The 71934-nt window shown below is 42.0% G+C and overlaps 3 protein-coding genes across 3 annotated transcripts; 2 read left to right on the top strand and 1 right to left on the bottom strand.

Annotated features, from left to right (window-relative positions):
- The first annotated feature begins 2157 nt into the window (after positions 1-2157).
- Positions 2158-35716, top strand: LOC125888113 (cadherin-related family member 5-like). The gene is made up of 17 exons (XM_049575331.1): positions 2158-2221; positions 2992-3182; positions 3734-3911; positions 14816-14997; positions 15117-15173; positions 16834-16923; positions 18290-18376; positions 18610-18711; positions 20046-20231; positions 21121-21208; positions 21326-21423; positions 22120-22323; positions 24562-24672; positions 24752-24818; positions 28535-28939; positions 32977-33146; positions 34940-35716. Exons 3-17 carry the CDS (start codon positions 3821-3823, stop codon positions 35483-35485), a joined length of 2484 nt encoding a protein of 827 aa, XP_049431288.1. The 5' UTR covers positions 2158-2221; positions 2992-3182; positions 3734-3820; the 3' UTR covers positions 35486-35716.
- Positions 35717-39503: 3787 nt separating this feature from the next.
- LOC125886742 (GRAM domain-containing protein 4-like) lies at positions 39504-64655 on the bottom strand. Its single transcript, XM_049573039.1, has 19 exons — positions 64405-64655; positions 57177-57417; positions 55880-55985; positions 54494-54614; positions 54332-54399; positions 52922-53054; positions 52776-52801; positions 52481-52572; positions 52199-52290; positions 51607-51655; positions 51142-51213; positions 51005-51048; positions 50795-50904; positions 49707-49861; positions 47719-47866; positions 47236-47329; positions 45743-45833; positions 45353-45421; positions 39504-43402 (listed from the first exon to the last, which is right to left on the bottom strand). The coding sequence occupies exons 2-19, from the start codon at positions 57360-57362 to the stop codon at positions 43295-43297; spliced, it is 1764 nt and encodes a 587-aa protein (XP_049428996.1). The 5' UTR covers positions 57363-57417; positions 64405-64655; the 3' UTR covers positions 39504-43294.
- A 35-nt stretch (positions 64656-64690) lies between these two features.
- LOC125886765 (cytosolic 5'-nucleotidase 1A) lies at positions 64691-70782 on the top strand. Its single transcript, XM_049573073.1, has 6 exons — positions 64691-64909; positions 66491-66604; positions 67167-67302; positions 67759-67881; positions 69448-69572; positions 69704-70782. Exons 1-6 carry the CDS (start codon positions 64874-64876, stop codon positions 69947-69949), a joined length of 780 nt encoding a protein of 259 aa, XP_049429030.1. The 5' UTR covers positions 64691-64873; the 3' UTR covers positions 69950-70782.
- The last annotated feature ends 1152 nt before the right edge of the window (positions 70783-71934 follow it).

Below are 71934 nucleotides of genomic sequence, written 5' to 3'. Positions count from 1 at the left end.
ATTACAGTTACTGATGTTGATATCTTAAATTATACAAACAAATCTAACTGGTTCTGGTTTTTTATTTTTTCATGCTGAACCGCTGGTGCAAAAAGAAAAAATGATAACAGGCAGCAACAAAGAAAACAATGGCACATTGTGCACACTTTATTGGTCTATAAAATAATCCATCACAATCACAAAACTGATAAACACTGTTCTCTGATTAAACAGAATAATAAATCAACCAATGTAACCTGCAAACTAAAATGTAGGCCGACGTTCTGTTCTGACTCCTCTCCCGTTCTCAGTATATTCTCTTCCCCTCCTTTCCTTTTGAAATAGTCACACACTAATTGTTATAATCATCTTCTAAATGAACTGTAAATATTGTTTAAGGATCCCAGAGAACAGAAACGAGCAGCCCTACACTCCTCCTCTCCTCCTCTCCTCCTCTGCACCCTCTACACAGCACATTTTTGTTCAAACTGATTATCAGAGATCAGGTGTAGGACACATAGACATTATTTAAAAATGAGTTTTAGCTTAAAAAGACACATGGACATGGAAAAGCAATTCAGCACCTGCTTTCACACCAGGCTATCTTACTCGTTGTTAAGCTTAACAGTGGATTATTGCTAAGTTAGTCTGGCTGTATGAGATATTTTAATAGTGGTTTAATTCCATATCAGTGACAAACAATGCTAGTGTTTAGGGTGAACACTGTCGATACCTGGCTGTTGATGAAGGCAGGTCGGGGAGATGTGGATGGCGCTCAAGGGAAGTTGAGGAGTGAGGGGCAAGGCACGACTTTAATGCCTTAAAAACTAAAATATAAAAGTATTAAAAGAAGCAGAAACATGTCTTGCACAAAGGGCACTTGTCCAGAGCAGCTTGAGCACCACCTCAGGTCTCTGTGCACGTGTCTGCATCCAGGTCATCGTACATCTAGAAGTGCTGAGTGAAGGGCTGCTGGACTCACTTTAGATTCTCTTTCAGCCTCCTGAGACCCTGCGTCCTCATGAGGTCATAACATTCTGGGTTTGCTGCTCCTTATACTTCATCCTGCTTCACTCAGACCTGTTGTGCTTGTTTGTGGACAGTGTTCGTGCCATCCAGTGATGGTGAAGGCACAATACACTACACAGCCTTCAGGACGCCAACTCTGCCTTTCATCAGCAGCGTCACAGGTGGAGCCTCGCCTGCACACAGAGAGCACAAGCAGAATGAGACAGCAGTGTTTGTAGCACATGCAGCTTCAGCGTGAGACACACCTGCCCTCGATCACACCCAAACTCAGTCACTGGCTCAAAGCAAATGTAGATTCACTCCACCCCAACAGCTCCCCATAGAAGGCGAGTCAGTGTGACGCTGAATGACACAGGTCTAAACATTACACTGCTGATAAAATTACCCAGATGATCAGCACTGCTTCCGCATCATTGGGCCATATGGATCAAATTTTAACGAGTCATTTCACAGGGGTTTTGACTCTCAGAAAAATGTATCTACTGATTAACAGACGTCTCTCTTCCAGTGTAAGTCTATGGGGAAAAGTGTTTTGGGCATCACGTGACAGACTCAGAGGTTCCAGTGTTTGGCCGCTGGGAAAACTGGCTTCAGATCCTGATACACTTCTGGAGGAGCTGCCTGTTCTATGGGAGGTTTTTACCAGGAGCTGAGTTGTCCACAGAGGTCTCCTCCTGTCCAAAACAAACAATTTAAACCAGTGGAAAAAATTTGAATAAAGCAGTTTAAAACAAAACAAAAATCTGTGTTATTTGTGGCTGGCTGCAGAGAGGCTGCTAACTATTAGCCTGGAAATCCAGACCCAAATCTAGACAGATTTAGGGTCTAGCTATGAGTAATGCAAATGGCCCAACTCGAGGGGCGGCACCAAGCATGCATCTGTAAATATCACTGCACGCAATTGGATAACTCTGGATTTCCAGGGTAGCTAACTATGGTGGCTGACACGAAATTTGAACGACCCTATCTAGCCCTTCCACATATAGTGTACACTGCAGTGGACAGTTATTCAAAAGACATTTTCTGGGTTTTGATGCTGTAGCTGCATTTAGGTCACTACAGTGGACTCTAGTGTGTCATCCCATACACTGCCACCCACTGGCCAGGTGTTGTCAGTGCAACACAAATTTCTAAAACCAAGATGGCCGACGGAAAGCAAGAAATGTGCTCAAGAATATGTTACCAGTCCTTCTGTAACAGGAGACCCTGGCAGGTAAATAACATCTGGTGACAACAAATGCAAATACTGATTATATGATGTGAGGAAATTACATTAATCATATGTCCACTATGCTGGGCATCATGCAGCACTGGCTATAGTTCAACTACAGTTAACACTATAACACTATAAATACTATCACTGCAACTGTGTTGTTCTTGAAAATACGTCTTCAGCTGCAGTGACTTTAGGCTGTGAATCTATTTATTTATATTATTAGACAGTTTTTGTAACAGAAACAATATTTTGACCAAATTTTTGTAATTTCTACGGAAAATGTTAACTGAAAAAATTATGTAGTTCAACAGGAGGAGGTGCGTGTGTCAGGGGGCTGAGGAGTTAAGAGGAAGGAGCTGAATGAGGTGGGGGAGGTACAGTAAGTACAGCAGGGAGGAGTGGAAAGACAGAGGGGAGAAGCTGAGGCGTCAGGAGCAGAGGTCAACACTTTTGCACAGGCACTGAACAAGAGTAGAATTTGTTTAAAAGGCTGTGAGCACACTAGTTTAACAGCATTATACATATATTTTTATAGTTTCACATGATCTCTATCAAGTGCACTGCACTGACATGTGTGTGCTTGGGCAACACTGTGAGACATGAACACCGCCTTTATGTGTGTTCACGTGCTTTCGTTGGTCTCGCGCGCAAATGCACACATGTGAGCGTGGTGCCCAGAGAGGCAGTCAGAGCTACAGGCTACAATGAGGCTAAAAACAGAGTTCAAATGACGTTCTTCCAAACAACTTTTTATGTCGGGGCTTCAGGACACTTGGATCACTACGGACGAGCAGTATGGAGATATTTTGTGGTTTCAATGATGTGTTTTTGGACGTTTGAATCTGGGGCGCCGTCAGCCTCCATTAGGTGGAGTTGTGTTGCTACCTCCTCTCCCCTTGGATCTCTGCAAGGGATGTGAGGACTCTAAAACTTCACCTGAGCCTCCCTCGGCATATGGGTGAGTAGATAATGGCTGAATTTACATTTTTGGGTGCACTATCCCTTTAAGTGAAGGGTCTGAACACTTCTTCCATCGCTGAGAGGTCACAGTGTCACCACACGTCATAGTTTGAGAGGAGCAAGTCAACATTTTGGTTATTTTAAAGCAGTTCTAGTGGGAGTGACAGCAGCTGTTTGAATATCTGAATTTTGGATAGTTAAAACCATGGAAGTCAAACTTACATTTAATACATCCGTGATGTCTGTTTTTTTCTGTATTGATGTGTAATGTTTGTTTCATCATTGTTTCATTCAACCATAAATGCAAACTAGGACACACAATCTCTTGATAAAGGCCGAGCAGAGATTACAGAGGACATTTATAAATGAAGACATTAATTAAAAGACAACTTAATTAAAGCTACCATTATTTTTTTTTTACTTCTGTGTACATGTAAACATTAAACCTCGATGTGCCACAAGTCAAACCAACCAAATAAAACACAATTTGTCAAAAAAGATTTTATTTGACTTCCCAGAAAACAGACGCGTGTTATGTTTTTATGACAGGGAAAAGTCCACTGCGGTCATAAAGCCGAGCAGATAAGCCGAGGACAGAGGCAGAGGAGGCTCAGTTCTGTCAGGAGAGACGGCGACATGGACGGGATTCAGACACACTTCACCGTGAGGACGTCCTTCAGCTTTCTCCTTCTGATTCTGCTTCAAATGTCCACTGATGCCCAGGACAGTGAGTACTGAAATCTGCTGGTTCACCTGAGGCTCCTTTGTTTTATCTGTGACTGCAGGTGTCACCTTAGAGACGCTAACAACAGAGTGTGATAGAGACCAGACCAGATCTAACTACTCACAGTGTGTGAATTTAGATAGATAATGTACATGTGGAATACAATCGGAGGATGAGCTCAGGTGACTGAAACAGGACGTTGTTTGACATTAAACTGTGTAGTGGACAGTTTGTGTGTGGAGGCCAGAGAGCTGGAGGGTGGAGACATTTACAAGAAGCACTGACACTCAGTTTAGGACTGTAATTATTCAGGGTATCGACTGTAACCGTACACTGTAACAAGAATTGAAGTAGGCAGTCTGTCACTCAAAGCAGCACCGCCCTTAACTATGTGTAACTTTAAGCCTTCATAAAATGTAACAGGTGAGTTAGTTAGTAGTTAGTAGTTATTATATAATAATCCATCTGCAGTGATATTAACAGGTAACTTTTGCTCATCTAGATTTCCAGTCTCCAGATCTTCCCGTCAGGGCTGCCCTTTATCTCCCCTTTTGTTCGCTCTCTCCTTAGAGCCTATTGCCCAGGCTATTCGAGAGTCAGAGGCATTAGACCCAATAATGGTCTGTGATACACCACATTCCATTTCCCTGTATGCGGATGATATTTTGATTTTTGCAAAAAATTCATCTAAAACACTGCCTGACCTGCTTAAGATATTTGAAGACTTTGGCAACTTATCAGGATATAAAATCAATTGGACAAAATCTGCATTATTGCCTCTAGGGGATCATAAGGAGAACACACCTTGTAACATTCCGGTTGTCAAACAGTTCAAATATCTAGGGGTTTATATATCGTCCTCACTGGAGGCCATAATTAATAAAAATTATAATAAGGTGCTTAATGATATCCAGAATGACATGAAAAGATGGAGTAAACTCTCCACGTCTTTCCAGTCCAGACTTTCCATCGTAAAGATGAATATATTACCCCGTATTAATTTCATTAGTTCAATGTTACCTCTTGACCCTCCAGCTGGCTTCTGGAGGAAGTTAAAATCCTCCACTAGCATTTATTTATGGAATAAAAAGAAGCCCAGAATCAAGGCCTCCACTTTGCAACGACATAAATCAGAGGGTGGGATTAACCTACCGAACTTTGAATGGTACGCGTGGTGCTTTGCTTTGCGTCCACTCACTGTATGGGTGAATTCAGCATCTCAGGTGTCTTGGCGCCCCATTGAGGAGAGACTAACACATCCATACAACCTAACAAATCTCATTTATTCAAGCATACCACAGAAGATAGTCAAACGTGACTTTGGTCCAGTTATTACATACATGTTTACTGTATGGCACAAAGTCCAGAATCTCGCAAAAACAGACAAGTTCTTTTGCCAGTCTCCTATTTTTCGTAATTATTCCCTCCTAATAGATGGCAATCCAATAATTTTCCCACAATGGTCTGATAAAGGTGTTCATACCATTCAAGACATTATGGGACAACAAGGTCTCCGTGAGTTTCAGGACTTACAAAAATCTTACAACCTACCGGGCACTTCTTTCTTCTTTTATTTGCAGTTACGTGCGGCCATGCGTGCTCACGGTGTACCATGGGGCGCACTCCTGGAAAAACACCCTCTTCATGAGTTACTGGTCAAGAATATAAATAACAATGGGATTATCTCTGCTCTTTACAAATATATAACCAAGGCTTCTTACAAGCCTCTCTCACTTGATGATAGGTGGAGAAAGGACATCAACTGTTCTCAGGAAATTGATTGGCATACTATCTGGCAAAATATAACATTGTCATCCAGAAATCCAAACCATCAGATGATAAACTATAATTTTATTCATAGATCCTATCTCACTCCTCAAAGACTGTATCAAATGAAGCTCAGAGATGATCCATATTGTGGCTTTTGCTCAGACAACAAAATTGGTACCTTTATCCACATGGTGTGGCAGTGCCCGGAGGTTGACCGATTTTGGGTAAATATCTCAAGCATTCTGTCTAATTTTTTTGATAGAGCTGTCCCTCACTCTCAGCACCTGCTTTTGCTTAATGACACTTTGTCACTGAAATTTACTGTAAATGAAAAACGACTTCTGCTATCTGGTATTACTGCTGCAAAAAAAATAATAGCCTGTCGCTGGAAAACACCACATGTACTCTCGGTGAGGGAATGGCTCTCGGTCTACAACGAGATTGTTCAGACAGAGTTATCTATAGCACGATGTTGCCACGCCAAGGCACAGAATATCTCTTGCTGGCCAAGCCTGTTACAAAAGATATATGCCCTACAGTAGCATCTTGCAATGGGGGGGGGTTGATCGAGTGAGTGAGTGAGTGAGTGACATGAGTGATTCATTCTGCAGGTATTTGTTTTCATGTTTGTTTGTTTTTTTAACCTTTTTTATTTATTTATTTATTTATTTATTTATTTATTTATATATTTTTTGCTTGTTTGTTTGTTTTTGTTTTTTGCCTCCCTTCTTTTTCTCTGTTTGTACTATTATTATTACTATTGATGTTGCATTTTTTTGTAATCATCCGTGGTATAGTTATGGAGGCTTGAAAGTTCTACCCTGTCTGGGGCTCACTATTTGGGTTGGGGGGAGGTTTGGAGGCAGATATTGATGCCATTGTAATGCGTCTTTCTTGAACATTCAACGATTGTATGACTGCCTCTGTTAATAGAAAAGCACAATAAACAATTGATCACAAAAAAAAATAAAATGTAACAGGTGAGTTATATAAAAGTCCACCTCCTGTACGGTCATGAGACCAAAACTGTTTTTTGTACTAAACTGTAAACATGTTTATTTCTGCTATAAAGTGAAGGTGGACATTTTAATTTGGGGTTCTGTGGAGATTGACTTGCTCTTGGAGCCAGCCTCTAGTGGCCGTCAGAGGAATTGCAGTTTTTGGCACTTAAGCATCAGGCTACTCTCACACCTGCCATTTGGTTCACTTCAATCAAACTCAGGTTCATTTGCCCCCTCAGTGCAGTGCGTTTGGGCAGGTGTGAACACAGCAATCACACTCAGGTGTGCACCAAAACAACCGGACCGAGACCTTCTTGAAGAGGTGGTCTCAGTCTGGTTCCAAAGGAACTCTGGTGCGGTTGGTTTGTGGTGAGAAGGTGTTCCGACCTGGATGTGAAGCAACTGCAGTCACATGACACATTGTTTGGGTTAAACATGAGCATGTTACAGTCCTGGAGGATTATTAATGTGCACCTCCTCCTGTACTGCCTTAATATGCACATTCAGCACATCCAATGCATCAAAACATTGTTTTCTAGTTGGAGCCGCGTTTGCCTCGTTTTCAAACTGTATGCTTTGACTAAAATGAACAATGACAGCAATATAGTCCACGATGAGCAGCGCTAAAATCAACCTGCGTAGTTGTCCCTCCATTGTGACATTAGAAAGTGTCACATTTATCTTGCAAGTGTACTCTTCTTCAACGTTTGCTTTACTTCCTGGATTTTTCCCACATGGAAATTCTGACCAATCAAGAGCAGCTTTCTCACACAAGGCATTTGATCTGGTCCTCTTGTAAATGCTGCCGTGAGAACACCAACCAACTCTAGGCAATTATACAACTTTGGAACAACATGAGTCCCTGATTCAGACCAGAGGAGACGACTCTAGGGCTGACAGCACCTTTAGTTTAATTCCTGTTTATTTAACTCTATATTTGTTAATACTATTGTTTAAATTTCTTATATTTTCACGTATCTTTCCTCTCTTGCAAGGAGCACCTGTAACATAAACAATTTCCCCTCGGGGATCAATAAAGTATTTCTGATTCTGATTCTGATTCTGATAGTTTAGTTTTTGAGCCCTGCAGACGGCTGCTTGTGCAGCCCAGTCACCAGAAATAATGGTGGTGTTGTCTGCAAACCAAATATATGTTATATTTACACATTATCATGTGGTGGATACATTTCGACAACGCTGTGGCTTAACATGTGGTTGGGTTTAGGCAGGCCAGCTTTTAGGATATATAGACAGTGGGCACTTCATCCACACCCATGGGCGGGGGATTAAATCACTGTACATATCACTATGTAACATTTTATACTTCCTGCATTCATAATCTAATAAATCATATTTCCGCATATTTTGATGCCCTCCAATGAATGAATGAAGAAATTACTGGGAAGTATTAAATCACAAGACCAAATCATGACTACAAAAATACTACTTTAATCAAATATTGGTCAGATTGTGTGCAGAACTGAAATAGTGTAAAGACTACATGGCTTTCAGCTCTCAGTTTCCCAGTTACACCCAATTTATGCAGTTGCAGGACTGTTTAGAGACCTCAGCATACAGAAAAATAATTTGAAAAAAGGCAATGTTCCTTTTTCCCTCGCCAAAATTTTGAGTCACTTCGGAGTGTTATTTGGCCCCCTTTCTGACAAGGACTCTTAACATGGTTCACACCACTGGATGCCTCAGGTCCTCTAGTTTAATACCTGTAGCTTTACCTCACTGTAGCTTTAAAACTGAGCCGTTACAGCAGGTTTTATTTGCTAACATTACTCTGCCTCACTTTCTCACCACCAGCTTGACCTGTCATACCTGCTGCTTCTTCACATTGAAATGTGTTTTAATTATAAAATTTCCTTCATTTATCGTATATCATCATTCAGCCAGTAAATCGATTGCTGTACTGGATCCAAATTAAATGTCAACCATAGACCTGTTCATGGCCCCCACCATTGGCCTTAACCTGGGATCATCTGTACCCTTTGACCCCACCACCCAACTGCGGGCGGGCCATGGTTCAGAAGAGATAATGTTTTGCCTTAATACACCCAGTTTTGGGGCATAAATCAATGCTGAAACTAGATCTGTATAAATGACATGTGGCAGGACAGGACCATGGTTAGGACGGGTGTGACTGTCATGCATGTGACCCACAGTGGGAGATTTAAAAAGCAGCTAATAGCAGTTGGGGGCTAACTCAAAAAAGATCAACAACAGCCACAACCAGCCTGTTTCAGCAGGCAAAACATCAGCTGGACATTAAATAACATGCGGCCAAAAAAGCATTTGAAATAGGTTTTTGGGTTTTTTTTAATCTTCTCTGCGGAGTCCTCCATGAGTCCGGCTTTATAAATCCGCCCCACACAAATATGATCCGATGTGGCAGTGCAGAGAGAGCTGTGGGGATAGACAACAGCCTAAACTACTCAATAGAAACTAAAAATAAATCCATTAAACACCTTCAGATTGTGGTCGCAGACGCTCCCTCCATGTTTCAGTGGATTATGTAACTTGTTCTTCCTCCTGCTCAGACCAGCTTATCGGCAAAGGGCTGACCTCAGACCTCTATAAAATCCTTCATATTTTACCACAGCTGAAAACTCCTTTATTCAGATCTTCCCAAACACTGAGATTTAACAATAACTCATCTTGTGTGTGGAGCTGTTTCTACTCAGATCATTTGCAGAATAGTGGCCGACTAGAAAATATCTTTCTTATTACTTTGTTTTGACACTTACAGACTGTTTAAGACCTTTTCCATAAATACAATACTAACATTGTGTTTATTGACTTGTTTATGTCAGGTGGACTTCATAACTTAAACACTGCTTTTCAAGCATGCAGAGGAGAAGCAGAGCGTCACGTTTACATGCGTGATTTTGCCGTTAATTACTGTTTGTCTATGTTGTAGTTTGCAGAAGTGCAACTGGCAGCGGCCTTGTGTCGATGTACACTGAACAAAATATAAAAGCTTTTGGGTTTTTTATCTCAGACTTTTCTTGTGTGCACACACACATAAAATATTTTCTGTTTTGTGCCGTCTTATAGATTTTGTGCACAAATGTGTTAAACATCTCTCAGTGAGCTCTTTGTCTTTTCCAAGATAATCCATCCACCTGACAGGTGTGGCATATCAAGATGCTGATTAACCAGCATCGTTACCACACAGGTGTGTCTGGGATGGTCACAATAAAAGGCCAAATGTGAAGTTTTATCTTGAAATCAAGACATTTATTAGACACTCTGGACTTTGGATTTCACATGACTAAGGCTACAGATACGCATTTCTTGGTCACACATCTGTGATGAGAACACCTCTCTAAAGTGCCAGACAACACTGATGGTGAGAAGAATGACAAGCGTGCAGATGAGCTTCCCTGAGACGGTTTCTGATGGTTTGTGCACAGATTCTTTGGTTGTGAAAACCAGTTTTTGCATCAGCTCTTCTGGTGGCTGCTAGCATGGTTATACATGGTCTGCAGTCATGAGGATGGTTGGGTGTAGTGCCAAACTCACAGGGACGCTGGAGATGGGGCGACCTCTAGCTCAACTGTTGGTGCATGTGTCCCATGTGACTGAGTCCTTGGTAGCAGCAGGAATATGACTGCATGTCATCACCCTTGGCTGCATGTGGTTAGCACTGTTGCCTCACAGACAGAGTGTTCAGGGTTCGAACCCGCTGGTCAGCTCAGGTCCTGCTCTGTATAGGTTGCATGTTTTCTTTGGGTTCCTCCTAGCCTGGAAATCCAGACCCAAATCTAGAAAGATTTAGGGTCTGGCCATGAGTAATGAAAATGACAGTGTGTGTAATGGCGGCACCAAGCATACATTTGAAAATATCACTGCACACAATTGGATAAGACTACGACCAATCAGAACAATACTTAGCACTTAGCTACCAGTGGAGCTAACTGGTAGATTAGACTCTTGCCGTATCCGGTCGGCAAAACAGCAAAAACGTCCTTCTTGCAAAGGAAAGATTCGAACGCCGTCTTCTGTTCCTCTTTTAGAGAAAAAGCCAAGTCTAACTCGTTCATTGTAGCGGCCAAAGACGTTTCAAACAACTGGTGTTCATCCGTAGCCATCTTGCAATGTTGCAGCGTTGTCGTCATCTGTTTAGCTCGCCTCTGACCCGTCTATATCAGATACACCGAGGTGATTGGTGCAGCTCGGCTACAAGGGCATGGGTAATGAGCATCATTACTGATTGCCAGAGTGACTCACTGAGCAAATTCAAACTGTGCTCTCACAAGAACTCTGGATTTCCAGGGTAGGTTCCTCCTCCCACAGTCCAAAAAATAGGTTATTGGTGACTTTAAACCGCCTGCAGGTGTGAATGTGAACGTGATTGGTTGTTTGTCTCTATTACACCAAATGAGCTCTGGTTCTGTTCAGGATTCTCGGAACTTTGGTGCTATCTAGTGAACCCAGCCTGCATTACCACCAGATGTGAGTGGAGCCACTGTGATCAAAGATGTGTAACTAACAGAAGTGCGCAATAGAAGTAGATCGATCAGGAGAGACAAGAGAATGTAGTCAAGATAATATTTCATACAGAATATGAATGAAGAGATTAACAGATAATTTGCTTGGACACCAGAGGGAGATATTTTGAGTGACATCTGAGCAGCAGCAGGATAAATCCCCCCATGGAGTCCAAACACTGGTGGTGAGGCTGATGACAGCTGAGGCTGATGACAGCTGAGGCTGATGAATCCATAAAGACTGGGTGGTGATGGGGAGGTGGAAGGCGCACACAATGGCAGCAAGAAAGAACTACAGCAGAAAAGGAGCCATATTTAAATTAAGGAGCAGTAAGATGATAGGCTGACAGAGAAGGTGTGTCGCTGTGCTATTGGTTGATTGACAATCAGCTGATGACTCAATTGAAAAACCCGAACAATGATACCAAGAGATAGTGAGTGAGCATGTGTGTGAGGAGTGACTGGCAGAGTGAGAAAGAAACTTATAGCCTGAGCATGAAAGGTATCATCTTCCTGACTGAACTTTTTCTAGATTTCATTAGCAAAATTGTGTATCACATTAATCCTTAAACTCTCGTTCTGTTATTACAGGATACTTTTTTACCCAGAAACAAGCAGGGACCAGCCATTAATGACACCACTGCACGCTCTTTTCTTCTGACGATTTCTCACTCGACTTCTCCATCCTGTCAGTAGAATATGACACGCCCGCTGATGTCGTCACGGTTCAAACTTCAGGTCGAAGTGCTCTGAGCGGTCCAAAATATAACTGCTTCCATGATGGTGGAAAGTCCTGTAATAGCATGATGACCTGGGTGTAGCCGGGCAGCCCTTAAGAGGATAAGTGGTTACAGTTAATGGATAGATGGACAGTGGAGACGGCTTATAACAGCAACATGAGTACTCAGTTCACAGGAAACAACTCCGGTGACATTCCTGCAGTCAGCATGCCGACAGCACGTTCCCTCATTTCTGTAAGATGAAACCATTTCCCTCAGTGGAGACAAAGCCTTGATTTACTTTAATTTCACAGATAAGAAACAATAAATTGTGAAGACAATAAAGCCTCCACAAAAATAGCATTTTAAGTCTTGTGTGTGATTTATCCTGACTTCATATGAGCAGAGGAAATCTCCGCTCATTGCTAGGCTAGTTTATACGATGTAAAATGCCATAGGCTTGTGCTAATAACGTTAGCATGTTGTATTGGTGGGGGAAATGTGTCCAGATAAAGACAAGTGTTTGTCTGTGAATGCTGCGAGTTATAGTGAAGCTGATTTGTGTACCTGTGTTTGAAATTGTCGCTATAAAGCCATGTTTAATGTGTGTTTAATGTGTGTTTGAGTATTTAATGTGTGTTTTGAATCAACTAAACTTTACAGCACTTCACAGAAACCCCGCCACTGCCTAGTGTTTTAGAGGTGTGACTGCAGAGTGACACAGACACACCACCGCACAAGTATAAATGCTCACAACAGCGTAAGCTATGGCATAGGGTCTGCAGCACAAGTATAAATCCTGCTTAACATGGATATTAACAAATTTGTTGACACTCTCTGAGATCTGTCAGTGTAATAAATACATGAATAAACATCTAGTGTTGTGAGCACTCACACATACTACTTACACAAAAAAGTCTTTGAACTTTTATTTCAACCGATGAAGAATGGGAGTGAAAACAAACGTGTTGATATTTTTCTTCAGTGTAGGCTATATTTCCTCGTTGAATCGTGTTTCCCTTCCCCTCAATCTGTGTTTCCCATATTGATGCTCTCAGGGCTTAGTTGGTGATATGGTAAGGTTAGATTGAGGAAGCAGAAAAAGAGCAGTTACAGAAAGGGGAAACACAAAGCAATTGAGAAACAGAATTTCACAGCGGTATCCATTTCATCTGTTTACTACTCCTCACCTGTCAACATTTATGCATGAAAATTTACTTGTACATAAAACAGACGTATTAAGAAAGAAAATAATTAGCTTAATTTGAACCAAGAGCGTCTGAAAAACTGTTGATTCGAGTAAGAAAACATTCAGCTGAACACAAAACCTGAACAGTTACAAACTACCAGGTGGCTTCAGCTGTAATTCACATGTTAAGTGAACACAGCATAAAATCACACGTGATTAACTTGTAATGTAATGTATCATGGTGCGACCACTTTGTACTCAGTTATAACGTAACTCCTCCTCTGTGGTCAAACTACACTGCAAATTATTTCCAGGAAGTTGCAGTATTTCACCAATAAATGACATTATATTCACCTTACAGTCTTTTACTGTGATATTTAACCAATTTCAATGTTATTGTGACGTTAATGCAAGTAAATATAGTATTAGAGAAGCATACTGCTAAATCACAATGATATATGGAGTTAATTGTGAGATTACAGTAAAATACAGTAATTCTGTGGGAGCATACTGCTAAATCACAGTAATATAATGTACCTAAACTGTAAAGTTACAGTTAAATTTACAGGAACATTCTGTTATATCTCGTAACGTGACAGGCTTTCACTGTGGGGTTGCAGTTAAATATAATAATTTCACAGGAGCATACTGCTAAATCACAGTAATATGGAGGTGTAACTGCTGTGAGATCACAGAATACAGCTGTCTTCTCACAACAATTTACTGTAAAAAAAAAAGTAATGTAACATGATAGTAATGCAACTAGCAGTCTGTGATTTACTGTAAATATACAGTCAACTATTTTACAGTGTACTGTAAAACTCAACTTTATTTATAGAGCACCTTTCATACAAACGTGCAGCTCAAAGTGCGTCACATGGCAAAACTGGAATGACACAGACACAATTTAAAGGATAACACAACAACTGAACATAACATTTTACAAGACTAGAAAATTACAACAATAATGCGATAAAATATTTAAAAGCAAACCAAACAAAACAGAACAAACTAACAAAAATGATTCCATAGAATAAAAAGAAAGTAAATAAATAAATAGAATAAAATAAACAGAAAGGATAAAATAAGGTAGAAACCAGTGGTTAATACTTAAAAATCAAGACTGTTACTCAACATTAGAAGTGTAACAGTGGAAAGTGAAACAGTCTGCAGGCTTTTATTTCAAATGTTTATCCAGTATTTTTTAATATATAATACAATATAATATTAACTTGGATTTATGTAGTGCCTGAGGCCACTTTACAGTATGAAAAAATAACAAATATACATAACTAAATAAGACCCGAGACAGACCTGTGTCGGGGGGCCGTGGGTTCTCGGATGGGTTATAAGGATGGATGAGGTCAGACAGGTACTGGGGGTTGAGACCCTGGAGGGATCTGTAGTGAGGAGGAGGAGGAGTTTGTAGTGGATGCAGGATATAACCAGAGGCCAGTTAAGTTCAGGGGTGATATGCTGCCGGGCTTGGTGTGGGTGGAGCCTGTCCAGGGCCTGGGTGGGCAACCCAGACAGGACTCCGTCACAGTAGTTCAGACAGGAGGCAGTGAAGGTGTGAATGAGGGTTTCAGCCAGAGTCGGAGAGTGATGACCACAGTCTGGAAATCTTTGATCACAGAGATAAAACTCATTTTCTGATCTGACTTGGGAAAAGACAGAACAAACAGGATATACTAAACTGTGCTCTTTGCTCTTTTCTTTCTCCCAACAGTCTGCTCTGCTCCGTCACTTGTCAACTTTGCAGAAAACAACACTGTGGGTGAGGTTGTGCTGACGGTCAACGTCCTGTCAGACACAGTGACCCTGGAGCTTAAACGTGACCCTGCAAACCCCAACTACCCATTCAGGCTCCAGGGAAACCAGCTGATAGCTGTGAGGGTGTTGGACTACGAGGTACTGTAGGCCATGAATGTACTGGAATGGTGTCAACCAGATCCAAACCCACATCTCAGTTTAGATACCAGTCTGTGAAAATATCAGACTGTTGAGCTTAACGTTTGTTTTGTTTGCAGACTGAAACTTCTCATGTAGCCGAGATCACCTGCACTGATACGGCCTCAGGCTTCAAGGTAAAACTGTTTTTGTACACTACACATTTTAAACTGAGAGGCATTTTACTGCAGTAGAAACTTGCACTGATTAATTCAATATTCATAAATGTGTGTCACATGTTATTTAATGTTGTTGTATGACCCCGCTTCTGAAACAGCGTACTGAATAAAACCACAGACTGTACAATAATGGATGTAGCTACGAGGGGTGGGAATCACCAGAGGCTCCACGATACGATATTATCATGATACTTAATCACCATACAATATTATTGTGATTTTAAACATAAGAATGAAAAATATATTGCGATATATTTCCTGTTTTTTTACTGCAAAACTGCTGCAAAATGTGTGGACTGAAAAATTGGTCGGTTGGGGGCTTCAGTGCCTCGCTCAAGGGCACCTCAGCAGTGACCAGGAGGTGAACTGGCATCTCTGCTGCCCCTTAAAGTTACATTTTTATTTATAATATTATTAATTTATATAATAAAAGAATCAATACTTGGCACTGTGTGACGATACCATATTGCCACACAAAAATATTGCGATACTAGGGTGTATTGATTTTTAGCTTTTTTTCTTTCTCTGAGCCCGAGCTCATTGGAGATGGACTGACATGACAATAATAATAATAATAATAATAATACATTTTATTTATAGCGCGCTTTTCAAGATACTCAAAGACGCTTTACACTGGTTAAAAATGATCACAAAATGGACCACAATAAAATGGAAAATTGTGCTTTGGTCTGACCAGTCCATCATGGACGTCCTGTCCTCCGGGACCATCCAGACTGTTACCAGCTCAAAGTTCAAAGCCAGCATCTGTGATGGAGAGATGCATCATGGGTAACTTCACATCTGTGATGGGATGGTGAGGTGCATCATGGGTAGTCTCTATATACAGACTCTACATTCAGTGCATGTAGAGTCTGTAGGCAAACCCCGGAGATCTTGCCTCCGGAAGAAGAGCTGAAGAGCCCTGGTTTCCAGTTGTAGGCTGTTTGTGGTCCGCGTGATATTGACCAATCACGTTTGAGCCGGCTGCAGTTGTTGCCAGGTTAAACGGTCCGTGCGGTGAACTAACGAGGCGGAACATAAATGGCGTCACTGCAAACTCTGAATCCATCGCAATGGTTCAGCATATTTACTTATAAATATATATAAAAGGAAGTCGGAAACGGAAATTCGCCTCCTCCGCCCAAATCAAACTGGAATGCCAAAAAATCGGGGGTCTGCCCCCAGAGGCTGTATCGCTGTCTGCCGGAAGTCAGATGCTGAATACAGCCGATGGGTTACAAGAAAGCATCATGGGTAACTTCACGTCTGTGAAGCCTCCATGAATGCTGGAAGGTACAAACAGGTTTTGGAGCAACATATGCTGCCATCCAGACGCCGTCTTTTCAGGGACGTCCCGTCTTATTCCAGCGAGACAATGAGACACATTGTGACGTGTTCCAACAGCGTGGCTGCCTGCAGTCCACACCTGTCTCCCGCTGAACATGTGTGGAACATGACAAGCATCGACTGTTGAGACACTGAAGTCGGATATCAGACAAGAAAAACTTCTGCAGTGTCCTCAGTTCCCAAACACTGACTGAGAGTTGTTAAAAGAAAAAGTGATGTCACACAGTGAAAACATGTGGTTCAAACAAGACTTGTGTCTCTTTGTTTCCAGTTCGGCCTCACCATCGTTGTGCTTGTGTCCAATAAGAATGATAACCCTCCGGTCTTCTCTCAGAACCTGTACCAGGTCAATGTCAATGAGGTAAGAGTGATATTTTAAATACACAAATATTTGTTTGTTGCTTTATGGACTCGACCAACGACTAAATGTTGTTTTAATAGATTCATTTTCCTCCAGTGTTAACATCAAAGTTTCTCTCAATAACAGTAAAGTATGTGGACACGTGTATGTTTCTATGTACTTTTGCTCTGGAGCTGATTTTCATGGATCGTTTCAAAAGACTCTACAGCAGTGGTTCCCAACTGGTGGGTCACAGTCTGAAAGTGGGTCATGGGTCAATTCTGGACGGCAAGCGACTCCTGTGTGTCAAGTTTGTAAAAATAAACACTTTATTTTGAAGAAGACTAAGTTTCCAGCACAGAGCTTTTATACTGAAGTCCTGTCTCCTGCTGAAGAGAGAGTGAACAATGGACCTGTACTTGACAGAGACACCAAACTAGCTTGACACCATCGACAAGTGCAAGTATGACGCTGAATATATCAAACTGTGTGGACCTTGAACTAATGACTAAGGAGAAATCTGGACCTCGGGGTCGGACCAGCTGATGTAGAGTGCCTCTTCCTTTGTGCCAACCATTTGTTTTTGGCCCTTTCCTGTGTCAACATAACAGAGACCTTGTAAACGAAGACAGCTCCACAAAGAAATGGTTTAGTTTGGTGTAGTGGAGCGTGACAGGCCTGCACAGACCTCAACCCCAACCAGCACTTTTGGGATGAACTGGACTGTGAGCCAGACTTCATCACCTACTTCCTGGGAAAAGGAAATATTCCCACTAACCTGTTTACACGGCTCATGAAGATAATGCTCCTGTTTACAGCCATGCATGCTCTGATGAACGTGCCCTAACACATGCCCTAAAGTATCGTCAGGCTTCACCTCAAGGGCTCTGATTATCAAATTATGTTTGTGTTGGATCACAAACATAATTTGATTATCAAATTATGTTTGTGTTGGATCACAGTGACGTATGACTGTTACTGTTTTTGTGGCGTTGTCTTTGGCTGAGCCATTTTGATAAGAGTTCTCGCCTCCACGTGCAAACGTTCCACCAAAACAGGTTCATCACCTACACGATTTTGCAAGAGCACTGTTGCTGCATCCTGAGCTTGCTGCACCCAAGACAACTGTGATTGATCAAAGACACAAAAACAACTTTTTTCCGCCACAGCAGAGAGATAATCGGTGATTCCAGACTTTTCTCCAGTGCTGACACACAGCTACACAAGACTAAGAGCCTGATACTATATGTTTAGTAAGGTCTGTTGTTGATGTAAGTGTCTGGGACTTTTCGCAACAAGGCAGTGTTGTGGCTGCTCATTAAGATTTGCTCCTGTGATTAATCCATTAAAATATTAAAAATGTTCACACTGACTGTTTTTGTTCCAGCTGTCTCCTGTTGACACAAGCGTGGGCCGCTTCCCTGCCACAGATTTAGACGGTGATATAATCTACTACAAACTGACGTCTGAATCTGTAAGTTCTCCTGTTTGTGTTCCTTTTGTCTCTCAGTGGGTCGAACTTGCAGATAAATCATCTTGTTGCTTGTCTTTCCTTGAGTGAGATGAGGTATTAGTCCAATCTGCAGTGCAGTGGTGGGACCAGGACGTGTTTAGCCTAGCGTAGCACAAATACTGGAAGCAGACAGGAAACAGCGAGATCAAGATGCAGATCTAAAGAGCTTTTATTGTCCTGTTTGATTTCTGCAGAACGGCTTCAAATTGAGGTCGCCCACCATCCCGGAGCTCCTCGTTCAGACGCCTCTCGACTACGATAAAGTCAAAAGTGTCCAACTGATATTAACCGCTCAGGTGAGTGCTGTTCACTGCTGGTTCAAAACACTGACTTCCTCTTTCAGACATTTTTTTTAGTATTTTATAAATTAAAAAGATTAAAAAAAAGAAAGGATTTTTTTTTCCCTTGGAATATAATCCCACAAATAGCTGTTAATACCAAACAATAATTCTTTTAATTTAAGTTTATCACGTTATGTTGATCACAATAACACAGTTAAAGGGGAACTAATGTTTTTTTCAACCTGGGCCCTATTTTCTGATCTACTTTTGTCTAAATGAGTGATAGGATGTTCAATATGTGACATTTCTCCAGTATGAAGCTAGGGCTGACCTGCCTGCAGCCCGTGAGCACGCGCTATATTAAATAATAGGGCACTCAGACAGCGTCTGGTCAAAATTGGGTAAAAATTCGGACATGTTTGTTGTGGCAAGTCAAAACACAGAGAGTGAAAGTCTGGCTCTAAAATCTCACGTCTCGCGAGATTTGAGTTGTTGCAGGAAGTTACCGCTGAAGTTTACAAACGCGAGGAGTTACTTTGTTTGGAGTAGTCATGACTGAATTTTTACCTGATTTTGACCAACTGGATCTGGATGAGCCATTTGAATTTGATGACCGCCCGTATTTATTTGAACACGGAGTACACGGACGCACACGGAGAGTCAGACGAGGAGAGAGAGGGAGCAGCAACAGGCAGAGGAACATGTCTGAATGCAGCTAAAGGTAAACACAGACGTTCATTCCTCCTTTCCGTTATGTTGTCAGATAATTACACTAACAATCCGAGCCTATCTGTGTGAAAACAATGCACTTTTAGTGGACGTATTTTGACGTCGTTTGACGCTGTCTGAGTGCCCTATTATTTAATATAGCGCAAGCTCACGGGCTGCAGGCAGGTCAGCCCTAGCTTCATACTGGAGAAATGTCACATATTGAACATTCTATCACTCATTTAGACAAAAGTAGATCAGAAAATAGGGCCCAGGTTGGAAAAACATTAGTTCCCCTTTAATTTATTACATCAGTTGACGTAACGTACTGTTGCTCTAATATGCGTCAGTGTGTGACAATTCAGTCTCTCCCTCCATGCACTGGAACTATGTTTGAAAAGAAATTTAATATGACATGTTTGAATAACGCTGGGCAAGTGGGCTGAGGAAATAATGCTCAACATCAAAGTAAAGTGCACTTTATTAGGAATGCAATGATTTATTGGCTGCACATCAGTGTCGGCTGATGTTCCCCTCGTTGACTGCCATCAGCATATCCATATCGAGTTTCTCAGATTTTTGTCTACTGTCACACTGTATCCGTGTATGACTGAAATAATCATTAGTTTTCTTTTATTCAGGATGCACCGTTAACTCCAGCCAATAGCAGGGCTCCATTCAGCGCCACCACCACTATCATGGTCACCATCGTAGACGTGGACAACAGACCGCCGTGGTTCCAGCCCTGCAACAAGCATGAGATCGGCGGAGTAGTGATCTGCCAAAACAGCGGTTACACCACCAGGGTCGTCTTAAACGAACAAGAGGTGCGACATTTGTAAAATCCAGCTTTGTTACTGAGACAGTGATGAGTGTAGACGAACTGAAGTGATGTGATGTTGCCTGAAATTCCTCCTGTTGCTGCTTCCTCTGCAAGCTGCTTTGCAACCTGCCTCCACCCCAGCTCCTCCTTTTCATGCTGTGTCTGACTTATCAGTGTCATTTCTGTTTGTCACTGATGCTGCTCTGTTCTGTCTTTGCTGCTGCTCTCCCTGCCTCAGACTTTCAATGTAGGCAAATTGAAGGGCAGAGAGGTTTGCTCTCTCTGCCTGAGGCTTTCCTCATTTGCACATGGAAGGGCAGAGAGGTGTGCTCTCTCCACCTTAGGCTTTCTGCGTAGGCCTACATAAGGCAGAAAGGCACTAGAACAGAGCCATACTGCCAAATATGATACTGCAAATGGAAATAGTTTTCTTTGACTAAAGCGTTCCTGACCAAATTGGTTTAACGGCACCGACTGAATCAGCCCCACCAACTGTTTATTTCAGTAAACCACTTCCTGTTAATTGCATAACTTTAGTGGCTAAAAACAGGCATTCATTCCAATTTTCTAAAAAAAAAAAAAATGGCTAAAATCTGCACCACCTTAGAATGGAAACTTGGCAGGTCTCTTCTCTGAGACCTGCCAAGTTTGAAAAGAGACAGAAGTACAGTAAATGTTTGAAGTACTGTAGAGAGAGAAGTCCACACACAGACCAATCACTGTCTTAAGTCTGTACGATTTTCAGTTTCACACAAAAATTGTTGGATGCAGCTAATTCTGCCGTCAGAAGGAGGTTTCAGATGCTCTCAGAAGATCTGACAAATACTTTACTTGAAGCCTCTGAGGTCTGTTTTCCACTGTGTTCATTCTGCTGTGTTTTTTACCCTCTGCAGACCGGACTGTTACCTCTGAAACCAGGACCACTGTACGCCATCGATGGAGACTCACTAAATGAGGAGATAACGTACTCGTTCCTGGGCGGTAAGCAGCCCGGATTATAATCAACAACAGAGGTTTATTTTTCAGTCTGACGTCTGTATCCACAGTCATCAGTTGTTAAAGATGGTCAGGTAGAAGCTCAGTCTGTCTGTGTTTCAGGAGACGGTGGTGGTCTGTTTCACATCAACCCCAACACAGGGAACATCAGCATGCTGAAGCCGGCTGACGTGTTGGGGACCATCGGTCTGACAGTTCTGGTAAAACCAAACATTCACTTGTTTTTCTCCAGTTGGTTCAAATGATGGCGTCTCCGTGTCTCCGGTATTGTTCAAATTGTCTTTTGAGTTTGTGGTGCCGTGCAGACATTTTGCAGGTCAGGTGCTCGAGTGGAAAAAAGGGGCCTCTCTTCCACAGTGAGGTACAATAAAATGAAATGAAAAATTGTGCACAGGCAACGTGCACCCAGCCAGGAGGTTTCTATGTGCAAGCAGCAGAGGGTTTCATGAGGCGCACTTGTGAACAGTAACTGGCGGGGAAATGTCGGTCTATACCATGTACACCTGGCAGCTGCTGCACCTGAACTTACTTTCTACATTTATCATTTATTCAATAACAGGCAACTACAAAGAAAACAATGCCACACTGTGCCACTCTGAATAAATAAAATAATAAACCAAACAAGACGTACGCTTGGAGCTGTATGCTCTTCATCAGACTTGGTCTTTGTCTGACGAAGAGCATACAGCTCGAAACATACGTCATGGTGCAATAAATAATTCTTGTCTGCAAAGAGTCCTGCAGTGTAGCGAGTCATTCATCCTTTTTTCAATAAATAAATGGGTCACTTATTGAAAGATTCGTGGAGTTTGATTGATTGCTGTCAGAAATGTCTTGGGTGAAGTTAGACTCCAGTATTTCTATAATCCTACAGTCCTGCTCATTTTGTCTCCCAGGCTGCTCAGAGGATAAACAGTCATCAGTTTGCCACCACCACCGTCACAGTCAGCGTTCAGGTAAAGAGTCTCCACCCGCCACAGTTTCAGAGGCCTCAGTATGAAGCCGTCATCACCGCAGTGGGTGTCATGGCAATGGACCCGACGAACAAAAATGAGCCACTGAGCATCCGCGCCACTGATGAGGACTACGCTACCACTGGGGTAAAACACTCACTCCAGTATAGTCTGTTTCTAATTCAGTTCAGTGACTCAAAGTTTGTTTCCATTCACCTGCATTTTCAATTCGAGCATAAAAAAACCTGAGTGAAAACAGCAAAGTTTCAAAAGAACTATTGCAACAACATGTTTAGCTGACATGGAAAAGTCGATGTAACTGGTCAAAGTCAAATGGAAACAGACAGAGTGAATAAATCATGACGTGCACAGAGCATGTGATTTAAACCTCCACTGAAAAGACGAAAACATCAGACATGAGTGGAGCGATAAGAGGACTGTAACCTTCCTCAAATACATGAAACAAACAGAAATCTCCATCATGTTTTCTCCATCATTTCCAGTTGAGGTCTGACAAGGGTTAAATGGCCCTCAACTGTTTATCTCCATGAAGTAACTCCTGATATCCACGTAATGTGTTTTAAAGATTTTCTGGAAATTGGTTGCAATTGACGCTCAGTTTGGATGGAAGTTTGATTTCAGACATACAGCTTTTATTTAAAGGAAATTCTGGTTTATTGCAACTGGGATCTTGTTTTTATTCTTTTGTCCATCATGTTTCTCAGTGTTACCTCTCCGTGACAGCTTACCAACTCCAAACTGTAGTTGGGAACACGCTGGCTTATTAGCACTGTTTGCTTGTTCTTAGCTGGTAACTAGCTAGGTTAACTAGCCAGACCGCTCCGCTGAAGGAAGGATAGCGAGGTGTTCAGGTGCCATTTACCAGCAATGGCTATATTGCAGTCTTCACCATAGAACAATAAATATGGTCTTCTCATGAGGTTAAGCCCTGAGCTTATCTAGTCTTATCAGTCTTTAGACGCTTTGCTTAACTAAAGACTGATGTCTTTCTCCCTGATTTTGTGTTTAGATGGGCGGATACAATTTCAGAGTTTAAAAAAACTCCCTACGTTGCAGAACCAATAGTAAATCTGCAGGGCGGTCCTTCGGTGGCTCGCTGAACTCTTGTGCTCGTAAACATAGTCCGACTAGAATCACGTGCAGTGGTACAAAATGGCTCAAGTCGCTGTAAGTCCTTCATTTCCACAATCTTGTGGACTGAGCACACGTTTGATAAAACAGAGTTAAATCTCTCGGCATCCATTTTCAAGCTCTCTGTGTGTTTGTTTCCTTGCGGACGACAAAAGGGGGAGCGCACATTTCCGGGAGGGCGTGTCCTTTTCAAAAATGCAAGAGGCGTTGCTTTGTTGCCGGCCGTTTTCTCCGGTGTGTTAAACACACTTTAGAGAGGAGTGTCCCCAGACTATCAGAAGGCGGAGATCTCTGATTGTCTGGTGGCGAGACTAATCTAGACGCTGTTTCCTGCTGGCTATCATCACATTGCCACCATGACACAACCAAGAGAGAGCTGCTTCTCCACACCACATACAAAGAAGCCCTTAAAGGGGAAAAGGGTGAGCTGGTAACACTACCACAACTCTGGATGATGATTAAGCCCTTGACATCAGTAATAAATACACTGTGCAGTCACAGTGCTCAACAGTCATCAAGAAAGTGTCAGGAAACACAGTTGGTGCTTCAGTCAGATTCACAGAAGCACAGAAACGTCCACACTTTATTGAGCGCTCAGACTGAAAGTGAGCGCACTTGATTACTTTGCATTAACGTTTTTGGTAAATCCTTTAACCTTGCCGGCTAAAGCAGCTTCACTGTGAACTAAACTTTTAACTGAATATTTATTTATCAGTTTTGAGTGCTTGATGACTGATGAAGTCTTTTTGCCTGATATCAGACAGAACTGTCAACTTGTTACAACAACAACTGATTTCCATTGGGGAGGGGAACCAATCAATAGAGAGACCAACGTATCTGCCTGAATCTAGTGTCATTATAAGTCCACACTGGTGTGTAGCCATGCCAACACACTGTTTTTGCCAGGCCAGTGGAGCGGAGCGAAGTAAAAACAAAGTACAATGTCAAACAGTATTGAAAAGACATCTTGATCTTGTCTATAGTGCTAAAATTTCTCGTTGGTTTTCGCACACTGCTTGACAAGAGCTTGACAACAGTGTTAATCCCCTCCGTGGCACTCACTGGATCGCTCTTTATTCTAACCTGTAAACCGGTGGATCATGTCACAATACCAGGCAAAACTCTAACTCAGTGGAGCAACAGATTCAAAGGTCTGGACCTCGGCAATAAGTCTTTGGCAGAGTTCCACCAACTTGATGTGCAGCACTAACCTTTTCATTTCTGTTCAAACAGGGTCTAAATCCCTACATCACTTACTACGTTAACGGGAGCGATGATTTCTCCATCATTGACGGCTATTTATTCATGACAAAGGATCTCCCAGAGGGCACGTTATCTCTGCAAGTGAGTTTACTAATCCAAAGTGAGTGATTGATAGGTCATTGTCTTACTTAAATACTCAACTTAAACGTTGTGCTTCCAGGTCGTGGCGATGGACACCTCTAATGACCAGTCGGCCACAGCTCAGCTCTCAGTGGAGGTGACTTCAGGTAGGAAGAAAACATTTCACTAAAGGCTTTACTAAAGTATAAAAGTCAACACAACAAATGGCTGTGGCTCTGCTTCATCTGTGGCTCAGTGCAGTGTTGTCCTTTAATGTACTGCATGACCATAAAAATATGTGCAAACATGGCCGCCAGCATGACGAGCTTGTAACATGCAAACTGCAATGTGCAAATCAGGTGCTGATCCCTCCAGAGCAAAATATCCTTTCATTTTAATCCATTTCAGACCTGTTTCCAACACAGAACTTTTCCAGGAACCTTTTTATGAAATCAGGAGATTTAACACAAAAGAACCAGGGTGTAAATTTAGTACCTAGCCCTGTTGGGTCTGTGTCATCAACTGTGTGGGAAACAGAGGCTGATTCGTCCCTGTCATTTGTGATTAGTTCTGTTTTTGAACGGTGTCATTTATTCACTGTGGAACAGTCCTGTGGTTGGTCTGCTCTGATGTCACCTGACAACAGCAACAGAGTTTACTTGGATGTCATGGAAGACCTTTTCATGCAGTTGTTGATTGGCAGTGCTCTCGTAAGCTTAACTTAACTAACTAAAATGCAACAGTTCAAGTGTCAGAGCTCTCCTCAGGGTTCAGACTGAACAAAAAGTGAATTTTGGAGGCGTCGTGGTCGTGTTAACTCATGCAGCCAAAGCTGATTAGCTTGATTTCTTCAGCTTGTGTAACAGATTCATGCATTTCCTGAAGCTTTATGATTCCACCCCGTGAATGTTTACAGACAGGAGCTAAAAACCAAAGGGAACGTCTGAAGTTCCTGGAAAGTTAGTTAGTGCATGGGCCTCGTTTATCAACCGTTTTTATGCAAAATGTTTGTGCCGACAGGTGCTGACATTTCCACAAAGGGGATGTAATAAATCCATCGAGAATATGCACTACTGACTGTGTGTGTGTGTGTGTGCAGTCCAGTTGCCAGAAGAAAATGTTGTCAAAAAATGTCTGTGCACCATGAATACATTACATTTGCACATTTTATACTAAACATCATATCAACATTTCTAAAGTGATGTAGCTGACTTTGTCACCAGATTGCGGAGGGCATGGTGGATGGCGTGACCCCTAGGGAAGATTGCTGCCAAGCTGCAGTTGTGAACTACTGATTGAAACCAACAAACAACCAGACTTGTTGTTTTTAAGCGTAACCATGACCGAGTGGTTTTTAATGTCTGAAAATAACCACACAACTTGTTTTGCTGCAACTTGTGTTTGTGGCCCCAAACCTGAGTGTTCTAAGCAGCACATTACGGTGTTTCCTAGCAGCGTCTGTGGCATCAAACATTGAGCATAGCGTTAGTTCAGGCAGGACACGATGTCAAGCTGATCTCAAGCAGCCCAATCAACTGATGGAGCAGCTGATCGATGGAAGGGAGTCAGCTGATAGATCACATGATTCCTTTCTATGCAACTATTGGCGAATCTCATTCAGGACGCCCTGTTTAAACTGCTCTGGCCTGCCTCCTGTTGCTGCTTCCTCTGCAAGCTGCTTTGCAACCTGCCTCCTCCCCAGCTCCTCCTTTTCATGCTGTGTCTGACTTATCAATGTCATTTGTGTTTGTCATTGACGCTGCTCTGTTCTGTTCCCGGGCGTCTTTGCTGCTGCTCTTTCTGCCTTAGGCTTTCCATGTAGGCGCATGGAAGGGTGTGCTCTACCTGCATAAGGCTTTCCTCGTATTTGCTTGGAAAAGGCTTTTTCTGCGTAGGCCTGAGGAAAGGCAGAGAGGCCCTGGAACAGTCATACCACCAAATATAATACTGCAAATGGAAATAAATTTCTTTTAGTAAAGTGTTCCTGGCTGAACTGGGTGTTTCTCACTGACACATCCCAGCTCAGACCAAAGATTTGTGACCAGACAAGTTGAAACAGGTAACTATTTGCAATGTGCTGTTCTGGAACGTTCTAAAAACCTGCCTGTTCACACCAAAATGGTGTGGTACAAAATGAGTATAACTACATCCAAGCACTACATAAGCTCTTTGGAGTGTACTGTAGGATTACTGAAGGGCTGCTGGCTGAGGTGTACCACGCTCATCCCGTAACACTTGTTTCTTTACACTAATTTTTATTGTCAGTCTTTTTCAAATTGACCCATATGTTTGCTACAGTTCTAATTTCCAGTGAAACAGCGTATACTTCATTTATTACAAGAGGCTAGAGTTGGGTGATATGGCCAAAATTTTCTACTACTTTGACCATATTTAATCTTATCTCCGAGGGATGGTATATATCACGACAATACAGTAATTGTTCTGTAAATTCAAAGAAGAAATGGTTCAAAGTAATCGTACCAGACTGAATCACATTTGATTATTTTTCTCTTTTGTTTGGAAATCTCATATAATCAGAACACCTGCCTCACGTGACACAACACTCGAGTTAAAAACAAGACTCAAAACAGTAAGACAAAAGATCTTTAGAAATGGACGTTTTTAAATTCCTGAGAAAAATAATTTCAAGTGTTAGAGGTTTCCGTATTCAGGACTTTACTCTCCATGTCTACCCAAACGGGTGTCACAAGAAACCATACTTCAGTACCAAGTTGATGCCAAAACTCTGGTACTGAAGGGACTGGAGATGTAATTCTTCCGGATCTAATGGGGCAGCGTATGTATATACCAACAAAAGTTCTAGTCCAAAGATATGCAGGTTAATTGGTGACTCTAAATTGTCCGTAGGTGTGAATGTGAGTGTGAATGGTTGTCTGTCTCTATGTGTCAGCCCTGTGATAGTCTGGTGACCTGTCCAGGGTGAACCCTGCCTCTCACCCAGTGTCAGCTGTGATAGGCTCCAGCCAGGGACCACTAACAGGATAAGAGGTTATGGAAAATGAATGAATGAATGAATGAAGAACGCTTACCAGCACACAAGAACAACAAAACCATGTCAGAGACAGCAACAAGCTGCAGCAGCAGTTCGACTCCTAAAAAGAAAAGCGTTTCTTCCTGATGCCAGCGTATTTTTTTAATTCTTTGCAATGGGAGGGCTGTGTGTTCACACTCTGTGACAAACGAGGTCACCGACAGTTCAAAAAATGTTCAACGCTGCGCTCAGCACTGTCACGTTTTACCCAGCTGTCCAATCACAGTGGAGGAGGGGCGGGACAGAAAGCCTACCACAAAACCAAACTGTCACATTTTCACATGTTTACTGCTTTGGTGTTTTATTGCGATATCTTGTTGGCTGTTGAGAATCATGAAATTTCACTGACTACCTTTAAACTTCTGGTATCGTGATACGTCCAAATCACCTTGCGACCTTGCGAGGCAGCTGGATTTGTGAGATCGTCTGAGAGTCCTGCCCTGATTTGCTGCTTAGCCTGCCCCAAATAGCTCCCACAGTAGAAACCATATTGCCAGATCTTTACCGGTAGACACATTTCTACTGTTGCACAATATATACCATCATACCACCCAACCTCTTCTCTGTCTTCTTCCTCTTTGTACACACAGTTTTATAAATGAGGCTCGAGGTCCGAGCTGCCAACAAACAAAAACAAAGGAGCTCTGTGAGCACATGTTGAGCTCGTTGGATGTTTGTAGAAATTTTTTAAAAATCCTCTCGCAGTCAGGTTTGTGCAAATAAATTAAGGTGAAAATACACTTTGCGTCCAGTCTAAAGCACCTTGAAGGTTCGGACAAAACAGGGACTTGAGGTGAAACCGCTAAGCTTCAAAGTGTGCTCTCCTCCCAGGTCTCAGCACTACCAGTCTGCCTCTGAGCACCACAGGCATCGTGGCCACGACGTCCTCAGGGGAAATCACCACCAACAGCAAGACCACAGACGTTATCATGTCCACCTCCAACCCCAGTTCGTCGACTAACAACGACCTCTCAACCACCATCCCCAGCTCGTCCAGTGAAAGCATCATCTCCACCACTAATCCCAGTATAACCAGTGAAGGCAGCATTTCCACCACCAATCCCAGTTTGACCAGTGAAGGCAGCGTCTCCACCACCAATCCCAGTTTGACCAGTGAAGGCAGCGTCTCCACCACCAATCCCAGTTTGACCAGTGAAGGCAGCGTCTCCACCACCAATCCCAGTTTGACCAGTGAAGGCAGCGTCTCCACAGCCAGCACAGCTCATCCTCACACAGGTGGTCACATGTTTCTCTCAGCACCTTCAGTCATATCAAATATTTTCCCGCTGAGGGAAGTTAAGCAAACATGAGAGCGATCGTCACATGTGACAAAACATACGGCACCAACCATTATTTAAAAACAAAGTGAGGCAGTCAAAGAGGAAACTTTATTGTCCAATGTAGCGCGAGGTGGCAACCAAAGCAGGAGATAAAAGAGTTCTAAGCTCCTGTGACGACACAGTTCATGTTATGTTCAAGAGCTGCCTGCTTCAGCCAGAAAAGGTTTCTTCTTGTTGATGTTCAAAGCGACCAACCACAGAGCTCTGCTTTGCCAGGCAGGGACAGTGTTCAGGTCTGAAAAAAGTACCAACCTGAAAGTCGTGCTCCAGCTCAGTGCTAAAGTAGGTCGACATTTTTCTTATTGATGAACACGACCTCAGAAAATAAAAACCCTCAATAAAGATGAAACAGTACGACATTTCAGGGATGCAACATTTGTGAAATTCTGGAATGATGCATCTGTTTAAAATAACAATTTGGCCCATAGCCAGTGCCAGTGTTTTTTTTTTGTTGTTGTTTATTTTGTTTTTGTTGTTATTCATTCCCCCTTTTATACCAGGGACACAAAGAAATCTTCATCAAGTTTCAGTGAACACATCGTGAGGACAATGTCATTGACCATAGCTCAATACTGATTTTAAACCAAGGGAGCATGAAGGCATCATAATTTAACTCAATGAGGCCTCCATCAGCTGTTTAAGTTTCAGCCACCAGCTGCTTACAGCTAACCTTACAGCTCTTCTCCTGTAAATACGGATATGTTGTTCACAATGTAACACTATCAGGGACACAATAGGGTGCATCTTAATGTGTCCATAATGAGTTTAAAATCAACAAAAAAAATGTCATAGTATAGCATGTCGTCAAAAATCATAAAAAACGTCACAGTATAGTATGTCGTCAAAAATCATCAAAAAAACGTTAAAGTATAGTATGTCGTCAAAAAACACTAAAAACATAGTATAGCATGCTGTCAAAAACCGTGAAAAAACTCTCGTCATGATTTTTGACGACATACTATACTATGACATTTTTTCATGTGACGACATGCTATACTATGATGTTTTTTAGTGATTTTTGACGACATACTATACTATGACATTTTTTAGTGATTTTTGACGACATGCTATACTATGACGTTTTTTCATGATTTTTGACGACATGCTATACTATGACATTTTTTCATGATTTTTGACGACATACTATACTATGACATTTTTTCTTGTGACGACATGCTATACTATGATGTTTTTTAGTGATTTTTGACGACATACTATACTATGACGTTTTTTGATGATTTTAGATGACATACTATACTATGACGTTTTTTGATGATTTTTGACGACATGCTATACTATGACGTTTTGTCATGATTTTTGACGACATGCTATACTATGATGTTTTTTAGTGATTTTTGACGACATACTATACTATGATGTTTTTTGATGATTTTAGATGACATACTATACTATGACGTTTTTTGATGATTTTTGACGACATACTATACTATGACGTTTTTTAGTGATTTTTGACGACATGCTATACTATGACGTTTTGTCATGATTTTTGACGACATGCTATACTATGACGTTTTGTCATGATTTTTGACGACATACTATACTATGACATTTTTTAGTGATTTTTGATGACATACTATACTATGACATTTTTTAGTGATTTTTGACGACATACTATATACTATGACGTTTTTTCATGTGACGACACGCTATACTATGATGTTTTTTAGTGATTTTTGACGACATACTATACTATGACATTTTTTAGTGATTTTTGACGACATGCTATACTATGACATTTTTTCTTGTGACAACATGCTATACTATGATGTTTTTTAGTGATTTTTGACGACATACTATACTATGACGTTTTTTAGTGATTTTTGACGACATGCTATACTATGACGTTTTGTCATGATTTTTGACGACATGCTATACTATGATGTTTTTTAGTGATTTTTGACGACATACTATACTATGACGTTTTTTGATGATTTTTGACGACATACTATATACTATGACGTTTTTTAGTGATTTTTGACGACATGCTATACTATGACGTTTTGTCATGATTTTTGACGACATGCTATACTATGATGTTTTTTAGTGATTTTTGATGACATGCTATACTATGACATTTTTTAGTGATTTTTGATGACATACTATACTATGACGTTTTTTCATGTGACGACACGCTATACTATGATGTTTTTTAGTGATTTTTGACGACATACTATACTATGACATTTTTTAGTGATTTTTGACGACATGCTATACTATGACGTTTTTTAGTGATTTTTGACGACATACTATACTATGACGTTTTTTAGTGATTTTTGACGACATGCTATACTATGACGTTTTTTGATGATTTTAGATGACATACTATACTATGACGTTTTGTCATGATTTTTGACGGCATACTAGACTATGATGTTTTTTAGTGATTTTTGACGACATGCTATACTATGACCTTTTTTCACGGTTTTTGACGACATGCGATATGACGTTTTTTCATGATTTTTGACAACATACTATACTATGAGTTTCTTTCAAGGTTTTTGATGACATGCTATACTATGATGTCATCAAAAAATTAACAAAAAATGTCCGAGTATAGTATGTCATCAAAAATCATGAAGAAACGTCATAGTATAGTATGTCGTCCACAATCACTAAAAAACATCATAGTATAGTATGTCATGAAAAATCATGAAAAAATGTCATAGTATACAGTATGTCATAAAAATGGTGAAAATATCATTAAAACAGTCACAGTTCAGGATGCCACCAAAGTTTAATAAAAAATGTACATCATAAAATACCTCACAGTACACTGCCCATATTTAATACACAACTCAGCTGCCATGTCAAACTGTGCCCCCTAACAATCCGTCAGATCAGGAATCACAACTTGTAGATTACAAAGTTTTATTAATGTACAATGGTGACGCTCATTTGACATCAGAAGCAACTCGTACAGACAACAAACAACATACACAGAACATTCACAGCACACATCAAATACAACAAATAAATAAGACCATAAAAAGAGACATAATCAGCAGCTCAGCCCACATCGAAAAGTCCTCATTAAGAAATCTGACTACTGCAGGAACAACAGACCTTCCTCATCGTTCAGAAAGCTACTGGTTGCTTGGCAACTGGTGACCAACCCTAACCCTAACCTTGGGAGTGTTGTGGAAGTAACGTTCTGTCATCAATGTCAGTGCTGTTAGCTAAAGTCAGGAATCTCTGTGGACAGCTTGGCAGTTTAATGTTGGAAGTGAGACGGAGACGATCATTTGTTTTATGTGTGCACTTTGCCTGTGCATCATATTTTGGCTCCTAAATTGGCAGCCAGTCACCAAACTTTGATAATCCTGATTTAACAGTACATGTGATGAATTAATAGTATGGACACTATAAAAAGCCACAGCTGTGTGTAGCACTCAGGCTATAATGACAGCTGTTTTGGTGCAGTAGAAGAACTTTACTGATGCAACACAGGTGTGACAGGTGTAATGACTGGTGGAGTGGGCACAACTACTCATATGCAAGGCATGCGTTCATAAACACAACTTAAAGTTGCAAAATTCTCAGCACAAAACTGTGCTCGCTTACCAAATGGTTCGTCTACGAATATACTACTTACAAAACATCTCTCATGAAATACACACAACTACTAAACACTGGCTTGTTGTTGTATGTGGTGGAGGTGGAGGTGGAGGAGGGGAAGTTCACTGTCGGCTGGAGTTTAGAAGGACTGATGCCATCCATTGGTCTGATCCAGAGGCAGCAATCCCTTCGTAAGGACCAATCACAGGGCACCGCCTGCTGAACACACATTCACAGAGAGATCTGACACACCAGGACATTACAGACTGCAGTTACATTTAAGAGTGGATGCTGACAGGGTTTCAGACTCAGCTGTGTTTTGGTGACACCTGTATTTGGTGACCTCTGTCCCTGCAGTGACCGTCCCGTCAGGTGGGTACAGGGTGGAGGACATGGCAGCGCTCGGTGCAACCCTGGGCGTCCTGCTGTTCATCTGTGTGGTGGTCATCGTGGTGCTCGCACTTCAGATTCAGAGGGGGAAAGCCGCCTGGGGAAAGATCTATGAAGCCAGCATGTTCCAGAGCTCGGTGAGTTCAGACTGGTTGTTAAAGAACAGGAAGTACAGAAACGATTTCTAACCATCCAAACTCACCCCTGTCCCTGATTGAAGATACCTGTACTGTAATACTGTTGTTTTAACACATCTGGTGTCTGTCTGTCCGGAGACAAACCTCCCTACAACCACTGGTCAGATTTCCATGAATGTTGCTGTTGATATTCAGTGCTCTCAGAATGAGCCGTGCTTTTGGTCGTCCTTCTTTCCTACAGGACCTGTTTTAGGACAAAATTTCCATTTGAAGAAATCTGAATCTCTTTCAACAATATAATGCTCTGGACAAACGTGTCTGACAATTCAGTACACAATCACTAGAAAAGGAGCAGCTGTAAAACGGTCACAGTTATTTTCACAGCCACAAACTCTAGAAATGACTCTTGAAATTCAGTCAAAACTGGATTAACTTGGTCCAATAACGTGGAGAGTCTAGAAGAGCCGTATGATGAAGTAACTGTGTGTCATTCATGTGAGCGGCGAGCGACTTTTCTTTTGCTGATGAAGGATGATGAAGGCATGACCCGCCCAACTCTGCCTTAGGCTCTGATCACACAGGTTGCAAAACGCGAGGCGCACTGCACTGCCTTTTTATTTTTTAGTTGAACTACACTTGTAAAATAACACTTGTTGCGCCTTTTTATTGTTGCCAGGCAACCACCCCATCACCTCCTCACCCTAACCTTCCTGTGTAATCTTTATTTATCTTATGTAACCTGCAGTAATCAGTGTGTAGCTGCTGCCATGTTGAGGCAGAGGGTGCTGTCTGTAGCTCTGGTTGAGGGTGAGAGGCTGTCAGCAGATAAACAGAGATCTGTGTGGGTACATGAGACCCTAAAAAAGAGGCTGGATCATGGGGAGTACCACCAGTTGGTCCAGGAGCTTCTCCTCCATCATGGACGTTTCAAGTACTGCACTTATCTGCTGTTTTCTATTGAGATGGTGTGTAAAGTCGTATAGCTCTGGGTATCCAGCAACCACTACCACCAGTTTCTCCTCCATTGTTTACCAACTGTAAACTTGTTGTCATGTCGACCACAGAAGGCCCGCCTCTCAAATCATCTGATTGGACAACAGAAGAAAAGAGGAGGTAACTTGGAGCACCTTTTCCGCTCTGAGTTAACTCAGCGCGTTCCGGCAAAAACGCCAGGTGCCTTGAGCGCAGAAACACGAGGCTCGTAGCAACGCAAAAACTATAACAAAAAGCCGCCTCCAGCTGTTAAAACGCTTTCTGTATGATTAGGACCTTACTCTGCCTCTGAATGGCTTACCTTGACTTTCTAACCCTGACCCTGGGCAGGTCATGCTTTCACCATCCTAGGGGGGAAAAAAGCGTGCTAGGAGTCAACAGGAAGTCAGCAGGTTGAGTCACAAGAAGTCTCGGACATGGAATAGTACCCAACGAACGAACGGTACCTTTTTTCGAAACGTTCTCTGTAATAACATGAATGGAATTTTAAACAAGCCGCAGGGGTGAAGACGCAAGTTCACTCCGTCTCCTCCTCTCTAGAGACTGTTTCAAACTTGACAACATAAACTTTCTAAATGGGTCCTTCAGCTGCGTTCTTAAATCAAATCTGATGCTCTGCTGTTGTTCAAAGTAACAGAGCGTCCTATCTCAGACAGTACCCAGAATATGCTCTGCTGCTATGTAAGGTTGGGACCTAAAAAAAGAGCTCTATTTACCATATTACGGGATGTATTGAACACTGCAGCTTCTCCTGGTCAACAGCAGGACTTTAAACTGTTATGTGTGTTGTGCCTCCACAGCTGGGTCAAGGTTCAGGCAGTCAAAAGGAGGGCATCCAGTACACCAACAAGGCCTTCCAGAACGATGAAGATGGAGACAGCGTCGGCTCCGGCGGTCCTGCAGGGGGACGCATGATGGCTGGTGGAGGGGCAAGGGACTTTGCACTCAGTGAGGCCATAGTAAAGACTACAGTGCCGCTGCACGCCCTCCTGAGAGACGACACCAGTCAGGCAGGCTCGGACAAGGCTGACAGTGAGAAGGAGGTGAAACCCATTCTGACTAAGGAGAGACGCATGGATGACGGGTACAAGTCGGTCTGGTTTAAGGAGGATATCGACCCCAACGCCAAGGAGGAGGTGGTCATTATCCCTGACAGCAGAGAGGACGACAGCGAGGAGGAAGACGAGGAGCAGGCCTCCAGCAGCAGAGAGGAGGACGAAGACGACAGCCTGAGGACCCCGAGGGTCGTCTTTAATGACACAGATATGGACAGTGGACTCGGGGTGAAGATGGAGGATCCAGCAGAGGACTCGGAGGCTGACGACGTGTTGAACGTTGATCTGTGAAAGAGACGCTCACACAACAGGAACCGCCCATAATAAAATCTAATGATGATTTATCAGCAGTGTGGCGACACTCCGTCGTAGCAGTCCATTACAGACGACCAGAGACAGAACCAGGACTGAACACACCCTGCTGAAAGATACAAACAAGTCAGGTTGTTATGAGTCTGAGTTTAATCCATTAGCTGTGTGAAGGTTTAGATTTTAAACAAATAAAACCTTTTACAACCTTTATTCTTTATGTAAATATTTCTTAATCATTACAGTATAAACCTGATTAAAGATATTATGGTTAAAACAACCAAAGAGTTAATGCACTGCTCAAAAAAATAAGGCACTTAACTGGTCCCAGTATAACACCAAGTCTCATGTGTCCAGAGTGTGTAGTCAGTTCCTGGATGCCACTGACTCACTGATGCCCTGATCCAGGTCTGGGAAAATGAATGAATAATAGGAGGAGGCATCTTTCTTCCTCTCCCTGCGGTTTTGCATCACTTGTGTTTTCCAGTAGAGTTACCACACTTACTGGTACGCTGAGTTGATTGTTTACTGGTTATATTGGCTGGTCAGCGCTGACAGATGATGCTGAAATCATGTCGTGTAAAAGTAGAAGCTCACAGAGAGACACAGCAGGTGATAAAAACAGAAACATCTGCTGTCACAGTCTGTGATAATAAAAACCCTCCCTGCTGATACTGACGGCTGTAAAACACGATGACACAAACAAACTCTGAACTTCAGTTAAATGACACACAGCAGCTTCAGTTCAGTGAAGTTTGTCAGCAGAGGAACTGAAAGAATTAACACTCATGTTGAACTTGGAGCAGAAATGAAAGTCTGTTGAGGACTGGGTCAAACCCAAGTGAATTAAATATTGTATAGTCATAAGAATATATCATTAAACTGAGCAATAATGTGCTTTATAATTTCTGTCCTCCAAATTTTCTGTTTTAAGTCAACTCAGTTGTATTTAAGAGAGATTACTGTGAATATTAATTTACTGCTTATACTGAGTATGTGGTTAACAGAGAGGCTAAGTCCCTCCCCTGCTGATGGACCACCATGGGACATGATTTTAGAAAAAATATGTACAGTAGAATAACGATATTTTTGAGGGCTTTTTTGCCTTTTGCCACAGCCATAGCGTACAGGGGGGTGAGAGAGTGGGGATGACATGCAGCAACAGGAATCAAACCCAGAATCAATTTCAGTTTCCACACGCTACAGACTATTCATGCTGCGACACTTAACACGGTCAAAAACCTTCTTGCTTTCCCCGTCACACACCTGCTGCTCATCCCCCGCACCTTGCCTATACTACCTGTTCTTGTGCGCCACCCACAACAAAACTGCAACTATTTACGTGTCGTCACCATCAGTTAAACATGAAAACAAATACAAAGAACGTCACTGTGGCTCCGACAAAGCAGAACAATCTCAGAACTGAGCTTCAGATCATGTTTGATCACAAGAGTAAGCGACTGATCACAGCGACCCAAATGAGAATTTTCCTTCATTGTGAATACAGATATTGACACATTTTACTCACATGATACTCGTACTCCTAAAAAGTACATTATTTGCACCAAATACTTGTTTCATCTGAGTACTCGGCTCAACCTTACTGAGGCCCTGATCACACAGTTAGTGTTTTGCAGGCTGCATGCGCAATGCACTCCCTTTTTTTTTACCGAATGCCACTAGTAAGAAACAACGCCTGCTGCGCTCCATCACATCCTAATATCCCCAGGTCATCAATCTACTCTTTATTTATTGTATTTATCCTGCAGTAATCAGTGTGTAGCTGCTGCCATGTTGAGGCAGAGGGTGCTGTCTGTAGCTGTGGTTGAGGGTGAGAGGCTGTCAGCAGATAAACAGAGATCTGTGTGGGTACATGAGACCCTAAAAAAGAGGCTGGATCATGGGGAGTACCACCAGTTGGTCCAGGAGCTTCTCCTCCATCATGGACGTTTACAGGCATGTTTTAGGATGACTCAGGGCCAGCAACCACTATCACCAGTTTCACCACCATTGTTTACCAACTGCAAAGTTGTTGTTGTGATCACCACAGAAGGCCCGCCTCTCAAATCATCCCATTGGACAATGGGGAAAAGGTGAAGATGACGTGGGGTGATTTTCTGCTCCGAAGTTTTTTTTCAACTCGAGGAGTTCAGAGCGCTCCAGCAAAAACGCCAGGCACTTGGAGTGCAGAAACACGAGGTGCATCGCAACGCAAAAACACGAGCAAAATGCTTCATTCTCATTAAAATAAATAACAAAAACAGCAAGCATTTTGCTAACTTGGCTAGACAAACTGTTGGGGGCTGAGAGGCTATGTAATGCCTGAGTTTGATCTTTTTTAGCTCAAATGATGACGTTACCTGGTGATTCAATCAAATAGCTGTAAACATCAAAGTTTGTCACTGCTGGCCACCAACATAAGCAAGGTAAGGAGAACTTTTTCTTTCTGGTGGACACAGGGTGTTAAAATAATCCTGTGACATGCTGATATCTAATGTGTTTAGTGAGCTACGGGCATTTTGTTAGCCCTTACTTGCATATTGTGGCGCCGCCAATTTTCCTCATCCAAGTGGGCGTGGTTTTCAGATGATTCTCCAGTGACAGACTGAAGCAGGTACTGCACAGAAACAACTACGGGAGATTGTCAGTGTTTGATTTTTAATTTTACTTAAATAAAAAGCATGTACATCACATTTTAACAACAGAGATAATTTCATAAAAAAAATTACACCTATTTGTACAATGACACCATTTTATAAAACCATTAATCTGAAATACACAACAGGCCGACAGGGAAAAGTTCACAGCGCTGACAAGACAAAAGCAAAACCTGAGAAACCACAAAACAAAACAAGAAAGGTCAGGAGATAACGCCAAATAAAGACAGGAAGCGCGCAAAACAAAACATCCGATAGAGGCAACACGGCGTAAACAGCTGGCATCAATATTGCAAAAATTAAAATGGTTTTTTGACTAAATTAAAAACTACAAAGACGACATATTTGGCAACGAAAGAGCTCAGTGAGGCCCGATTGCACCAGTGAGAAAGATTTGTCAAAACTGTTGAACAAATAAAATGTGTGAGGAGAAAACAAAGGGTGTCATTTATGCAATGTGCAATTTAGAAAAAATGACAGTGATTTTACCTTAAATCACAAAAAGGATTACCTCATCCATTTGTTTTTGGTCAAAAGGTCAAATTTGCAACATTTTCATTGAAATGGGCTGATCTGATGTGACATTAAAGTGATAAATGCTGGTGTGACATCCTTCTGACTGACAGTTAATATATTAAAGTACGTACTAAATACACAGTTACAGAGCGGCGGTGATCGACAGGAACAGACACTGTTTTAAAATGTATGCTACATGGCTGCTGCTCTTCAGCTGGTTAACTTTATTAGTCTGCAAAAAAAGTGGTTTCCTCATTTACTGTCAATTTCCAAAGTCTAATGCAGAAAACAATAGTATACAGACTTTGTGTATAGATGTTCGGACATGACGTACCTTGGTTCAAATTAAAAAACTAAAAGGTTTAAATCAAAGTGGCTCATTTAAGCCCCGTTTCCACCGAACAGTTCAGTTCAGTTCAGTTCGGTACGCTTTTTTTCTGTTTCCACAGTGAAAAGTTGTGGATGGTACCAACAGAAGCGTTCCTCAGCGTCCCCATGTTTGGTCCCCCCTCTGTTGGGGTACCTAGCACACAGATCTGGTACTAAAAGGTGGAGCTGTGAACACTGCAGTCTGATTGGTCAGTAGAGGACGCTCACTCTGCTCAGGGCTGAGTTGTGTGTGGTTTTGAGGCTCATGTAACCACTGTTCATACTGTGGAGAGTTTTATTAGTAAACTGTGACTATAAAATGAAAGGATGTTTTGCTGCCTCTCACAGCAGCTGGAGTCTGAGAAACAATAACTTCATTCACTGGGCCGACTGCCGGCAACTTTTAAGGTGGAACGTTAACTTGTAATGTTACTCAATGCATGAGTTGATGATGTGAATCCATCAGCACACCTTAAATTTCACTGTGACAACTTTGACCATCACTTTAGTTTTTATATGACACACACTTTTAGTAATGACTTTAAAAATATAGATTCATTTGGAGCGGATTATGTGAAGGTCATATATTCTAATCCTCACTTCCTGTGGGCTACAGCAACACTAAACCCCTGAGCTTGCCTGAGAAGGACTAAATGCACAAAGCTGCTATTTTTAAATATCCCATGGAGAGAGACTCTCACTGCAGCCTGTTCTATTTTGTTGTGAAAATGTGGGCGTGCAGCCTCGTTCTGTGGACGATAAACCAGGTGCAGACTTCCATCTGTGTCACCGCTGATGAGGAAATACAGCGAGTGCTGGACGGAGCAGTGAGTGACAACAACCCCGCCCACATTTAAGAGGACTGTCTGAACACACCGAGGGTCTAGGTACCATGTCTGAAGGCTTACTGCTGGTTCCAAAGGGACTGGACTGAAAGGGTTCAGAGGAAACAGGGCTTTAGTTCTGATTGATAGCAAGCACAGAGCAACAATTATTCATCCGTGTGAGCAAATGAGTGTTACCACAGCTTGGTAAAAAGTGACAAGAGGAGCTTAACTGAAAAGAAAAAAAACTTCACTGTGGTGTTTTAACTTGTTTAGCTTTAGCCGATTCTCCAAGGTTAGGAATAATGTTAAACAGAAGTCATACGGATAAAGATAAAGTCAGCATTTTACCTTTTTTTACCCTCTTAGCTCATTGGCTGTGAAACAAAGCTAAAAAGATAACGAACTGTGATTTAAAAAACATCTCAGGTCGATGTGTTTTCAGTTCTTTAGCTTTAGCCGACTAGCTTCACGCTAGTAAAAAAAGGTAAAGTTGAAACAAATTGGACAAAAAGTCAATATTTGACGTCAGTGTGGCTTCTGTTTTTTAGCTTCTTAGCTTAGTGATTGTGAAAGAAAGCTAAGACATAAGCTTAATTAAAAGTAATTAGACAAAAGTGTAACGGGTTGTGTCCGTGTTGTTAGCTTTAGCCTTTAGCTACGACAGAAAAGCTACATTGAGGTTAACTTTGTGATTTACAATAAATGTTTCTGAACATTCATATAGAATACAAACAGTCTTTTACCACCACATAAAAAACATCATACCATAACATTAAGGGACCGTAAGGCTTAGCTGCTAAGTACAATACAGAGTCATATAATGAAGTTTACACAATTCCCTGAAGACACGATGTAAGTTAATGACTTTATCTGCAAATACTGTAAAAGCAGTTCTCATTAAGTCCAAAGAACCCTTTCTTTTTTCTTCAGATGTGGTTGAAACATATTCAGAAAATGTTTTCAGCACTGTTACACTGTGTAGTAAACTTCCTGCTGTCATATTTATGAGTGTAACAGCAGTAATGCTTTTCTCTGTGTCATTTTGGGCTTAATATTTTGGGGTTAAAAATATTCGTTAGACAAAAGGAAGTAACTGATGGCATCAACTTGTGACGGATATTTTTCACTACTTTCTGACTTTTTTCAGTTTTAAGACCGATTGTTAGCTGAGAAAATATCAACATATCAGCTTTATTAGAGATAATTATCATTAGCTGCAGCCCCACGTTTAAATTCTTGCTGATCTTTCATGTGAAGTCTTTAAATTTCACAAGGAAGACTTCCTGTTGTTGTGTGATACAAGTGTTCTTTATTCAAAAAAAATAAAGTCTCCTTATTAACTTATTAATAACCAAAAAATCAAAATTCCAATGTCCTGTTTTGCCCAAACCAAAGTTCAAAAGTCAAAGATAAAAATATAAAAACAAAAAGAAAAGCAGCAAATCCTCACATCAGAGAAGCTGCAACCAGAGAATGATTTGAGTTTTAATTGATAAATGATGTTAATGATTAATTAATTATCAAAACTGCTAAAAAAGAAGTCATTTTAAGACATTGTGTAGTAAACCTCTGGGTGTGACATACATCAGTGTAACACATCTGCATGTAAGCAGGCCTGCCATTAGGAATTATTGACAGGGGACAACATTTATCAAACTGAGCCCCTCATTCTCACTCACTCCTGCCATACGTAGACCTTTTCATGGCCCCCCGCTGGCTTTTCGGTAGGAGTGATCTGTACCCTTTGACCCCTTTGACAGCAGGCCTGCATGTAAGTAAACTGAAATTTCAGAACCTGCAGCCAGTCACATGACACAGCTGACCGATGAGCTGCAGGTGAAGATGCATTTGTTCAGCTGACTGACCTAAACAAACTTTGAATTTAAAAATGCCTCATTTAAATCATAAACCACCTTTTCTTCTTCTGAGAACAAAACATGTTTCACATTTAAAGCCGACCAGCTAAGGGAGGGATTTGTACCCTTGGAAGGCTCTTAATGCGAAGCATTAGAGCCGGAAGTGTTGAGCGTCTAAGAGAGGCGAAGTCGTCAGTGGACCACCATGGGACCTTATTTTGGAAAAAAGCAAGAGACAAATCATTTTTTGATCCTGCTTGATTTTTGCCATGAATCACACACATTATGTTTGTTCATTTGTTTGTCATAAAACTGTTTAAGTATAAATTTTTCCGCAAAGGAAATTCATTGGGAACAAAGACAACTGGAACATTGGTCTTGTTACCAACAAATTTCTATGCTGCACGTGTAGCACGGTATGTGGGAGTTCTTTGTTCTGTGACAGTCAGTCCATCGTCTTCTCCTACACACCTGTCGAACCTCAGGTGTGCAAAAGATTTGCTTTTTGTAGTAAAAGACTGTGAAAGTTGTGCGGCTATGAGGCTGTGACTCCTGTGTGTTTCGTATGAGGACGTACCCACATGAGTGATGGCTCTCGCTCGTTCCTTTTCTGGCTGATTACACGTACACAAGAAAATGAATTCTGTTCTTGGTGGTGGAGTGGAGGGTATACGCAGGTATACGCAGGTATAGCAGGTATACCCACCTCTTTTTTGGTCATTTACAGTACACCCATCTATGGGCCAAAAAGCCATTGGAGTCAGCTAAGATAACTTTACATTTGTGCAAGGAACTAAGTTACCTAGTTAGTTAGTTAGCTAGCTGCTGTTGGTGACGTACTGTATATCGTGCGAGACAAGAGACGTAATTCACTGAGCAGTTTCAGACAAAACTAAACAACGCTACGACAAACTGCAACTTTCTTGACATTATATGTGTAATTCATGGCATTAAAGCAGAATCAAAAAGTTATTTGTCTCTGTAATAAGGTCCCATGGGGGACACCAGGAGGGGAGGGACTTCACCTCTTTATTAACTGCAGCTTCACAGGGAAAGAATTTAAAATGACAAAACAGCAAAGTCGAAGGAACTGGGAATAATCAGAGAGGGAACATGTTTAACAGAGAAAGTGTCTTCAGCAGAGAGAAGAGTATAACATGACTGCTGTTGTACAGAAAAGCACTTTCAACTGAATTCATCATGTGAGACATAACAGAGGTAACCCTGCCCTCCTTAAGGGTTTTACCCGGGCTTTATTTGTTTAAGCAGATTATTTGAGTTTTAAATAACAGCCATTAACTTGAGCATTTACGTTAAGTTATACCTCAGGACATGAAGTGGTCTGTTTTGTAGGAACTTTCTATTAAACAGTCTAAGAGCAGTAACTGGTTACCGCCTGATTCTGCCTGATTTGTTGGAAGTCGGCTGATGTAATATTAATAAGTGTCACCGGATCATTTCGTTTGTTGAGAGCAGCTCAAACTGGAGTCAGCAGCTGTTTGGTGAACACAGTGAAACAGTTCCAGTGTTTGTGTCTGTGAATGCAGCCCTCTTGTGAAGGTGTTACTATGTCTCCGGCTCTGTGGCTGCAGCCATGGCAACGATCTTCATGTACTGATTGAAGATGGCGTCAAAGGCCTCGTCTCTGTGGATCATCGCGCCAAACACCATCGGCTGCAACAGAACAGAAGGTCACTCAGTGCATCTACACAAGTACAATTTCTGGGTACTCGTATTTCTTGGTTATGCAACTTATACTTCTACTTCACTACATTGTACAGAAATAAGTCCCTTTTATTGGATTTTGTTTGTTTTGTTTTATTTATCCCTGTTATTCCGCCTCGCCCCTCCTCAATAAAAGGTAAAGTCACTGAATCAGGGGACAGAGTTGTCTCGCCTTTGAGCCGGCAGCAGAGGTACTAACAGCACTGAATCGATGTCTCAGCAAAAGGGACAGCTAGCAGGACGGGACAGGTGAGACGTCTTGACGACATGTTACATGTGTGACCCAGCGCCGGAAATTTAAAAAGCAGCTAGCAGCAGTTAGCAGCTAACTCAAGGAAGAAGAATGGCAGATGTAAATGTCCGTGAACTACTGAGAAACAATGCATTGCAGGGGCTCCTTACCCTCCGAGCAGAGGACCAGATCAATCGCCACATAACAAGGACAGTCGGTAAATGATTGTTACTGACATGTTTTGCCATTGTTATTGTTTACAAAGCGCAACTGAGGTGTCTGTTACATGTCACACTAAAGGCCGAACCTGTCGTGTTAAACGTCACGTCTGTCACGGCTCTTTTGATTCAACGATGCAATCCACAAACTGGGGAGACAATAAACATATAATACACGTGTATATGCAGCATAAGCCCCTTTACACGCCTTCTTCAAGGTGGAATTTTCACGCCTCGCCATTATTTATAACAGGTATAATTTTGGAATGGGGGAACAAAGTTGTCTGTCCTTTAAGGCAGCATTGGAGGTATTAACAGCATTGAAACGGCATCTGTATAACTGGGAAAAAAGGGCGTGATCATGGGCATTTCATGCATGCATCCCACCACGGAAGATATAAAAATTAGCTGGTAATAGTTAGCAGCTAACTCAAAGAAGAAGTACAGCAGCAGAAAATGTCTGCAAATTGGTAAAACAATGAGGTCTGGGAACTCCTTTAGCTACGAGCAGAGGACAAGCTCAGCTGTCATGTAGCACAGACGGTAAATGATTGTTATTGACATGTTAATGCCATTGTTGTTGTTTATACAGTGCTGCTGTTATATGTCAAACTAGAGGCTGACACCTCACACACTGGAGCGTCATGATCCCGCTGTCACTTTGTTCTGTGTGAAAATGTGAAGGCGACATAAAGAAGGCACTTAGCAGAGGCTCTAAAGCGCCATCTCTGTGTAAAAAGGGTTATTTATGATCATCATTATTGATTAAACTACCAAGAGCATAGAATGGTTGGAATCTGCTCCTCGATTTAAGTGCTGCTTTTACTTTTAATGCATCAAATCAATAATGAATAAAACTGTAACCCTGCATAATAAATACTTTTTATATTCTAAGGTCTTTTTTTCCATTAATACTTGTAGTTTTTATGTATTACTTTAAATACACTGCAGTATATAGGTGCAGGTGTGACCTTTTGTTAAGGCCAACCCAGAAGTTAGCTTCGCCCTGGTTCCCTTGTCAAAAAGCCTTTAAGATTTTTCAGTTGGATTGTTGCAGACAATAAGCTCTACAGCAAACAAAAGTTTGTGACGCTTACTTTTGTTTTTTCAGCAAGATGAACATATGAACACCACTTTCAATATTCATAGTGCATAAATGCAATCTCCACGAGTAAACAGCTGACGCTAGGCTTTAAATGAACACTAGAACAGAGCGGTTAAGTCTCTTAATCTTGTGTTAACCACAGACCTTATTTCCGACATCCAGCTAAAACCCCACTGACTTTGAGACAAGTGAACCAGTAGCGCTAACAGGCTAATTCATTTCTGTGTTCCTGCAGCACTTTATTGCTACTTCCATTTAAGCACAGCATCTTAATATAACGCTGACAGTCTCAATTTTATCTTTAACATGAGGCCAGTTCACAGCTCCTCCCTCTGAGCTCCTACCTTTTGGGTGGATGGCGTTGCTATGGAGATGCCCATCCCAGATCCAGGCAGCACAGACAAAACTTTGTACTGTGAAGGACAGAGAAGACACATTCAGATAAACTTTACTGTCAAGAAACAGCATCTGTTACTGTTGTAAAAGAAATATTACGGCACAAACAAACAGGAGGATAAACATTAACCAAACTCTGATTAACCTAATGATGAATAAATAAGCAGCAAGAACAGTGGGAACGAGTCATGAGGAATAATCAGTGTTAATATATAAAGCAGCCGTGTCTTCCTGCAGCAGACAGAGAGGCCCAGCTGCAATGTCGCTCCTTATCAGACTGTGTAACACACTGACAGTGACGTTCAAAACATTTGGACAGAAGCAGAGACTCTACAGACCTTCTGGATGTCGGTGATGTCGAGCAGCTTGATGACTTTGTTCCTCTTGGAGGATCCAGATCTGGAGCTGGAGCTCTCGAAACACAGATGACTGAAGAGACAGAGGAGAAAACTAGTTTTAAATTGTACATCAAGATGATGAATGATTTACTGTATTACTGCATTTCAAAATGTGTTGGTCTGACACTAAAGGCCTTTGAGTCTGTTGTTTTCGTTCGACATTGTTGCACATTCAAAAATAAATACCACCTCACGTTGCGTCAATCATGTTTGACACACCGAGTCAGAAACTTTCGTCCAACATTAAAATTTTCGTAACAGGTTCTATTTTCTTCACTTTTTGCATCTGTCAGAGACTTTAGAGACGTTTGACCAAGAATCAGTGAGGAAAATGTGGCGGCGGGACACAGCCACGACAAGACAGAGGAACGGGTGGCTGTGGATCAGAGGTAGAGTGGGTCGTCCAGCAATCGGAAGATCAGCAGTTCGATCCCCAGCTCCTCCAATCCACATGTAGAAGTATCCTTGAGCAAGATACTGAACCCCAAATTGCTCCCGATGGAGCTGTTCCATCGGTGTGAGAGTGTGTTAAAAACTGAGTAGCAGGTGGCACCTTGTCACCAGTGTGTGAATGTGTGTGTGAATGTGACTCGTAGTGTATAAAGCGCTTTGAGTGGTCGGATGACTAGAAAGGCGCTATACAAATGCAGGTCCATTTACCATTTACAGAATCGTTTCATAAGTCAGATACAATCAACAAGTCAGATAGTAATATTCAGGAGGAGGAGGATGAAGAGGAGGAGGATGTGGACCATACACAGAATGTGGAGGACAGCTCCGCCCCTTCATGCAGCTGCGGTGCCAAATGAAAGACAGGGAGGGAGTGATGACAGTCAGACAGGTGACGCCAGTGGAGAGAGTCAAAGGAGGAAATGTGTCTTTTCATTTTGTTACGTGGAGCAAATAGAACAATAACACACATCTGAATCAGTGTGTAAGGTGCGTAATGTTTTTTTTTTCTCTCCTCCATATACCTTGAATTCAGGTGAAGTTGTGCCAGAAATCCATATAATACAGCTTCTACAGCACCTAAATGATCTCAGAGCTCTAGTTCTTTTTGTCATTTCCCTTCAGTCTCTCTCCTCTTCCCCCTCCGCTCTGTACATTCATGAAGTAGATTCATAAAGCCCTGAGATAATGCATGCATTTTTTCACTTGAGTTGACATACTTTAAACTTGTTCAAACAGGTATTTGCCTCACTTTACGGCCCTCAGGCAGACTGATATCAGCGCATGCCTGTACACTTGCTCTGTTGACTTGTGGTGCTATTTCAGTGCCTATAAATCTGCGTTCTGTGTGAATGTACCTTTAGTAGGACTGTGAATTTACTCATGTTAGTTAAAACAGTAGAATCTGTAAAACATTTGAATCCCAGTCAGAGCTTAAGGAAAAAACAAAATAAAGCTGAGCCAACAGCGAGTGAAGGACTTACTTCTCAGTGACGTAGAGGACTCCATTACGGATGTAGTCTGTCGGTGTCCTCCTGTCTCTGTTGATGAGGCAGCAGCGCCAGCCGTTCTCACACACTGAGACAACAGCACAAAGAATCAGATGACAGTTTACAACAGTCACCTGCTGCAGGTCACACAGGGTGGTTATCTGACTGATTCCAGTGTTTTTAGACTCAGTGTATTTATAATTTTGGACTTTTTTAGGGGCCAAGAATGAATAAAGAATCCCATATTTCTCATCAGAGTTAAATTCTAGACATAGTGAGGACATAAAACATATAACTGAACATTTAACTGAATAAATACTGCATCAGAGGACTTAATTTAATTAAATTCCCAGATACTGTCCTGCAAATAATTGTTTACAAAATGTATAAAATCATTCTTTTTCAGTTTGAACTCTTCAGTTTGATATCTGAAGCTAAAATGACTTATGAAATAGATTTCGCCGGTTCGTCCCCCACCTGACAGAGGCCGCTCGCTCTCCGGCAGGTTGAAGACTTCGTGAAAAGCCCCTCTCTTGGTGCTGTAGTATCGTCCTCCGTCCTCGTCCCGGCTGACACCCAGAGGAGCCGCGGTGGCGACACTGCCTCGGCCGGCCGTCATGGTAACCTGGACAGGTGGACAGAGGGGGGCGGGGCAGATACTGGATTAGCAAATCAGTAGCAGGGGAGGTACTGCAGTGGCATCCTAAGTATCATCAACAACTCACCTGTCCAGGTGTGTTCCCCTCCCAGCTGTTTGTCTTTTTTGTTATTAATAATGTGCCTAAAATCTTTCTACAGTGTTTATTACAGCCACGATATGTACAAACAATTTCCTGATGATTTAGCGATTCTTATGCGTAGTGGAACTAAAAATGTAAAGTTTGTCCTGAAGGTGGCGCCAGAGGACCCTAGAGGATCTGACCAAATAATGAACATGAACACAAGAGTAAAATCTTGATACAAACCTTATACTTGGGTGAAAACCAAAACCAAAAAATGGTGCGATCTAACCTACGTTTGTCCTGAGGGTGGCGCTAGAGGAGTGGGGACATTGAGATCTAAAGGGGACAAAAATTCTGGTGATGCATCAATGTGCAAACCATCATAAAAATACTGTATAACCTTTCGTAAGTGACTAAAATTTTCATTTTTAACTTCTTAAAAGTGGCTTTTTAGATCTAATAGGTTAAGTGTTTTTTTTCTGCAGCATCCAGACGACACTCAGCTCCCCAGAAAAGCAGCCGTTTTACCACATTGACTCTCCTGATCTCAGCATCTGTACCCTGACTGCTTCTGTCTGTATGGTGCGTTTGATGTCTCAACCAAGCCGCCAAAAACAGGACCGAGCTTTAAAGCCAATTTCATAGTGGCCACAATTGGAATTACACCATCACGTGATGCCACTGGGCCCAAAGAGATTCACCACAGACTTGTCAGTGTCAGAACCCCTGCAAAATGAATGGTTTCACTGTCGGGCTGTGACCCATCCAGTCTGATAACATTTCAAATGTCCAGAAGAGTCGCAAGACTAAATCATTTTATCCCCACTGCAATTAGCAGAGCACTAAACCAGAATTTAGCTGCTAAGCCACTCTGCTGTCATAAGTCTCTAGTGCTCTATGGGCCCCATAATGCAGAAGATGCGGGTCATTTTACACTGCGGAAAGAGTGATTTTAGCTTCATGCAAGACTGAGCAACTTTCATAGGAATAACTAGGGCCCTGCCTGTAGTAAGCTGTAACCAGGTGTCTTTATATTCATCCATGTTCTGGACACGACATGATAATGCCAATGTGTGTTGTATTTTAAAACTTTTGTTCAGTGAAACTTGAAGCAGAAATCCACAAAATTGGAAAAGATCCAACTTGAACAATGAGTTCAAAAATTAAACCAAAATGGAAGATGATATTTAGAGACAGAAACCAAACTTGGATAAAAACAAAGATTTTAAATGAGACTCAACTCAGTTCAGGTCAAAACCTAAAACGTAGATGCAAAGGTACAAGCTCTGACCCAAGTTTGACCTGAGGGAGGCGCTAGAGGAAGGTTCATTAAAATCTAAAGGGATGAGACATTCACTGACAATCTGACCGATGGGTTTTGGGATATCTCGATCTAACAGACAGACTGTCACTGTCACTAATAATAACAGCAGCGGACTGGTTACATTCAGTGATGTCAGTGTTGACTCTACATCTCTAACTACAATAAACACTACTGACCTCTACATTGTGACTGTAAATACACACAACACACACACATCAGGATCCTACCTGTTCACACTCAGACAGCTGAGAGAGAAAAACAACAATAGAGAACTGAAACCAGCACAGACCACCTGCTGGGACCAGTAACAACCAGTGACCAGTTTGTACCAGGGCATATCTGAGCCAGTGGCTGACTTCAGATCAGCACTTCGGTGTGTGAGTTGTATTTTCTGGATATATTTTAGAGTATGGACTGACCCTTCTGCTCAGTGTGGTGTTGCCGCGCTCCTTCAGCTGCAGGTCGGTGGGTAAATTGGTCCAGATGATGTAAGGGGTGTCGTAGCGCTCCTTCAGCTTGGGACATCTACTAAAGATGAAGTTGATGACGAAGAACTTTATACCTGCATATACACCTGAGAAGAGGGAGGACATTGATCAGAGACACTCAGCAGCCCTGGATCTCACTCCTACACTCAGTGAAATGTAATCTGGACTCTTCAGTGTCTAACACGTGAACACTACACTTTGATTCATCAGGTGGAAACAAACACGACTCTAATAAAATGATCATGGAGCTCAGTGTCTGCTGGATGTTGAACTAGGCATCTGCTTACATTTAAGCCACAAATACCGTATAATCTCATAATATGTCAGAGCTGTGTGTCTGTCAGCTTGTTTCTGAGTCTGTCTGTCCCCCCAAAAAATGTCCAAAAATCACTTGATGAAGTTTAAACTTTTCTTAGTGTCATAACTCAGTCAAATCTGAACACAAAGACAGGATACACATATTCTTAGGTTCAGTGTGACTTACATGTTCCCAGGAGATCATTGCCTCAAGTTCTAAGTTTTCATCAGTATAGATTTAATTCAGTGATATTTGTCTGCATGTCCATGGGTACACTGCAAGCAGCAACTGCCAATAGGTAAGCCGGCAAACTTTTACACCCCGTTTCCACCAAACCCTTTCAGTACAGTACCTTTGAAACCAACAGTTACCCTTCAGACATGGTACCTAGACCCTCGGCCTGTTTAACTTTTCCACCTCTAACAGTCCTCTTAAATGTGGGCGGGGTTGTTGTCACTCACTTGAATAAATACATTGTATAAAAACAACTAATATAAACTCACTATGTACATAACAAAGCAGTGAGACTTTGAAATATGAATCAAGGGACAAACAGACTTTGTCAAGTCACAGGTAACACAGCTGAAGGGTTTAACTGAATTAAAAATGTTGTTGGTTTAATTTGAGACAAAAAAATAAATTATGAACAGATGACTGCTTGTAGTTTGTGTGTAATATTATGCACGAGGTGTACAGCGCAGTAATTAAGATAGTGAAGTACCTATGATGAATCCCAGGAGTTGGTACGGCAGCAGGCAGGAGGAGATGAAGGCCAGCCACAGACCAATGTACAGCTTCTGAGTCAACTCTGGTTCAACCCACATGAACAGACTACATACGCACACACACACAACACACACAGTATTATGACACTGTGCATGGACCATCAGTTCTCTCTGACCTCAAACAAAGTGTGTGCAAACAAACTCACTTCTTTATCTTCTCCAGGATGTTCGCCATCTTTCCAAACAGATTCTGTGAAGACGAAACAAAAAACAGCTGTTGTTACATCTGTCAGCAGGTGTCACATTTTGACGCGGAGCCTCCGCCTTCTCCGTCATGTCTCACCTGAGCTTTCTGAGCAACGTCCAGAACCAGCTGGAACTTCTCCGACACCGTCAGGTCTTCTTTGGGAGGCTCCTGTGAAAAACAGAGGAGGCAGAGTTAAAATGTTTAACACCTCTCAGTTACCTGACGTCACCTGCACAACACCGTGCAGTGGTGCAAGAAGTATCCAGGTGCGTTACTTCAGCAGAAGTAGCAGTGAGATGGTGATGTAAAAATACTACAAATAAAAGTGTTGCATTCAAAATGTGACACAAGTAAAGGCACAAGAATATTCACAGAAAAAATAATTACTGTAAAGGTATAATTACTCATTTTGCAAAGTGCAGATTATTGATCAGAGGCGGAGCAGACGAGTCATGCCTTTCACATCCAAAGAAAAACAAACTTGACCGTCAGGACAATACTTCATGGATCTTTTTCATGTTGAAGATAAAAAACAAACAGGTTTGAAGAAAGATCTCTCACCATTGGCTCTGAGACTTCAGGTACGATGCTCCACTGGATCCTCCAGCCTCTGGGAGCAGTGCATGATGGGAACACACAGGTGGATATGAGATGATTTCACACTAACTACATGTCTGTGTGTCAAAGATTTAAATACTAACTGCTCAGAGTCATCAGCTGGTTTTAAAACACGGTAAAGGCTTCATGTGATCATGAAATAAAAAAACGTTCTGTCATTTCTAAAGACAGTGAGGTTCCTCTCCCTGACCTCAGTACTTTACTCACACAAACCAGAAAGGCCCACTGATGGGGCGTCCGTTGGCCTGTCGTAGGTGAGACACATATCACGTAACCAAACTCTTGGACTCATTAATCTGTTTCACCTGTGCGCTGCTGCTCTGACGAGTCCAAATGTCTGATCTCAGGTTTATCAGTCCCTCAATGACGTGGAAATGTGATTAACCACAAGATGCATGTCAATGTGAGGAGAGCAAAGATCTAATGTGTGTGATGTGTGATATCAAAGAACCTGTACTGAACCTAGCGTACAGTTTCTAAATTCTGGACGTGCGATTGGCCGACAGAGAGGGGGAGGGGAGGGGCTTGCACTGACCTGGCGATGAGGTAATTTAAGGAGAGGCGGAGGATGGCGAGGAACAGGAACATGGGGACGGCCCAGCCGTGCCACGTTGCATACATGTAGATCTGTGCAGAGAAGTTGACATTTGAGGCAGTGTCTTTATAGTGATAGTAGAAACATGTGAATGGACACGAACAGATGGACGTGTTAAGGTGTCACTGTGATGTCATCCATTTCTCTTTTTACATCCATCATCAGTAACCTGTTGATTGTGTGTGTGTGTGTGTGTGTGTGTGTGTGTGTGTGTGTGCTCACAATGAAGGCGATGGCCGACGTGTAGACAGAGTACCAGCTGGATAAGGCAGAAAGGTTCCTCTTAAAGTTGGTCACAGGTTTGAATCCTCGTTCTGGAAACACAACAACGGACCAACTCACCAATCACAGACGGAGAATTTATCATGACAGAGAAACCTGAGCTCGGTGTCTACTGTTAAATAAAGCATCTAACGTGCAGAATGTGGCCAAAAGTAAGTGGACACCCCTGTAATTTTGGGTCTGAATCTGATGTATTGTGTTGGCAGAGACCCCCACACCAGAAAGAAATACTCACTGAGTCGTCTCATGTTTTCAGTCAACCTGTGGATCAGAAACCAGATATTTATTTCAGATTCAGGATCAATTAAAAAAAAAAACAGACAGTGTGTTAAAGTTGCTTTAAGTCATTGTGCCAGTAATTGCCTGTGTGTTCCTCCTCACCTCTTGGCACTCAGCGGCTCCTCCGTCTCAACCGTCTGCTCCTCCGGTTGGAAGCGGAAGTCCTCGATATAAACACCAAAACGATCATAAAGCCACTTCAGGAAGCTGTCGGACAAAGTGTCCTTCTGTTTGTCTGAGAACAGGAGAAGAGAAGAGTCCGACATGTTTGTTAACATTTTACCACTTGAAATCAAATATCTGGCGGCATGATAGTGCAGTGGTTAGCATTGTCGCCTCACGGCAATAGGGTTCCTGGGTCAAACCTGGGGTGGGGGGTTTGAACCCCAGGGTGGGGACAACCCTTCTGTGCAGGGTTTGTGGAGTTTCTCTGAGCGCTCCAGCTTCCTCCCACAGTCCAAAGACATGCAGGTTAATTGCTGACTCTAAATTGTCCGTAGGTGTGAATGTGAGTGTGAATGGTTGTCTGTTTCTATGTGTCAGCCCTGTGATAGTCTGGTGACCTGTCCAGGGTGAACCCTGCCTCTCACCCAGTGTCAGCTGGGATAGGCTCCCAGCTGATGGTACCAACAGAAGCGTTCCTTAGCGTCCCCATGTTTGGTCCCCCTCTGTTGGGGTACCTAGCACACAGATCTGGTACTAAAAAGTGGAGCTGTGAACACTGCAGTCTGATTGGTCAGTAGAGGACGCTCACTCTGCTCAGGGCTGAGTTGTGTCTGGTTTTGAGGCTCATGTAACCACTGTTCATACTGTGGAGAGTTTTATTAGTAAACTGTAACTATAAAATGAAAGGATGTTTTGCTGCCTCTCACAGCAGCTGGAGTCTGAGAAAAAATAACTTCATTCACTGGGCCGACTGCCGGCAACTTTTAAGGTGGAACGTTAACTTGTAATGTTACTCAATGCATGAGTTGATGACGTGAATCCATCAGCACACCTTAAATTTCACTGTGACAACTTTGACCATCACTTTAGTTTTTATATGACACACACTTTTAGTAATGACTTTAAAAATATAGATTCATTTGGAGCGGATTATGTGAAGGTCATATATTCTAATCCTCACTTCCTGTGGGCTACAGCAACACTAAACCCCTGAGCTTGCCTGAGAAGGACTAAATGCACAAAGCTGCTATTTTGAAATATCCCATGGAGAGAGACTCTCACTGCAGCCTGTTCTATTTTGTTGTGAAAATGTGGGCGTGCAGCCTCGTTCTGGGGACGATAAACCAGGTAAAGACTGATAAGGAGGAAATACAGTAAGTGTACTGTAGTACGGAGCAGTGAGTGACAACAACCCTGCCCACATTTCAGAGGACAGTGTGTGGTGGAAACACTTAAACAAACCGAGGGTCTAGGTACCATGTCTGAAGGGTTACTGTTGGTTCCAAAGCTACGATACCGAAAGGGTTTGGTGCCAACAGGGCTTTAGTGTTTAAAGAAAAAGCTCACCTGTACTGGTGACTGCAGGTGGAGGAGGGGTCGGGGGTTTAGGTGTCTGAGAAGGTGAGTCTTCAGGTCTGTGAAGTGACAGAAACAATCAGGAACAAGCTGCTCTGACTGATGTCTCAAACCAGCTTCTTTACTAAAGTTGTTTTTTTTTTTAATAACCACCTGGGTTTCAGGGCGTCGTTGATCTTCTGCTCCAGCTCGAGGCACCTGCTGCGCTCCCTCTCCAGCTCCTGTCTCAGTGAATCCATGTTGGACTCCTCTTTAAGTTTTCTCAGCTCCTCCTCTGAAACAGATGACGAGGGTCACATAATCAGAAACAATCGCAGTACCTCTGAGCAGTGCTGTCACACTTTTAACAATCTGTCTCTAAAGAGCAGATTTTAAGCTGTCATTTCTTCACAGAGGACCTTAGAAACAAAAGTCAACATGAGGAATATTCAAGACTGGATAGTTATGAAGGACAACATAGTTTGTTTTGTCTGTCTTTATTAATTTGTCTCCAAAGAGCAGATTTTCGTTTTGAGCTTTTGTTCAATGAAATTCGTTTGTTCTCATCACTGTATTAGGTTAAGCTGTTATTACTTTATTTTTGATTTCACTTTCCCAAAATGACTTAATTTCCAAAAAATGACTTTGATTACTATTTTTAGCTGCAACCTGTCTCTCTTCAGCCGTGTGATGGGATTACAGTTGGTGGACAGCGGCAGCCTGTCTGATGCAGAGTGTGGGAGGTAGTTTCACCGAGGATTTTGTCCCCTGTCTCTTACATTAGAATTACACTATATAGTGATATCTTTATGGTCAGTTTCGGGAGGAGGGACAATTAAAGCAATCAAAAACTATTGTAATATTCAGACAAACGAGTGAAGGCAGAAAACTGGCTGCAGAACCTTTAAAATTTAAAATTATTTCAAAACTTATTTTGAGTTGAGTTGTAAATTTAGTTTGTGACTCTCGTTTAATCCCTATAAATATTATTAATACTTGTACTGAAGGAAAAATGAGGTCCTCATTCACCTCTGCGTCTGTGAGTGTCTTTGTCAGATGAGGTCAGCTGGGTTATTAATAGCTGTGTGTGTTACATAAAGCTGATGGGCAGATATTGACGGATTACCCAGCATGCTGCTGTGCTGTGGGACGTTTGACTCCAAACTGATGTGGGAAGCCACAAAGACACAGCGGCCAATCAACACGCAACTGTTTCTCCCACAGATTTTAAGGGAAACTTTACTTTTTACTACTTTTTTTGTTTGAACGTGAAAGTTAAGGACAATAGCCTGACGAAATCATCTTAACTCAACATCCCCTTCCTAGCTTCAATCGGTCTGAAACACTCTGACTCTGGGTCTGACTGGGTGGTTGTTTTTCCAGAATAAAATCTCACAGAAAAAACTGAATTACAGAAACATGAAGATAGGATTCACAGATTTCAGTCTTAAAATAAATTATAAATAATATTTCTCTTCTTAGAGTCATGTTTTTCATTTAAAGTTTCACCAAACCAAACAAAACACCCACACTGAGTGCAGCTCAGGTCACCATACTCACGTAAGAAGTGTTTCTCTAACAAGGCGATTTCTAGGTGACCTTTGACCTCATTAAGGTCTGTCCTCGGGTCATCTTGGATAGCTGCAGAAAATGATCCTGGACCAGCCTGAGACACAAAAACATGGACAGACATATGAAATAACCAGACAACAGAGAAGAGATTATACAACAACAGTGAAATAAAATCAGTTAGACACTTTTCTTATTTGGGGTGCCACAGGGTTCAATCCTGGGTCCTCATCTATTTACATTCCACAGTGCAATTAACCTTTACTTAAACAGGTAAGTTAACATGTTAACATTATGAATCTAACTAGCAGACGACGAAGAATGAGAGGAAAAGGAAGAAGAAGAAGAAGAAGAAATGACTGAAGTGAGATGAACTGGGGCTGCTCCCGGCAAAGAATTTTCGACCAACAGTGGTCATTTAGGGCCATTAGTCAACTGGTGGCCTCCATGTTTGCAATAATAATTTAAGTATTAAATTATATTTTTTGGGCGGGGCAACATAGTGAGAAAGAACATGTCATGGCAATTTTTAGCCGATCTGCTTCGAGTCAGCAAACAAGACTGAATAGCTTCATGCACGACAGTTTATTCTCTATAGAGAAGGCAAAACCTCAGACTCAGAGCTCAGAGTTTGTGCCCAGAACAGTGAATACAGGGCATCTTTATACCTACACTCAGATGACAAGATGATGAGAAATCAATTGTAGCTTTCTTGGGCTTTCCTGATTTAATTATGTGCTCTTGATTACATCAGAGGAGCATACCTGTTGCAGTCTAGTATATAACATGTTAGGTAATCGGCTGTATCTGTTAGATAGTCAATGGACTGTCTTTGAAGGAGAGATTATAGTGAATGTATTATTGGGGGGCGGCCGTACAATAAATAGAATGAAAACTTTATCTCATTACATAAAACAGACGTTGACAAAGTTTTCCTTTGAGAACATAATTACTTTTCATTGTAGGATTTTAAATGCAGGAGTTGTAAAGGAGTAGTTTGTATTCATGTATCGTTCACAACAGATTCCTACAGCAACACAAGTCTTCAGACAATAAGCAGGTTGGTAACAAACCTGCAGCTTGAAGCCAATTATTGATTACAATTATTGGAGCAGAAAGAAATGATCACAAAAGAAAGAAAAGAAAATAATCTACTGAAATCCTACCAGAGTTCTGGCTCTGTCAAATCAGCATTTACAATAGAATTTTGTTGATTTTAAAGATCAGGATCAAAACATGTTTCTTTTTAAATCCCTGGCTGGTGTATTTCTCAGGTGTGTTTGTGTACCGAAGCGTCACTCTGCTGCTCTCCCTCCGCCTCCCTCAGCTCCTCCGAATCTCTGGTGGTGAGGCGAGGTTTGATCACGACCTCCTCAGTGCATTCTGTGTCGGACGTGTTGGGCGAATCGGCCAGATCCAGGAACTCTTCCCGTCTCTGGCCCCGGAAACGGATCCTCTCCAGGTGCTTCCGCATGGTGGGCGCCGTGGAGCCTGTCTCTACCTGAACATGACTGCCACCACTGCAGGGACTGGAAGAAGAAAAGAACACTGAGAAATGATCCGCAAAACATTCAAAAATAACTTGATTTCAGTAAAGTGATAGCTGTCATCATCCTGCCGCACCCAGCCCTGTCACGAACGGCTCTGCTCACCGACCAAGGCCGGTAATCCGGTGCCAACTGAAGATCTGTGGTGCTATAGTATCGTTTCATCTAGGCGGGATTCTGACTTAGAGGTGTTCAATCATAATCCTGCCATGGTGATCATCAGATTGTGGCTCTAAAGACGGCGATGTCAGTCGGACGGTCCACCGCTTTGGTCCAGACTGAAATGTCTCTAATTATTGGATGGAATGGATCACCATGAAATCTTGTTTAGATATTTACTGCTTCCAGAAGCTGTATCCTGATGATGTCAGTGATCCCGACTTTTCCTCTAGTACAACCATGAGGTTGGCACTGTATTTCTATGTTTAATGTCATGGGGTTGTTGACGTGAAATTTGGTTCACACATTCTCAGCCCCCAGAGGATGCACTGTGGTAACTCTGTTCTCCTGACTTTCCATTTAAGACCTCCATCATCCCAACTGTAATCGTCCAATACTTTGGTTTATGATCAAAACAAACAACGATGATGACGCTAACACGCTGATGTTTAGAAGGTATAATGTTTATCATGTTTTCCGTCTTAGCTTAGCATGTTAACATGTTAACATTTGCTAATTAGTGCTAAACACAAAGTGCAACTGAGGACTTACTTTTTGCAGGTATTTTGGCATAAACAAGGGGTTGGATAAATTTACCTGATCATGGCGTTAGATTAAATTTTAAGGGATCACAGTCCCTTAAATTTTATTCAGTTCATCCTGAGAGGAACATGAATATGACAAATTAGTAAAAAAAACAGTTATTATTATTTTAAGAAAAGAAAATAAGTGATAAGTGAGAGTTTTACAGTTTGCTTCAATTTTCAGTAAAAACTAAAGAAAAATGATCTCTCATTTCTTTAGTTAGCGAACAACAGTAACTCAGAGTGAGATTCAGATTCTGTTACAATATTAATAGTTCAACTAAATAAAATCTGCCACTAATTACACATTTAAACAGCTCCCTAAAATCCTAAATGACTGAGTTGGGTTTTTTCCCACCTGGACCTTTATGCTCTGCCATTTCTCCTCTAATCATCAGGCTGTAACCTGTGACAGGCTGTTATGATACCACAACTATCACACACTCACATATATGGAGTTTATTCATGTAGGTTTACATCACCAAAGGTTTGTGACAGAATCAGAGAGGAGAGGGAGAGACGCTGTGCTGCTGCCAGAGGAGCCGCTGAATGAGTTCCCTCTGAGCGCTAAGAGAAGGAAAACATTCAGGACGCCACAGTTTATTCCACACTACTGAAGCTGCTCCTCTTTTTACTGGAACCACCAAGGAGTCGCTAATAATTTCGCTTTCAGCCATGCTTGGTGTTGCCATGGGTAACAGTATGACTTCGGTATGATGCCAATCCATTCGGTGGTTGTCAAGTTATTTCACTGTATGTGAAACTCTGACCTGCTGGTGGCGCTAGAGAAAAAGTCAGGGAAGTTTTAATTTCTAAAACACGTTAAAGTTTCTGTTTCTTCACATCTTGTGAGATAATTCGACACATTAACAGACAGCAGAACTGAGCCTGAAACAAACAGAAACAAGACAAAAACTTCTGCTTCTAATGAATCTCATGACTGACCTGAATGTGAGGCTCCTTCAAATGATCTTAAAGCTTTATTTACACAGGGAGAGTCCACACTCAACACCACTCCCAGAAAGACTCACACAAACAGCAGGCGCAGCCAATCAGACGCTCCACTGTCCCATCATCATCATGCTATTTGTTCAGGGAGGAGGAAATGTTTCAGCATCCGCTCTCAAACAGGGACAATAAGCACATTTACTCAAGTACCGTATTTAAGTACAAATTTAAGGTACTTTTACTTTGATTATTTCTATCTTTTGCAGCTTCATACTTCTCCTCCACTACATCTCAGAGGTCAATAATGTACTTTTTACTGCACTACATTAGTCTGACAGCTTTAGCTCCTTCCTGTCCAGTGAAAAGCATGTATCTCCAGATGTGTTGATGCTGAATGTTTGTGATAAACTGAAGGATGAAGTGTTCCTTTATGAGCTGAGAAAATTCTCCTCCTTCTGAAGCTAAATAAACTCTTTAAAAACCCTCTTGGATTAGCTGAAAAGTCGTCGTCACAAAGCTGGAAACAGGCTGTTTTTATGAGACCATGAAAAATATATTTTTTAGAGATGCGTTGTTCACACAGGAAAGGTTACTAAAGTGAAAAATCATTGATTGAAATAAAAATAAAAACTAGACTTCAGAAAAAAAACTAACAGAAATTATATTATGTAATTACAAAACTAACTAAAATAAAATGAAAATATACGGGAAATGACTTAAGTCTTTGTCCATTTAGTAAAAATTGTCAATATAATGAGGCATTGGTGCAGATGTTTATCGAGGCTGGGATGTCTACATGACTTTGAGTCAACTGCCTTCACTGCCTTCCTTTGTCATACCTATTCTTAATTTCTTAAGACTTATCCCTGACACATGCCCACATATTAGAATAAGAAAACTAATGCTGTGGCTCAGGAGGTGGAGCAGGTCGTCCACTAATCAGGAAATCAGCAGTTTGATCCACAGCTCCTCCTGTCCGCATGACGAAGAATCCTTGGTCAAGATACTGAATCCCAAATTGCTCCTGATGGCTGTTTCCATCAGTGTGTGAGTGTGTTTGAACCTTCTGCAGCTGCCTCAGTCATCAGTGTATAAATGTGTGTGTGAGTGGGTGAATGTGATTCGTAGTGTGAAAGGGCTTCAAGTGGTTAAGAAACTAGAAAGGTGCTGTACAAGTGCAGGTCCGGTTATATGACTTTGAGTCAAGTGCCTTCACTAAGTGCTGTGTTTGTATTGTAATACCAATCCTGATAAATACCTCCATATTATAATTAAAAACTGAACATTTTAAAACAATGACATTTACACTGAATCCAGCAGACCCAATCTGAAAACTACCTAAATGGAAAACATTTTTTTTTAAAGAAATAAAAATAAAAACTAGTGAAAAATACAAAACTGTAAGAAGAACTCTGCTCACTTAACAGTGACGCTACAAACACATGACAGTCTTACAGAATATGATGCACTGCTGCAGATTAAACTACCCAACAGTATCCACATTACTGTTAGCCCCAATGGTACCTTGCGTGAATTACGGTGCAACTTCCAGCATTGAGCTGAAACCAGCGATTTCCAATGGTAACAGTTTGTTTACAACACTCTATTCTTCTTTACAAGAGCAACTGGGAAATAAAAAATAAAACGGGATCATGTAATCATACCTCTGCCATCTCTGACAGCCGTCTCAAAGCATTTTTTTGTGTCCCGAGTTAGCTTAAGGTAACATCTGCTCCTTCTAAAGATGATTTCTGATGACTTATTAAGAGATACTAACACATAATTAAGTATTAACTGTAGCTCCATGTAAAGTGAATAAATGTGACGTTTCCCAGCTAATCCTGCGCTCGTCTGTGTTAATGACGCAGTTTACATGTTTTTTAACTTCCGATTTATTAACTGTGTTCTGAGTGAACCATGAAGCTGAATTTAGCAGCAGAATAAGCCCTCAGGAATAAGGTGGATATACAGGACTTAAAATGAGCACTACCTCAAACATGTCAGGGGTTCCAGACATTTTTACAAATTATTTTTCAAATCTTTTCTATAATATTTTACCCCATTTTCATAACTTTATTCAAGCAGTTTAAAATGGCATGGCCTATATGGCGATACAGCCATATAATACATTAATAACACTTATTAACACGCTTCCCAGGCATTTGCAGAAACACAAACTGCCAGCGTCTGTTAACTTTACTCGCTCGTTAGACATTCCCTCCACCAACTAGCTGCCTGTGCTAAAAGACCAGACTGGCACATACGGTCACTTTGGAAAACAACAAGTTTAATGCCCTTTTGTCTGGGGATAAAATAATCGAAGATCATGTAGGTGTCAATGCAATCTTACATGTGTTGGGATTAACGTTTGGACAAGCTTGTATACATTTAATTCCTGTTAAACAAATGTTTATTTTAGTGACATGTCTAATGGTTGTTTTGCGACCTTGTCTGAACCTGAGCGCACACGACAGCGTGATAAATTTTCATATGACAGGGAAAGGCTCTCCATTACGGATGGAGGAGTCTGGGTAGCCTCCCCTCATGTCCAGTCTTCACGCTAAGCTAAGCTAGGCAGCTGCTGGCTTCAGCCTGTGTAAGACTGTGTGTTCAGGCTGAGGATCAGTGAGCTGTCTTACTGGTCCGACTGCCTCTAATGGTTACTGTCCGATAACGTTCCACGACTCCTGCACTGCCTGTACCTGTAGGTGTGACTGAATAAACTACTTTGATCACACACCACTGACAGACAGACAAAGACTGACTGGTAGGATGGTGCCTCTGATGATTACCATCTCATTCTTTACCTGTATCACCCTGCAGCACTGTCTGTCCAGCTGAGACTGACACACTCAGTGACTGACTGCTAACATGTCAACTGAGTATTTACTGACAGAGCTGAGTGATTTTAAGGTGGCTGATACAGGCTGATTGTTGACTGACCGCCGACTGACTTTTACGTTAACATGACTGTGGTGGAAGAACTTGAGTAAACGTACTCTTATCAGTCCTGCATTCAAAGTCTTACTTAAGTAAAAGTGTGTGAGAATCATCTGTTAACTGTACTTAAAGTATGAAAAGTAAAAGTACTGATAGTGCAGTAAAGTGTTCCCTGCTGTCAGTGTTGAGCTCGTTTTAACTCCTTTATATCCTGCTGGGGAGTTTAATCTACAGCAATGCATCATGGTCTATAAGATCATCATATGTCTGTAGCGTGGCTGTCCTGTCGACTTTTTATGGTGTTAGAAAAAGCCTTTTTTTTTTCAGCTTTGTGATGATGCATTTTCCAGCTGATCTGAGAAGGTTTTTAAAGAGTTAATTTAGCTTAAAGGTCCAGTGTGTAGGATTTAGGGGGATTTAGAGGCATGTAGCAGAGAGGACTGCAGACTGCAACCAGGATTCCTTCAGTGTTCAGTGTTCAGGAGGTCTCCTCCTCTCCAAAACAAACAGACCAGGTGATTTAAACTGGTAAAACACTGAATAAAGCAGTTTCACATTACAAGGATTTTCAACCACTGCTTACAGACTGCTGATTGACAGCCTACTGACTGAAGGACTGACCAAACTTGACTGACAGGGTTAGGGTTAGGAACTGTTCGTTACTTGTGAGGGTTGGTGCAAAAAAAGGGGAGGCATGTTAAATACTTTTTTAAGCACTGGGACGGGACTTGTGTTTTTTATTTTGGCTTATTATTTTACTGCTATTTTTTAAGAAAATTTAAATTTTCTTTAAAGAAAACATTCCTTCAATTTTTGAAAAAAAAAAAAAAAAAACCACTACCTTTTTATAGAAAACGTACATGTTTTCTTTAAATATTGCCAAAATCACACCATTTACCACAGGCAGACACTGTAACAGAAACAGAATTTATCATTGTATTTTAAAATTTCCAACAGTCCATGGACAAGTTATGTGTAATGAACGCTTTTGTCAGAAAAAAAAAAATCAGATCTGAGCTTGAAATAATGACATTTCATCAAATTCACTTTATTCTACGTCTCATTTAAAATTTGGCCAAAAATAAACCATTTGCATAACCAGTACGACAAGAGTGAAAAAACATTTTGTCTTCAACTTTTAAACATCAGAGGTAAGTTTTAGGCTGCTTTCACACCTGCCCTGTTTGGTTCACTTCAATCAAACTCAGGTTCATTTGCCCCCTCAGTGCAGTTCCTTTGAACAGGTGTGAACACAGCAATCACACTCAGGTGTGCACCAAAACAACCGGACCGAGACCTTCTTGGAGAGGTGGTCTCAGTCTGGTTCCAAAGGAACTCTGGTACGGTTGGTTTGTGGTGAGAAGGTGTTGCGACCTGGATGTGAAGCAACTGCAGTCACATGACACATTGTTTGGGTTAAACATGAGCATGTTACAGTCCTGGAGGATTATTAATGTGCACCTCCTCCTGTACTGCCTTAATATGCACATTCAGCACATCCAATGCATCAAAACATTGTTTTCTAGTTGGAGCCGCGTTTGCCTCGTTTTCAAACTGTATGCTTTGACTAAAATGAACAATGACAGCAATATAGTCCACGATGAGCAGCGCTAAAATCAACCTGCGTAGTTGTCCCTCCATTGTGACATTAGAAAGTGTCACATTTATCTTGCAAGTGTACTCTTCTTCAACGTTTGCTTTACTTCCTGGATTTTTCCCACATGGAAATTCTGACCAATCAAGAGCAGCTTTCTCACACAAGGCATTTGATCTGGTCCTCTTGTAAATGCTGCCGTGAGAACACCAACCAACTCTAGGCAATTATACAACTTTGGAGCAACATGAGTCCCTGATTCAGACCAGGGGAGACCACTCTAGGGCTGACAGCAGCCTTAAAATAGAAATAAAAAATAGTATCTGTAGATTCAGTGAGGGTCAAACTAAGAAAAATTAAACACACCCCAGCTAACCCTCTCCTCTGATAAGTAAAGAACAGTCCCTTAGCCTCAACCTAAGGGTAGATGTGAAACACAACCTCAACAGGCTGTTGACTGACATGTAGCTGACACTTTACTGACAACACTGACTGACAGAGTTGGACTGAGGGTCTGGGTCAGTTTTCAGTGGAGGTTAAACACATATCTGCGGGGACACAGCCTTCAACACGACACCGGCGACACCCAATCACCTGCTGTCTACCTGCGGACCTCCAGGAGCCTCAACAGGAACCCGACCGGTCCGCGGGGTCTACGTTGGACACACTCGGACACCTCAGGGGACCGGGATGAAGAGGGTAGAAAGTGAGGACGGAAGAGGGAACAGATGGATGTTTTCTCACCGTTAACCGAAGCTGAAGCAAACTTTCCCTCCTTCTCGTTTCCCCAACGGTCCAGACCGACAACAAAACCAGCTCCAACCCGGGTTACACCCGCTCCAAACCGGACCGGGCTCCTCCCACACCCGCTCCAGACCACCCTCCCAGTCTCCGTCCCAAACAGTTAGTCCAAATGCGGACGTTTTTGTGGACAAAACCCGGACCGCGTTTCACTATCTGACACAATAATCACAGCTGTGGGCGGGGTGGGCAGCGGCAGACAAACAAGGAAGTGACGTCATCACGCTGCGCTCTTAAAGCGAACGTCGGAGGCGGAACCTGAACCGACAGTTGTCTGTTTCTGGAGGAACTTTGTGAGTTTGACAGCGGGTCCAGTTCAGTGGTAGGTACGGTGTGGTGACAGGTGGACAGGTCGGTAGATACACCTGCTGAGGCTCGTTACAACCGGCAGGGTTTCAGCTGAGAGGCGGACATGGTCTCCACGATCCAGAACACGGACGTGAAGCAGGTAAGACTCACCTGAGGCGGGTTCTCTAGAACTGTCTCATCTACAGAGACCGTGAGACAGGTGAGATCACACACCTGCAGAACCACTCCCATCCAGCTTGACCAAATATTAATAATATCACACTGCGTGTTGTGACATCTCTCGGAGTCTCCCGCCAGATTGCATTCAAATTTCGAGGTGTTTTAATCTCATCTTCCTCATTTTCAATTCAACACTGTGTAAATCTCATAACTCGATATGTCATTTTCTTCTGGCAAATTCAGCTCATAAATAATTCACCATGCAGCTCAGCATTGCACTAACGTTTACACCCTTTAATCCTGCAAACGTCCTGTCATTGTGGGAGAACATGAGGGGTATTTTAGAAGATAAATTTAAATGAAAAATGGCACTAAGGTGTATGTAATGAGCACCGAATTCATTAGTGGGACGCACTAGTTTAAAATACAACATAAGTAATTCTTTAACTGTTGCATACCTTTACCAGCTAGTGACGCAAGGCTAAAATTGTATATTTTGTAATAGGGATTTGGCCCTAAGAATGTGAGGGTGGGAGACTCTGCACAGAAGAAACAAAGCTACTCTTTAAGACAGTGTGAAAATGTACTATAGCATGGTGTGTTCTGACATACAGTAACCTGTTTACAAATACCAGAGTACTTCAGGTAAAGGGATAGTTCAGATTTTTTGAAGTGGGGTTTTATACGGTGCTTATCATAGTCAGTGTGTTACATACAGTAGATGTCAGTCGGCACACTCCCAGTCTGGAGAAGCAGGCTGCAGTCTGACACAGGAGCTAAGCAATACACTACTCACCACTTTACATTTCTGTCAGACAGCCCACATCGATGAGGAAGTCGTTAATGGCTTCAGCTCTCCATCTATGCTCTTGTCAAACCACCAGGGTCCAATGAACAGTTACTTTGAGCTTGCTGAAGACGAGAGCTGCTGGTCTACCACTGCCTTGGTCAGTTAGTTAGTTAGTGCTATTGTGTGACTTTGGCGAGACCAATCTAACCCTTTTAAATGTCAAAATCACACATTTAAACAAACAATATGTCAGTTTGAGGCAGTGGTAGACCAGCAGCTCCTTTGTTCAGGGATGTTAAATCACTGTTTTTCTCAATGGAGTCTGGCTTAGAAGAGAGCAATAAAACAGCTTCATTTTCCTGTTGGAAATCACTGGCTGACATCAAGATAAAGCAGTGAAAATATTCCACATATGGAGTTACTTAAACTGATATTATTATTTTTTAGATGGCTAAATTATGTGTTTAGCTTCCATGTCAGACTCCTGCCCTGCTTCTCCATACTGGGGGCCGGCTAACATACTGTCTATTAATAAGTACCTTACAACGCCATTTCAAAAGTCGTAACGATACCTTCAAAATGTGTTTATGAGGTCAAAGGTCAGGTTTCACTTCAAAGTCTGGTATTTCAGTGGTTCTGTGAGTAGGGTTCATGTTGGCCTTTGAGGGATTCCTTAAAGGTTCTGTCTGAATTGTCTGCTGGTTCTGTTGTTCTGTGTCCTGTCTGATTTTAAGTGCAGATGAAGATGCGGGTTCTGTGTCTCCTCTGCAGAAAGATGCTGATCGTGCAGTGGTCGTCGCAGTAACGTCTCGCGCAGTGTTCGAATCTGGAGCTGATGATGGTGATGACGTGTACGGAGCAGGTGTGGCTTTCCCGCTGCTGCAGGTCAGAATTTCACACCTCAGTTTAGGTTATTATTCTGTGTGTGTGTGTGTGTGTGTGTGTGTGTGTGTGTGTGTGTGTGGAAAGAGAAATCATTACCCATCATTGATGCCTGTGTGTAAGGATAGTGATATTCATTTATTCAAATACCTTATTAACACAAACACACACTAGTTTATTTTGACTCAGTCCCACGTACATCATCCTGCTGCTCCATTTACTTACTAGAGCACCAAATGTGGATTAATCCGCTGCTGAAAACAGTCCCCAGCAAATGCACTGTTTCCTCATGCTTCAGAAACGTGAAAAAGGTAGAGTGACCGGCTGGAAATTATGAGCCTTTTTAAAAGTGAAAAAAATTGAAACATTTATAGATATATATTTGTGAAATGTTTTTAAAGATTTATGTCTTCATTAGGAACCAATAGACTTGGATCTGAGAGCTACAGACAGAGAAGGGAAGTTAGAAAGTACTTAGAGATGGACTTGGTTGACAATTAGAAATATATGGATTATCACTACACTGAAGCTTTAAAGGAAAATGTTTAATTTAATTTATTTTCAGGCGCTGCAGAGAGTGAACGAACGTCTGCTGGAGGAAAATCCTGCTGAGTCGCTGCTGTTTGATGTCATCCTGATCACCACTGACAGCCAGCAACAGCAGCAGAGCTCCCGCATCATCAGCAGCACCAGACATTACGGTAATCTTACTTTTACCATCATCAGCAGCACCAGACATTACGGTAATCTTACTTTTACCATCATCAGCAGCACCAGACATTACGGTAATCTTACTTTTACCATCATCAGCAGCACCAGACATTACGGTAATCTTACTTTTACCATTATCAGCAGCACCAGACATTACGGTAATCTTACTTTTACCATCATCAGCAGCACCAGACATTACGGTAATCTTACTTTTACCATTATCAGCAGCACCAGACATTACGGTAATCTTACTTTTACCATTATCAGCAGCACCAGACATTACGGTAATCTAACTTTTACCATCACCAGCAGCACCAGACATTACGGTAATCTAACTTTTGCCATTATCAGCAGCACCAGACATTACGGTAATCTAAGTGAACTAAAGAGTTTTTGTAGTCTTGTTGATGACTTCCTGTGATGATGTCATCACCGCTCTGTTGCAGGTCTTGAAGTCAGCAGGTTCTGTTTTTCCAGTGAGGAAGATTTCATCGAGAGTTTACTGAAAAATAACGTGCAGCTCTTCCTGTCAACGGACAGAAACGAGGCGCCGCGGGCATCGCAGAAAGGTCAGGAAGTTTCTTCTTCTCTGACCTTTATTACAGCTGATGTGCGGTGGATACGAGGAGGAGTTCTTGCTGTGGATCACAGTTACTGTCATAAAGTTCTGTTTGAATTTTGAGACTGAAATAACTTGGGTTATAACTTACCTTGGGTCTTTAAAGTGAATCGAAGCACCAGCGAAACATAATTTCCTATTCTAAGAAAAACATTTTTTAGAATTAAAGGCCCTGACACACCAGGCCGACTGTCGGCTGTCAGTCAGTGTTGGGCTGGCGGAGAGCTTTTGTCGCCTTAGTCGGTGCCCTGCTCAGTTGCTCTCCCATTGGCTGTTTTTTGAGCCAATTTAGCATGTTGACTTGGTGACAGCGCCAGTTCTGTTCACAAGAAGAGAGATGGAAGTGAGGAAAGTAAACAAAGAGCTAAAGTCGAGGGAGTGAGATAAAAACAAACTTGTTACAGAAGGTCAGATTATTTTTCGTTAGTCATTAATATTATTAGCAGAAGCAGATGTTTCCTGATGGTTTGTGTTACTGTTCAGTGGCGCACAGTAAATATGCTCTGTTCTTTCAACACTGGATTGTGTTGTTAATGTGCTAACTGGCTAACTAGCATCAACACGGCCGTCCTGTTTCCCTTTATGAATGATGAATACAGACTACCGCCATCTGCTGGTGTTCGAGAGTTACTTTCTCTCACACAGGCGCAGAACGTGATCTTGCGCTGTTCATGCGCAGGTTTCTGGCAGAGACACAGACGGCGTGAGGTCATCTGAGATGCAACAATTGGCTTTCTTTGCTACCAGGTCTTTGAAGTCGGTTTGGTGAGTCTGGGCCTTAGGTGAGAGTTCAAGCTTGGCACATGGGAGAAGTTTCAGCTAGTTGCAATCTGCAGTCCTCACCACTAGATGGCACTAAATCCTACACACTGCTTCTTTAAGAAGGAGGAGAATTTTCTAAACACATAAAGGAACACTTCATCGTTCAGTTCAGCCATTATCACCGCTAGTTTGTATCGTGTGGCTTCAAAGGTCCTGACACAGGCACGGGTGTGACATTTTGACGAATTGTAATGCGTGCAACCCATCATGGGAGACTGAAATAGTACCTGGTAGCACTTAGCAGCTAACTGGAAGAAGAAGAAGAACAGCAGCCAAAAATGTCCACAAATAGTAAAAACAATGAGGTCCAGAAGCTCCTTACCCTCCGAGCAGAGAACTGGATCAGCCACCATATAACAGGGATGGTGAAAGATTTTTAATGACTTGTTATACCATTGTTATTGTTTACAAAGTGTTGTTGACACAAGTAATATGTCACACTAGATTCTGACGCTGTTGTGTTACATGTCACGCCTCCTCTGATTCTGCAATGTTGGCATGCTGTCTTAAATCACACACTGAAGCATCCGCTATTGTTTGGTTCTGCATGGAAATGCAAAGACGGCATAAAGAGGGACTTGGTAGCGGCTCTTTAGCGCCATCTCTGTGTGAAAATGGCTGACGTGATAGATAATGTGGTGTAGAGGTGAGTGTGGTGTTAGAAAGTGAATCATCCTCTTTGTCACTGGTCCAGGTGTTCTCTCAGCGCTGCTGGACCAGCAGGTAGCTCCGTCAGAGCAGCTCAGAGTAATGTTCTGCGGAGACGCTGTCATCCGCCCCGACACTGACCCGATGCCGGCGAGCCGACTGGCCGCTCAGGTACTCACAGCAACGATACATCACCTTTACTTTATAATTCAAACAGAAGCTTTTCCAGAGCTGACTCAAAGTTCTGAGAAGTTCGAGACATCTGAGATTTCTAAACGATAATTCACTTTCTTTTTCCGCAGAATTTCTCGGCTCAGCTCGGCAAGATGCGGCAGAGGTTCAGCATGTTGGACAGCCCTCTCAGCATCGTCCTGGTGACGTCACATGGCGGCAGGGAAAGTTGCGGCGGTGCCCTGCGGACACTGCGGTCCCGTGGCTTGAGCGTGGACGAGGCGTACTGTCTGGCTGGGGCCCCGCGGAGCCCCATCCTGTCCGTGCTCCGAACTCACTTCCTGCTCAGCGACGGCTTCTGCAGCCTGGAGGAGTGATGACGTCCCAATCTGTCACATGACCTCGCAATAAAACTTCACTGTGTCTTTGAAACAAGCTGCCAAATCCTCAGATAGAGCTCAGAGTGAAACACCTGTTTGAACAAAACGTCTCGGCTCATTGAGCCTCAAAGAGCTAATCAGTGATCCTGACGTCAAGTTAAGATGATGCCAAAATTCAAACCACAGGATTGGACAAAGTCACACAGCCGTTAACTGACTGTATGTTTTGTCCACAAATATGTATTTTAGTTTTTAAATTAGATGTTAAAAAAAAACTAATTAGTATGTGTGCAGCTGTATTACAGTCCAGTCTTTCTGCAATACTGCAATCTAAACATTTTAATGATGAGGGAGAAACGTGAATTTGTAAATTCTACACTAAGCTGAAGGCACTGTGTTTGAACTTTGACCCTTAATGTTGGAAATGCTGAGCAGAGGCTATTTGTCACCTATAATTTCATCAGTTTAACTGTATTTAAGTGTTTGTTTGTTTTTTGTCTGTTACTTTTTGTTTCCTTGCAGCTGTGTGTCTGATAACAGTCTTTATTTAAACCTCATCTTGTACTCTGCTGCTCTGTCATTTAGTGTTAGACCAGTTCAGCTATCAGATCGACATGTTGACAGCACAACAGCCTCATTCTGTTTCTGAAGCTCTGTATATATTTAACAGTGACATATTACGGAGCCTCTGAAGTCCTGAAAGATGATATTATTTTGTATCTTGTGCACACAACTTCTCATTAAAGTGTCAGAAGATCTGTCTTAGTACCACACCTGTGGTTCTGATATATGGACTGAAGATATCCCTACAGAAAGAAGTAAAAAGAAAAAGGGAAAGTTGTGGTTGTTGTGTGGTTTTGTTGCTGTGATGCTTTCAGATGACCAGCAGGTGGCAGCAGAGAGCTAAAATCAGTATAATCTGAGAAACACACACACACACACACACACACAAAGGCAGTTAATGTAGACGAACAGGATGTTAATTAAATTATCTCCCTACAGTACCTGAGAAGGTTCCAGGTGTCCTTCAGGAAGCAAAAGGGATCCTTGAGAGGGTTGCAGGGATCCTCAGGGGGTTTCAGGGGACCTTAATTAGGTTCCCCTGTAGGCCTGATTGTTACAAAAGGTCCTTGTGAAGTTTCCAGGGGTTCTTAAAGAGGCAGCAGCGGTTCGTGGGTAACAGGAGCTTTAAGAGTGATTGAGAAGGTTCCAGGGGTCCTTGAAAGGTCTCCAGCGCTCTACAGGAAGGTTTCCTGGGGTTCTTGAAAAGGCTTCATGTTCCTGGAGTTCATGGGCAGTCACAGGTATCCACAAGAAGTTTCCAGGGGTCCTTGGGCTACAGTGGTCCTTGAGGTGGTTCCTGGGGTTCTTGGCCAAGCTCCAGGGTCCTTGAGAAAATTCCAGCAGTTGTTAAGGAATCTGTCAGGGATTGTTGGGAAACTAATTTATTAAGGAGCAGCATAAATGAAAATAACAACACATAATAACTTCCAGTGCTCTACACATATTTGTACCAAAATAAAAGATTCAGTGTGAACAGTGAAGCAGGTTCAGAAGGTTTCGGTCATTTGGAGTATTTTTTCTGTTGTTGGTCATGTGTCTGCTCACATCATGTGACAGGAAATACATATCATTTACTGTTCTTTCTGGACCTCTTTCCTCCTGAGATTTTAAACATCTTTGAGGACATTCCAGGAGTCCTTGAGAGCATTATACAGATAATAAACGTAATCAGAGCAACAGAGTGTGTCCAGCAGAATCCAGCAGGTTCATGTGATCAGTTTTAGTCATCAGAGGATGTAAATCAGACGGGAGCTGAGCTGATAGTCATCGGGAGCCGCCGCCGCCACCGCCTCGTCTCTGCTGCCACAAATTAAAATATGTTCAGTAAAATGAAACAGCCCGCTGTGGTCGTCTGTCTCTGACAGTCTCATATCGTCGAAATGATCCAGAACAGAAAACATTTTGTTTTCATTATCCTG

Source organism: Epinephelus fuscoguttatus, linkage group LG4, assembly GCF_011397635.1.
Source record: "Epinephelus fuscoguttatus linkage group LG4, E.fuscoguttatus.final_Chr_v1".
In the NCBI taxonomy this organism is placed as follows: Eukaryota; Metazoa; Chordata; class Actinopteri; order Perciformes; family Serranidae; genus Epinephelus; species Epinephelus fuscoguttatus.
The sequence above is the reverse complement of the archived record's forward strand: the minus strand, read 5'-3'. Positions and strand labels throughout refer to the sequence as shown.

What these genes read in the sequence shown, in the direction of transcription:
- LOC125888113 (XM_049575331.1), top strand. Translation starts at nt 3,821, where the DNA reads ATGGACGGGATTCAGACACACTTCACCGTGAGGACGTCCTTCAGCTTT. An exon ending in GTCCACTGATGCCCAGGACA is followed by an intron (nt 3,912 to 14,815) that starts GTGAGTACTGAA and finishes TTCTCCCAACAG; the next exon opens with TCTGCTCTGCTCCGTCACTT. An exon ending in AGGGCACGTTATCTCTGCAA is followed by an intron (nt 24,673 to 24,751) that starts GTGAGTTTACTA and finishes TTGTGCTTCCAG; the next exon opens with GTCGTGGCGATGGACACCTC.
- LOC125886742 (XM_049573039.1), bottom strand. Translation starts at nt 57,362, where the DNA reads ATGCGGAAGCACCTGGAGAGGATCCGTTTCCGGGGCCAGAGACGGGAA. An exon ending in ACCTGCAGTCACCAGTACAG is followed by an intron (nt 53,055 to 54,331) that starts GTGAGCTTTTTC and finishes TCCTGTTCTCAG; the next exon opens with ACAAACAGAAGGACACTTTG. An exon ending in ACATCACCGACATCCAGAAG is followed by an intron (nt 45,422 to 45,742) that starts GTCTGTAGAGTC and finishes TGTCCTTCACAG; the next exon opens with TACAAAGTTTTGTCTGTGCT.
- LOC125886765 (XM_049573073.1), top strand. Translation starts at nt 64,874, where the DNA reads ATGGTCTCCACGATCCAGAACACGGACGTGAAGCAG. An exon ending in TGGCTTTCCCGCTGCTGCAG is followed by an intron (nt 66,605 to 67,166) that starts GTCAGAATTTCA and finishes ATTTATTTTCAG; the next exon opens with GCGCTGCAGAGAGTGAACGA. An exon ending in GCCGCGGGCATCGCAGAAAG is followed by an intron (nt 67,882 to 69,447) that starts GTCAGGAAGTTT and finishes TCACTGGTCCAG; the next exon opens with GTGTTCTCTCAGCGCTGCTG.